Here is a 71747-nt window from a genome sequence, read left to right on the forward strand (position 1 = left end):
GCCATCGCGGGAAAAAAGCAGAGTGTTAATCTCACGTTTTAACTCGACGAGGTATCGACAACGACTGACCGCTTTTGCGGTATCGCGAACACGTTAAATTCTTTTCTGTATCGACCGTTCGAAAGCGCGCTGTCCTTGTCTATCACTACGAACCCGTATTTGCGTTGTCAACAATCGTGGCACAACGCACAAAATTCATCGTACGACTTGTCGGTATTTACGTGATCGTTGTACACGTGTTTCAGATTGGTACCATCCTGTTTGAACAGGATCAGTAGGTTCGCGTTGTCACGTATCAGATGTTTAGGTATTCTCGCGTACGTTTGACAGAGATAGAAGCAGTCGACGCTCGAGTGTCTACCCATTGAGAAGTACTCTCTCACAGCATCCTGCTTATCGCACGCAACGTCATCGAAGACAAAGATTGAGTTTGGACGCGCATCGCTCGGCGGAATGACGTCACTGTTGTTGGAAAACGTAAAGTAGCCAATCTCTTCTATCGACGTTAATACATTCTCCAAGTATCGATATTTCGGTTGCTGCAACGATTTCGAGTACACATATACGTTCTCGAAACGTACACCGTGCGGACTTTCCAGCAAGCTTATCAGAACGTTGGTTTTACCGCAATTCGAAGGGCCGCAAATGATCGCGCGTATAGTAGTCGGTAGCATCGCACCGTGCCTGCGCTTCTCCGCGTTGCTCCCCATCGACCGTAACCTGTCGTCGCAATTCGTCACGCGAATCGTCAACGGTTGTCGCACGAATTTCATTTTTCAAACTGTCGACTGGAGCTTCCGGCCGAACGCCTATTTATAGGTGCGCGGAACCGCGAATCGCTCAGTAGCAAAGATGTTCGTCCTGCTGTCGAGACCTTCCGATATCCGCGATTTGAGTGTTGAACAGCTACAATTTGTGCCGAAACCTGTTTTGCTGCGAATGTGTGGTGATCACGTCCACTACGTGTGGGACAAGCTTCCGGAACATATAAAGACAGATTCAGAGGTTCAGACATATCGTCGCTGTTACGAGCATTACAATCAACCGTGGCAGCGAACGCACATCGACGGTCCCGCGCCATTGATAAAGGATTGCGGCGAATGCCAACGAAAATAGGCAAAGGCTTATTAAATCGCGCGATAAACGCACTTCTATTCGAATTACATATCCCCGGCTATCAGTTTTGTGGTCCGGGCACTCATTTAAAAAAACGATTGGCAAGAGGTGATCAAGGTATTAATCCATTGGACGCAGCGTGTCGCGAACACGACATAGCTTATTCTCGCAGCAACGATCTCACCGAGAGACACGCGGCCGACAAGATACTCGCCGAGAGAGCGCTAGAACGTGCCGTCGCGAAAGACTCGACTCTCTGCGAGAAAGCTGCAGCTACAGCCGTCTGGGCGACGATGAAGGCTAAGCGGAAGCTCGGAATGGGTTTGAAAATGAAGGCGAAGGTGAAGGCAAAGACGAAGATGAAGAAGAGAGCGGATTCGAAAAAACGGATACTTCCAGCGGCGAAACGCGGTGGTATCTTGCCCATTCTACCGTTGTTGGGAGTTCTCGGTTCGTTGGTCGGTGGAGCGGCGGGAGTCGCGAAGGCTGTGAACGATAACAAAGTCGCGCGGCGTCAGCTGGAAGAATTTAAACGTCACAATCGCGCCATGGAAGGTTACGGACTTTATCTCGCTCCATACAAACGCGGGCATGAAGTCTCGAGTAAAAAAAAAAAAAATGTCAAGGAAACGTTAAAAATTCCGAAAGGTGTAACTACCAACGTACAACTGCAACAACTTGCAAAGCGTATGCACATTCCATATTTTAGAGGTATTTTTATGCGTACTACTTTACCGATGGATGGAGTGCGTCGAAACGAGAGTGGCATCGTGAATTTGGATAACGCTGAGGGACCGGGTACTCACTGGGTGGCATACGCGAAGAGGGGTGATCGAGCCATATATTTCGACAGTTATGGTAATCTTCGACCGCCGAGAGAATTGGTGCTGTATCTAAAGAACAACGTGACGCAAATCGAGTACAATCGCACACCTTATCAACGATACGATTAGAGCAGTTGTGGACAACTGTGTCTGCGCTTTCTACAGACGGTTGACGATCAATTAAAAGACTGGCGTTGCATTGTTTGAACTCAGTATTCATTTAAACATGTCACTGACATTTACGCTCACCGGCAAGAGTAGCATCCTCGCGGTAAGCTACTTTCCCACCGTGGATTTGAGCGATGGCGATTACGAGCTCGGTCTGACAGATTTCGAAACCTATTACACGATACCGAACGTAAATTCTTCGAACAATAAATTCTACTTTGACGATAAGGAGATTACCGTTCCCGAAGGATCGTACGAATTGCGTGACATAGACACGTATTTGAAACAATTAATTTTACAATTGGACCAATCCAATAATAATAATAATATTGCGAGAAAGAAACATGTCGGCGAAGATGAAGAATATCCGTTGATCATTCGAGCCAACAACAATACGATGAAGAGTGAGATCAAATGTGCTTATTGGATAAATTTCACCAAACCGAACAACATTGGATCGTTGCTGGGATTTTCAGCGAATCGCGTGCTGGAGCCGCGACAATGGTACGAATCGGACGTGCCGATAAATATCATCAGTGTAAACATCACTTGCATAGAGTGTAACGTGACCGCGGGTGCATACAGCAACGACAAGTATGTGCACACGATACATAAGTTTTCGCCGAATGTGCCACCAGGATATAAAATATCGGAAACGCCGGCGCAGATCATTTACCTTCCGATCATCGTACGGAGCATTACTGATCTAACGATTCGCGTCGTGGATCAGGACGGTCGATTGGTTGATTTTCGCGGAGAAGAGATCACCGTTAGACTGCATGTGCGAAGACGACGACTGTGGTAAACCGTGAGATGCTCGTACTGAACGAAGTGGAGAAGGTGCGACAGACGAGTAACAAAATTAGAGAGACAATCCGATCGCCAAAGAAGAAACTCACTGCGTCGAACGTTGAATTTTTGAAATCATTGGGTTTCGTCGTACGAAATGGCTAATATCTTAAACATTGGAGGTGAACCGATCTTTGACGATAGCGTCGTCAAGATTGAGACTCACACGTACAATCCGTACGCCAATACGACGTTTGGACACAACGATGAGATAAGAATACCCATACAACAGCAAGATTTATACACGTTGCCGTGTGAAAGCTTTCTCTACGTCGAAGGACGATTGGTAATAAAGAGAAGGAATGACGAGGACGAGTCTCAGGCAACGCTTGTAAATAATTGTGCAGCGTTCATGTTCGACGAGATTCGATACGAGCTCAACGGTGTGGAGAGATTGATCGCAACAGAAACGTTGGAATAACAAGTACCATCAAGAACTACGTATCGCTATCGTATAATGATTCTCAACTCATGCGGAATGCCGGATGGGACGTTTCATCGAGCATACCGGAAGGATACTTCAACTTTTGCGTACCGCTCAAGATGTTGCTGGGCTTTTGTGAAGATTACAAACGCGTCGTTGTTAATGCCCGTCACGAATTAATTTTGATACGTGCGCGTAGCGACAACAATTGCATTGTAGGAGATCCGGCGAGGGAGCCGGAAATCGAACTGTTTAAAGTACAGTGGCGAATGCCTCACGTTACGTTAAACGAGGTTAATAAACTATCCTTGTTACGGGCCTTGGGGAGCGGGCGATATCTTAGTGTCAGTTTTCGTTTGTGGGATCTGTACGAGTATCCCCTCTTGCAGAGCACGACCAAGCATTCGTGGGCTGTCAAGACTGCGACTCAGCTAGAGAAGCCGCGATACGTTATTTTTGCGCTGCAGACCGGCCACAAGAATATCATGTCTCAAAATGTTAGCGCATTCGATGACTGTAATTTGACCAATGTCAAGCTTTATCTAAACTCCGAATTTTATCCGTACGATGACTTGAACCTAGATTTTACTAAAAATCGATACGGCCTTCTTTTTGATATGTACGCGCGTTTTCGTAAAACTTATTACGGATACGATTCCAGTACGCTTTGCAGCTTGTATACATTCCTGATGGATGGACCTTTTGTTGTCATCGATTGCTCACGACAAAACGAGTCTGTCAAGAGCGCCACCGTGGATGTGCGAATAGAATTTGACTGTAAAGAAAATGTACCTGCAAATACTACCGCCTATTGTCTCATCTTGCATGATCGCATAATCGAATACTGCCCGCTGTCTAATGTAGTGCGCAAACTCATGTAAATCGCCATGTTGACAAATATTCCGATATAAGAGCGACATATGTAGTGCGATACGGTACAGTACGGATCGTTCCTTCGTTGCATCATGATCGTGCCAACGTTTGTCGATCTGCAAGGATTCATCGTCGGGATGAAATTTGTCGTAAAGGAGGCAGCGGTGCTGAGAAACGGGACCGTTCTGGAGCATTACATCTTTACGTGCCCCATGCCGTGGAGTCTTCTCACAAAATCTGACAAGTCATGTGCTTCCTGGTTGATTGCAAATCACCATGGATTACCATGGGATGAGGAAAAAGTGCCGTACGGTATGGTAAAACGTCTAATTACGTCAGCCGTGCTTGGTACAGAAGAGGATGACGAGATACCGACTCTCGTGTACGTCAAGGGATGCCAGAAACAGGAATGGCTGGTGGATCTACTTGAGAATTATGCGAGAGAAAAGCTGATCATCGAGACTTTGGATGCGGATTACGAAGATGTCAAATCTTTAAATAATCTAGATGTTACTAACACTATGCGATGCGGAAAACATGTTAAGAATTGCGCATTACAAAATGTATTAAAATTATTTAAGTGGTGGTCGCGACGCCAGAAGAATTGGGATCTTTTAAAAAAATAAATTATATATAATTTTACAATGCTTTATTTTCTTTTCCCCATTCCCATTAGTTGTTAGTGGTTTCCCTCTCCTAATTTCCCCCACCACATCATAATTTTGAAGGTAGGGTGTTGTCGCGTATACTTGGTTCATTTTCCACTTCTTAGTCATTTGTATGAATTTTTTTATAACTTCTACGTAAGCAGCGCTGACATTGGTGCTTGAAAATGTTGAAGGAAGGGGAATTATCCCTTCCCTTATAATTTTTCATCTGCGCACGCCGTCCAATATTCTAAAACGTTGCAAACGGAGTTAACGTTTTAACTAGTGTTACGAAGTCAAAATCAATTGAGTCTCATCGTTCGAAGCGACAACTTCAGTGAAAAAGTATACCTCTTACGGAAAAATAAGAACAATGGCTGGTCGCAGTGAAGACGTAAATAATTCTGAGAAGTGGATGTTCACTCGCGATATTCCCGATAAGGGACTTCGTGGCTTCGAGGGAAGCAGCACAAGTATGAATTATTACGTACCGTATCCTCGTGAAAAATCGGAACCTTGTTATACGCCTAAGCCTCGTGAAGTTTCATCGGACGAGCGCAAAACGTAAGTATTACTTTGGATAAATTTTTTCAAATTTATTTTTTCTAATTTTATTAATTTATTTACTTTATTTTTTTTACAGTTTCAATAAATCGGAACCTCGTTATACGCCTCGTATCTTGGGCAGACGATTTGCCCTGACAGTCACGGCTTACAAGTATTTGGATATCGGAATCAATGTGGGATCTACATCCTTTGTGGAATTGATTCTTGGTGACAATCGGGGAAATCAGATCGTGCTTCCTCATGCAACGTGGACAACGATCATCGAAAGACGCATGGATATCGAACAACTCATGCAGTCGACTGTCGGTTCATCGCTGTCTATTCGAGATCTAATTATAGAACTTGTTAAAATGCGTGACGCTAATATTGTAAAACTTACGTTGCGCGATACATGCTTATACATGATACCAGCAACTATATTATTTTTGTTTGAAATCGAACAATGTGTCGAACATGTATATTTCAATTTATGTCAAAATATACAACATGTTAGTAATAAGTATAACCATTTTGTAACAGTCTTGCGACAAAATCGTATCACGGATAAATGTCAAGCGAGAAAAGTACTTAGTGAGGTGTTTGATGGAAGTTCGCTTATAGATTGCGAACTAGTTGCTTTCGCCTTAGATAACATTGTATATGAAGCAAAAATGTAAATAACGAATAAAAATTGAATATTAACATAAATAGTAGCAAAATTATTTTTCAATCTATCTCTTCCGTTTTCATCTAACATTAGCCTCCTCTATGTTTAAATTATATATATGTTGCGATAATGTACTTTTTAATTATATACGATTTATTATAAAAGAATTAATAAAATTATTAAAATATTGATAAAAACTTTTATCTAAAATAGAATAATCGCATCACGACACGTATGAACTTGTCCGTTCCTGTCTTCCACTCTCATTTTCCCACTATGGGACTCTATAGTTTAAGTCACATAAAATGTTTTTTTTTGTTGATTTTTTTTGTTGAACGTAGACCCAGAAAAAAGGTCTTCGACGCCATCTCTTCCTGCGTTCAACTCTATAGTTTTTCATGCAAATTTTTTTAAATTAAATTATTATATTAATTAAATTGTTATAAATAATTATATTAATTAAATTAGGTTATAAAAAATTATATTAATTTATAGGTTATAAATAATTAAATTAATTGAGTTAGGTTATAAAAATTATAACTTAATTTAATTAATTTAATTATTTATAACCTATAAATTAATAAATTTAATTAATGATGCAAACACGCCGTCATCCCCCTCCACGCCAATGACGTCATCCCCTCTCCACGTCGGTGACGTCATCCCCCACCACGCCGGTGACGTCATCCCCCCACCACAAACTGGCCTAGAACTAACATAGTATACCTACTATTATGCAATTCAGACATTAATTGTGTAATTAATAAGCAAAAGAAAGATGAGAATACCAAACTCAGACATTAGATAATTTTACAGGTTTTAAATGAACGCAGTTAGATAACGTAGCATGAAAAATAAACGGAGCGGATTAAATAATACGTTAATTTACAGCAAACGCGCCGACGGCGCCGTTACCAAGCAAAGAAACGATAATAGCAAAGTAAACGCACAAATAATATCGGGTATCGGCAAGAGACATAGCCAAACATGAAATAACCGGAGTAAACGCGAAATAATAGCATCAATAACACGAAGTATCGCGAAAGAGTAGTGGGTCACGCTCGCAGCGCGTGAACGCCACGTCCAAAACCGCACAGGAATTCTGTCGCCAAATTATCTTAATCTAACGCAAGTATTTTAATCTAACGCGAGTATCTTAATCTAACACGAGTAATAATCGTAGCGCAGTCATCGCCCAAGCGCAACACGCTATTACCAGCGATATTTTAACGCGAAGAACGATGGGCAGGGGCCCTTGACACAACGCAAAATACGGTAACTAACGCGAAAATACGAAATTCTCGCGAGTAACAACGCAAGATACTATAACTAACGCGAAGATACAAAATTACCGCGAGCAACAAAGGGACGCAATAATGAACGCGAACGTCATTTTAACGCGAATCGTATCCCAACGCAAACACGGTCTGAACGCAATTATTCGCACGCGAAAATCAGACGGAACGCAATAATAAACGCGAATCACATTCCAACGCAATTATCCTAACGCAAGACGCCGAGCGCCATTACTCTAGTAAGAAACCGTTCAACGCGAGTAACACGCCAAAGTAATTACCGAGTTAACGCGAATAATCATCCTAACGCAATTAAGGCGTCAACTTGTCCGACACGAATAACATCCTAGCGCCAGAAATACCCGAACGCGAATAATAAAGTTAACGCGAATAATCCCGGAACGCACTTATTCTAACGCGAGAAACGACCAAACGCAAGTAATAATTTGACGCGAATCCTATCTCAACGCGAGTACCATCGGAACGCAATTACTCCAACGCGAAAAATTACCGAACGCGAATGATACTCGGACGCGAATATCCTAATGCACGAAATTGCCGAACACGAAATGTTCGAACGCAATTACTGTCGCGCGTGGAATCTAAGTCCCGACCGTACGAATTGCGACGCATAAAGAAAACGCGCGGTCGCGAACGCGAATGTCGCGAGAAGTGGCGAATTCCCGATATCGGAACTCGTCATCGACGCATCGGCCGCGATCTCCAGATGCTCGCAATTTTCGGTCACGATCCCGTGGCCACGAGACCATTCCGGTGCCCCTCGCTGTCGTTCTCGATCGCGAAATCTACGCCTGGTCGGCGAGCAACGTCGACCTTGAATTATTCCCGAGCGAGAGTGCAACCCGGAGGGCGGTATCGTGGCTTTACATGCTGAATATTACCGAGGCAACCTCACCGTTCGTCTGCTCTCCCCCGAAAGCTCCTTGCCGTCGCCCCAAGAGGGTCAGGAGAATCGCCAAGAAAATCGACAGGAATATCGCCAGGAAAATCGCCAAGTACAAATTTAATATCGCGACTGATAGTTTTCGATGGCGTAGGCTGTCGAGGACGATCCAGGAGTGCTCCCGAAATTTCGCTCGATGGCGGAATCGATTGCGCGCCCCACCCCGGGCGTACGCAGCCGCTCGACGCTATAGCGCGGACCAATTAGGGGCGAGCCCGCAAGCTCGCGACGTATCCTTGCGCAGAGCCGACAATTCTGGCTCCCGCAGGGCGCTTAAGGTTTCCCCGTGCGCACGACGATTTCGCCGGGATCCTTTCCGGTGGTGGACGAGACGCTAAGGTCCCCGTGTTTCTCGTCTCGGTCCGGGAATGGTGGCCATCCATCCCGGAGTCCTTGTTGCAGGTGAGGAGGGCAGGCGAAGTTCATTCCGCCCCGGCGTCCCGGGGCCCTGCCCCGGATAGATAGTATCACGCGCCGCGCGCAGGTCCTTCCGCTCGCGTCGATCGATATTTTGGTTCGATTCCTCTCGGTCGATTCCGCATTTCACGATCCGCTGCATCTCCTCAGGAACTCCAGTCTCAGCTCGGTGAGGCGTCACGTATCAATACAAAATAACAAAAAAAAAGGATCAAAATACGGAAACGCAATTATAATTATGCCCCTGGAGATCTCTCGCTCTGACTCTGTGGACCGTCCTCGGGCGCGAAACGAATAGTACCGAAAGCCCGCGCCTTGTGACGGCGGCGGGACGCTCGACTGGTGGGTGCGAATCCGTATCCCCCGAGATTAGGTGAGTATTTTTTTTTTTTGTGCATGCGTGTGTTAAGAAAAATTAATATTTTTTTATGTTGATTTTACAGCCGCAGATGGATTATATAATACCGGGATTTATCAATATAGATCACTGGCGGTGGATGCGATCGGAGAGGCGTGCAATTAGAGAAATGCAGGACGTATTGTGGGAGCGCAATAAGTTCGATATCTTCGGATTACGACGACTCTTCGGGGAGGAGTTTGAGGAGGAGGAAGAAGAGTATTGGTAAAATAATCGTTTTTCCAATAAAAAATATTGAATCCTTATCTTAATCGTGTTATTTGTGTATTTTAGGTGAAGAAAATTTGCCGCAAAATATCTTCAGAAATTTGCATTATAAATGTACTTTATAAGTAATCATGATAGTTGTAACGTCATAATAGTAACGTAGACTTATTATTTGTTACAGCTAATGATCTTGCGTTCAATAAAACTATAATTTTTGCAAGTTTCTTTGATAGTTACTATAATGAAGAAAGACGTACATAAATGTTATAAAATTTTATTTTAGTGCTATTATTGTATGCTTTGATAGGAATACTTTGAAAAATAAATGTATATTAAAATACATATCACTGTATCTAAAATTATATTTCCTTCTGTCTACCGTTCCCTTGTCGGTGACCGTCAGCGGTTTAGAATTACAGAGCGGTAACTCTCGATAAGAATGCGCGTGCCGCACTCGTCGCGCGATCATTAAACGTTTTCTCATTTGTCTCATATAAATTATTAAATATTCTTTCTCTTATTTTCAATAAATAAATCCCTTAATATAAAATAATATAAAAAATGATCTAACTATAATGGGTGGGAGCGAGAAGACGCGCGCGAACGGGGGAGAAATAACGGGTGACGGGAGCGCGAGAGACCGCGCGAACGGGGGAGAGAGAGATAACGCGAACGGGGGGAAAGAGAGATAACGCGAACGGGGGCCGGGAGCGAGAGAGACCGCGCGAACGGGAGAGAGAGAGAACGGGTGACGGGAGCGCGAGAGAACATCAACGAGGGGGAGATAACGCGAGCGGGAGCGCGCCGTGTGACGTCACGCGGACCGACGCGGCCGTTGTACGCTGACCCCTCCCCCGCGGCGCGCCGAAAACGCGAACGCGGTTCCCCTCACCCCGCGGCGCCCGAAAACGCGAACGCGGTACCCCCCTCCCCCTCCCCCGCGGGGCCCGAAAACGCGAACGCGGTTCCCCCCTCACCCTCACCCCGCGGTGCACCGAAAACGCGGTACCCCCCTCCCCCTATCCCGTGGCGCCCGAAAACGCGGTACCCCCCGCTCCCCCTCACCCCGCGGCGCCCGAAAACGCGGTACCACCCCTCCCCCTCACCCCGCGGCGCCCGAAAACGCGGTACCCCCCCTAAGCCCTCTCCCGCGGTACACCCCTCCCCGCGGTACCCCCCGCGGTACCTCCCGCGGTACCCCCCGCGGTACCCCCCCCCCCCCCGCCACTCACCCCCACGGAGCTCCCTAGTTAGAATCCTCATACCTACCCTACTCGTCAAAGTTGGTGGCGACCACGCAAAGAGCGTTATCGCGAATGACTCGTCGACGCGCGGTTTAATTTATAATAAGTCCAGCCTCGCGAAGTTCCTCGATAATCGACAAGATTTCGTTGTCGTGACCGTTGTGACTCGCTAGGCACGAAGCTTCGAGCAATCGGAGACGATCTACAAGCTCGTTGGGATCGTCCCAATGAACATAGTCGGTCTTGTTGTCGTTTAATGTCATGGGGTGCGTTCGGGGAGACGCTATTAGCGCTACCTAGCGCTACTGGCTGTTCGCGGAGCTCTATGATAGCGCTACCAAACGCTGTCGTGACGTCATTACTGGTAGTGTTATACGTCATAACTGCTCGCTACCAACGCTCTTCCTTCCGAGGTAGTGCATTAATAGCGTTAGCGTTTACAGGCTCTATGAACAGTGCAATAGTGAATGGTAGTGAATTGCGGCGTTTGAAGCAAAATAGTTTGGCGGCAGCAAAGTTCGCCGATAATAATTTTCTCTTTCAGCGGCGGCGGACTTGGCGGATGATAATTTACGACGGCGAACGGCGGCGTTAGTACATTTTTTTAAATCCTCCTGATTTAAAATAAAGTTCAATTTTAACTTTTCATAAATAATATGAACAAAAATAGCAAACAATAAATACTCAGCACTTGTTTTCAAAATACGATCACTTTATTAGCATTACTAATATCTTTTCTTTCACAAAAGAAAATAAAATTTATCTTAAAATGTTATTCCTGACCATCATACGTAACAAAAATAAAATGTAATTCACTGTATAACCATCAGATATCAGACATCTTTCTGTCTTACTTATTAAACATTTCTTCACATATTAAGTTGTATAAATAATATGAATAATATAACTTATACTTAATGTAAAACTTATTTTACTGACTTTAAATACATATCTTTTATTAATTTGAAATTATCGTGAATAAATAATATTTTGTTAGATTTTGATGGTTTCAACGAAGAACGTTTTGCTGTGATAAGCAAACCTGCAGAAGAAAACGCGCGTTCAGATGCTGAACTTGTAATCGGTATGGCATAAATGCAGCGTACCAATTTATACAAATTCGGCAGTGACAACTTCATTTTATTCTACCATTGTAGAGGATCTTCGATAATATATTCTGACATATTTAAATACTTTTTAATTTCGACAAGAATAGGATCTTCAGGAGGAATAATGCTTGTATGTTTTGCAGCCAACTCCAATCGTAATTTTTTAACTCCAAGAAGCTCACACGACTTATTAAGATAATCTGCTTCTTTATTAGATGCCTATTATGAAAAAGTAAAACTAAACATGAGAATCTAACTTATATATATCATAAAAATAATAATTTTATATTTGGTGATTAATATAGAAGCTGTTGCAAATATAAACTATGTAAGACTTATATATACTAGGCTTAATTACAATATTAAGCCTAGATTTTGTAAATCTAGATACTGTAAATTACCTAGACTAGGTATTGCTTAGATATATAGTTTATAAAAACTGTAATTAAAGTTATATATAGCTTAATGGACAAAATTCATATACACTAATTTTTTTTATTGTATTAAAAGTATAAATTAATTTTATATAGCATATAATCAAATGGAACCGAATATGGATATATTATTAAAAAATATATTTAATTATATTTCTCATTTTATATAAAAACAATGTCACTCAACTGGACAATAAGTTTTACTAGAATAAAAATATTTATTAAAATATGATCTAATCTAAAACGTCGCTTAATGTTAATAAATAAAATATAAAAATAATCTAACCTGCTCATTTCTAATATTCAGGGGAACCATTTTGTGGATCATATATATTAAAAATTCCTCAGGAGATTGCTGCTTGTCTGCGAGATATTCAGCAACACCTCTAACACTTTGGAAGAGTCGGATCCAGAAGTGCTTTGCAAACATGAGTTTCATAAAATAGTTTCTTTAAGTTGTTTTACTACAAATGAATCGTATTCATTTACACACATACTACTCTCAACTTCTGCCCCGAAAATATTAAAGAAGTAATTGATACAGCAGCATCTATTAACTCAGCTATTCAAATTTGGCGGCGCAGGGGTCTACGAAACGCTACGCTAGTACGCTACTGCTGTTCATGGAGCTCGCATTCGCTAGCGCTATCATGGCTCCATGAACGGAGTTAATAGCGTTAGCGTTGGTAGCGTGGTAGCGAGCTCCCCGAACGCACCCATGGCACGCAGTATACCTTTTCCAGCTTTTTTAACCGAAATCGACGATGCAATTATATGGTCAATCTTGGTGTCGCTTAATGTCACGGCACGCGGTATACCTTTTCCAGCTTTTTTACCCGAAATCAACGGTGCGATTATATGTCTGTACTTGTATTCCCTGTTGCCATTTAATCGAGCGTGCGCATCATGATTGCGTTTATGAGCATTCGTCATCAACAGCATGCTCTTGTATTTTTGCATATCGTCCTCCGTGTAGATCTCGTCATCGGGAATTCCCTTAAAGATCAACTCGTAAAGACCGGGTGTGCCTGCGTATCGTATGCCGTCGATAATTATGTTGTCCGCGTTGTTCGCATCAAAACGTTTATTACCAAGCATCATTCCATCGCTGCTGAAATAAACGCCGTATGGTCGTGGTCAAAAAGTTGTCTTTTTTTATAAGTTTTGGAACGCACTCTGTCATGTGAGAGTTGATGGTCCCTGCTCACGGCCATAACCTAAAGTTTCGCAGTGACACATTATCAGAGCAGACGGAAAATCTATACAAGGTGTCAGAAAAGTTTAGGATACCAGAAAAAGTAAGCACGTGTATTTTGACGTAAGGAACAAAGCCCGTCATAAAGAGGAAAAAGGAGAAGAGAAATATGAGCAGAGAATGGTAAGTAAAATGACCAGTGACCAATATTAGAAAAGAAATGTAAGATATATTAATAATATACCCATAAGAAAGTTTAAATAGGCATTTTAATATACCTGTAAGAAAGAAATTTATTGAAGTATAATTTGTTTAAACTAATAGATAGAATATGATGAAATCACATTAGATTTCATTCAATTTCAATGTAAATTAATAAAAGTCTTGTTAATATTAATTGAATTAAATTGAATGTAATGTAATCCTAGCATATTCTATCTGTTATGTCAAACAGTATATTTTATTACAATTGGAAAAATAATATGCATGAATATTACAGAGGGAACAGTGGCTCGAGACGTGGAAGAAAGCTTTCAGTCAACGATGGACGCAGGTATGATGATAATTAATGTTTAAAACAACATTTTTACACAACACTAATAAAGAATTTGTCAGCACAATTAAGAATTGAGAGATTCTATTAAATTAAAATAACTTCAATTAAATTGTCATATGTCTGGTTGCAGGTAAAAAGGGAGGCAGCGTTGAACAGAGGTGAAAGAAGAATACTTAATGGGATCTGTGAGAAAGTTGGAGCTTGCTGTGGAAAAATGTAAGAATCTTCATAAAACTGAAAATCTGCACTTGGAGATGAGAGAAAAAATAAGGGATTCGAAGAACTTGCCGAAGAAGAAGGAAATACGCAATATTAAACAATTAAGAGGTATGAAAAATCAACAAATTCAACAACAAGGTAAGCTGCTGAACTGATAAAATTTCTCGCACATTGAGAAATTGTAGTGTATTATATTGTAAAATCGTTAATAAACTAAATCGATTCCTGTTTTAAACCTTTAGGAAAATGAAAAAACAGGTGAAGACATCACATAAATACGACAAAATAACAAAACCATCCTGCGTTCACAAATTGCGGAAGGATATATACGATTAAGAGGACGATAAGTATAAGCATATATCCACGCGGTAGAAATTTTTTATATAAAAATATATAAAAACAAAAACATAAATATATATAATTATACATATTTATATATGTTTTTTTTATGTTTTTTATGTTAATTATATATAACAACTGTTACATTTATACATATATGATTATATATGGGCAATTGTTTTCTCATTACCTCAAACTTCACTTATTATAAAAAATGCAATGCGAAAATGATCTTTTTAATTATTTTTAGATTCTTTTTTTTATTCTCTTTTCTGTAATATATATTATAGAAGAGACAAAACATGTATGGACATATTTGATATATTTAATTATATATATTTATATATATATAAATTTTTTTACCGGGCATTAAGAAAAATATGTATACGATTATCCATTGGAATAATGTGCAATAACAGATTTATCCAATATTTTCAGAGTTACTTCTTCTTCTTATGACGCCATCTCCTTTCGAAGGTTGACGATCCAAATGGCCAACATAGTTTTAGATACGGCCATGCGAAAGATGTCCACTGAAGTACAGCCAAACCATCTTCCCATGTCTTTCAGCCAGGAATTTTGGCGCCTGCCGATGGATCTCTTCCCCTGAATCTTGCCTTGGATGATCAGTCGCAGGAGTTCGTATCTTTCTCCTCGCATCAGGTGTCCTATATATCTCGTCTTTCTCTCCCTGATTGCCAACATGAGTTCCTTCTGTTTCTGCATACGGCTGAAGACTTCCTCATTGGTTATTTTATTTACCCATGATATGCGCAACATACGACGGTACAGATACATTTTGAAAGCATCTATTTTCCTTTTCGTATTTGGGTCAAGAGTCCAGCTTTCGCAACCGTATAACAGGGTAGAGAATATGTAGCACCTGATCATACGGACCCTGAGATCCAAACTTAGATCCGATCTCGTGAAGAACGTCTTCATACTCGTAAATGTTCTTCTAGCCTGCTTGATTCTTGATCTGATCTCTTTCTTAGGGTCATATAGACTGGTCATGATGGTTCCAAGATATTTGAAGGACGAGACTTGTTCCACAGTTGCCCCCTTAATAATCAAATGTGTATGCACATGTGTCTTTGAGAAAACCATGGTTTTGGTTTTTGTAGTATTCGTGAAGAGGCCAAAGCTTTCACTGTGTCCAACTATGCGGTCCATCATGTTTTGCAAATCTTGCATGTTCTCTGCTAACACAACGGTATCGTCAGCATATCTGATATTATTAATCGTCCTGCCATTAATCTTAATTCCACCAGTAACTCCCTCTAGAGCTTCCTTGAAAATAGCCTCCGAGTATATATTGAATAGTAGTGGTGATAAGACATCCTTGCCGCACTCCTTTCTTGATGAGAGTTGTTTTCGACGTTGCTGATTCCAGTCTAACTTCTGCGGTTTGTTGCCAGTAGAGGTTTGAGATTAAGCGTATTTCTTCTCTGTCGATCCCAGTCGCTCTGAGGATCTCTATCATCTTATGATGTTTGACGCAGTCGAATGCTTTTCTATAGTCAATGAAGCATGCAAATACATTGATGTTCATGTCCCTGCATCTTTGTGTTAGTACGTTCAAGGAGAACAACGCTTCGCGGATGCCAAGACCATTCCTGAATCCGAATTGGGTTTCATCCAGCTGGTATTCGCATTTCCTGAAGATCCGGGTGTGAATTATTCTAAGGAATATTTTTAGAACATGAAACATGAGACTAATCATGCGATAGTCATCACAGCGTAAGGCCTGAGTCTTTTTTGGCAGAGTAATAAATGTCGATTTCAACCAGTCGGTAGGGATATTACCTGATCTATAAATCGCATTGAAAAGTGCGATCAGTAGATCCAGTCCCTTACCTTCTCGGTCAGCTATCAGTTTGATGACTTCAGCATATACGTTGTCTGGGCCACTGGCTTTTCCGTTCTTCTGAGCTTTTATTGCGTGGACAACCTCGTCCTTGGTAATTTCTGGACCGCTCTCATTTATGTTTTTGTCTACTTGCGGCGGCGTATTTGGTCTATCGTCATCAAAGAGCTCCTCCACGTATCTCTTCCATACTTGCAGTTTTGCTTTCATTCCCGTGATTATTTCGTTGTTAGCATTCCGTAGGGTTAGAACTTGATGCTTTCGGGCACGATTTGTCATTTCCTTTACTTTTTTATGCACATTGAACGCGTCATGTTTTTCTTGAAGTACTTCGATTTCCTTGCACTTCTCAGACATCCACTGTTTCTTTGCCTCTCTGCATTTTCTCCGGATCTTTCTATTGATTTCTTTGTATAGCAGAGGATTTAGCTTTTGTACCCTTCTTTCGGTCATGAGCTCTAAAATTTCCGTGGTCATCCACTCCTTTTTCCTTCCTACCTCGGGGAATCCGATGTCCTGAACCTGTATCTCCGTTATGGTGGTCTTTATCTTATCCCAGGTTCTTTCTATTTCCACTGTGGTTTGTTCCGGTCTCTGAATTTCCTTTAGTTCATCCTCGAGTCTGGAGCTCACGTATGTCCGCATATCTGGTTTCTGCAACTGTCTGATATCTATTTTTTGCGGTGTTCTCGCCTTCCTGACTTTTGTAAGGCGTCGCATCCGGAAGTCCATGACGACTGGGTTATGGTCACTGTTAATAGAGTTACTTGGATAAATTATACTAATAGGTTATGGTGATGCAATATCAACGAAGAATTGAAGATAAAGGCCGGCGATCGCTCAACGTTGGAGAAAGAAAGTGGGATATAATTTCCAATTTCGAATACAGTATGCAATTTAAAGATCGTTTATTATTGAAGAAAACGATAAGTTTAATATTATATATATCTATACTATTATATAAAATTCTTACGGGTGGTGTATGTTTGGCCGTTTTTAACTTAAAAACTATTGGACCGAATTTTTATCAAAAGTATATAAAATAAGGGTAGAATTTTCCGGAAAGTGCTATAGAGTGTATAGTTTTTTGTTACCGATTTTTTTTGGAATCGGTATCCGAAATTTTTCCAATTTTTCGGGAAATAATTGACCGAATCTTAAAGAATTGTATATAAAACAGGGGTAGAATTTCCCGGGGAGTGCCATAAAGTGTGTAATTTTTCGTTACCGATTTTTTTGGAAACCGGTATTAGGAATTTTTCCAATTTTTTGGAAAATAATTGACCGAATCTTAAAGAATTGTATATAAAACAGGGGTAGAATTTCCCGGGAAGTGTAATTTTTCGTTACCGATCTTTTTGGAAACCGGTATCAGAAATTTTTCCAATTTTTCGGGAAATAATTGACTGAATCTTAAAGAATTGTATATGCTGTTACATTAATCTACCGATTTATCGATTTAGTTAAAACCGGTTCAAAAATTTTATTAATTTTTTTGAGGATGGGTTTAATCGCCACGATGTGTATTATTTTTCGATAACAATTTATTTTTCTTAACCGGTTGAAAAATTTAATTAATTTTTCGAGGATGGGTTTAATTGCCACGATGTGTATTATTTTTCGATAACAATTGAAATGAAGTAGCTGGCTTCACATATTATATGTCAACAGTCACTTCAATTCGTGGCTTTCGTGACTGTCGCAAGTGATAGAAAAGTTATTGCAGTTTTCTTGCAATCGAGAGATTGATTGATTGATTTATGATTGATTGATTCATTTATGAATAAGGAAAATAGGAGTGGCCCTAGTACAGATCCCTGCGGGACTCCAGAGGTGATAAATAGCCACTCCGAGAATGCACCTTCCAAATCCACAACCGCTTGAGAGCGACCGGTGAGATACGAGAAGATTAATCTAAGGAGGGGGGGGGGGAGAGAGAGAGAGAGAGAGAGAGAGAGAGAGAGAGAGAGAGAGAGAGAGAGAGAGAGAGAGAGAGAGAGAGAGAGAGAGAGAGAGAGAGAGAGAGAGAGAGAGAGAGAGAGAGAGAGAGAGAGAGAGAGAGAGAGAGAGAGAAGAAAGAAAGAAAGCAGTTTTTGTTAACGCAATGGAAGAATTTAGTTATTGTGAGTTTAAATAAGAATTTATAAAGAGTGACCGCAAGAATCGCCTATTTTTGGTCCCGCGATATTGGAACTGAATTGTGTAACAAATGATACCTTATGACAAGACATCAATCACAAAAAATTTTCAAGTTGAGGTGAGAATTGATTTCAGAGATATGGGAGGTCAAAGTAGTCAAAATTCATTAACTCGTCAGCCTTGATACCAATATTGAATCTGTTTAGGTGAGAATCTAGTATGAATTGGTATCAAGGGTAAGGACAGGCAGAGCTAATACGGTAAAACAGACCATGGTAAGAAAGGATAAAACAGAGTAAAATCAATTATCCAGTGAGTTTTGTTATCGACCTCCCGTAAACGCTCTATCGATCTAACAGCGCTACTGCTACCGTAATCGTTTCTATGCGACGCATGCGCGTGGCGTTGGCGCCCTTTGGTATTACTGTGCGATCAACGACGATCGCATCTTCACTTCCTCGACGAGTGAGCACGCAGACATACAATCTGCTGTCTTGCCAGCCGCTAGCCGCGAGCACGTGAAAATCGTTCTTGGCGGTAAATCAGTTCTTTTGAGAACTACTTCCCGAATCAGGATCTTTTTCAGGATTACTTTTTTAATCAGTTCTTTTCAGAACTACTTTCGCAGTTTTCTTCTGATTTCATCTTGTGACATTTTTAACGCTCTCCATTACATAATGTCTTCAGCTACTTGCTTAGGCTGCGAAGAGCAAAAACGAAAGAAAGGTGAAAAGTTTTACTTTGTTGACAACATTCCAAATCCATTGCTTGTTATTAACAACTTGCGACAAACTTATAACGCGAAAAAACGAAAATTAGTTGAGGTAAGCAATATTCCACCAAAAAGCAAAGTCTGCCAAAAATGTTACAAACTGAGTAAAAAACCATGCTTGTCAATGTCCCACTCTGATCCAAATGTACCTGATTTATCTATTTATCGAAAAGGAAACAACTGTCATCTAGGATGTACATTTGGCTGCAAAGATATTGAAAACTTGATTTCAGTTCCAAACATGATTCGTCATGAGCTACTTATGAATTATAAATTCTTAGCTAAACGCGATGCCCGTATGTATAGTAAGCATGTAGGAATTACTAACTATTGGCCACTTGTCAAGCAAGTCTCACAAGAAGTAAGTACTGAAGAGCAGAAAATGGTCAGTGATCTCATGTATAAATACTATTAACAATTGAAAAATAATGACAAACTTGTATTCAATATTGACAAAATTGATTCTATTGATGATGAGACATTTAAAACATGGTTTTCTTACGATAAAGAAGAATTCCATCAAATCTGTAGTTTCACCAAAACTTGTGAGCCAAAGCATGTTGCTGTTTTCATATGCAAGTTACGTACTGCCCTTTCTAATACCCAACTAGCTGTTTTATTTGGAGTTTGCGAGCAAACGATTGCCAATCACATGAATTTAGCAAGAAAGGATCTTCATAACAATTTAGTTCCGAAATTCATTAATTACAACGATCGCTCAGTATTGATCGCTCATAATACTCCAATGGCAAAAACACTATTTGATATTCCCGATGATAAAGCGTGTAGTATATTTGATGCTACCTACCGTCTTGCACAAAAATCAAAGAATTATGCGGGACAAAAGCAACTGTGGAGTGAGCAGAAAAAAATGCCACTTGTCAAACCTATGGTGGGCTGTTCACCTGACGGTTGGGTACTTTTTGTTCTTAGACCATTTGACGCAACTCACAATGATGCAATTATATTAAAAGATTGTTTCAGCAAATATTCAGATGAAATGACCATCATTCATGAAAACGACATCGTTTTACTCGACAGAGGTTTTCGTGATGTTGTGAATTTCTTAACTACCAATAAGAAATTACATGTTTATTGTCCCGGGCTTGGTCAACTTGATACCATTGAAGCAAATACCTCAAGATTTGTCACCAAATGTCGCTGGGTAATCGAACAAGTTTTTGGTCGACTTAAAAAGAAATTCAAAATCTTTTCTGTGCCAGCTTATAATGCTACTTTGGCGGACGATTATGAATCTCTTCTGATTGCTTTTGCTCTTCTAAACTTGTTCCACAAACCAATTCTAAGTGACAAAAGTCATGAAGACATTGCGCGTATAATGAAATCTCGAGTAAACGTTCCAAATCGTTTGAAAGTCGTTGTTCAGGAATTCAATCTTTCTCAAATCAAATCACCATACCTTGAGCTTGAATATAGAGCAATTGATAATGAGGAAAATAATCGACAACTTCAATTCCCTCAGCTCACAATGGATGATTTATATTACCTCAGCCTCGGTCCATACCAAATAAGAAATGCGATCTCGTATTATGCAGAGCATAAAAAAGAGGGGATTTTTCTAGTGCGAAAGTTTGAACCAAATCCTAGACATCCAACTGCAGCCTTAGTCTATGCAAGGTATGGGATTTTAGTTGAGAACCCCTTGCTAGTCAAGGCATACATGAAATCTCGATACCGTAGTGGAAAACACCATCACATTTTTGTACTCATAGATAAAACTAAAACAGGACGAGATTCAGTTACAGAATATTATTGTACATGTGAAAGTGGTGCTCGAACTGTCGGCTGTTGCAGTCACGTTATGACAATTGTATGGTTCCTTGGATATGGCCAATATCATGGGATACATGTACCTAATCCTGATATATGTAATATATCCATAACCATTTCCAAGGAACAAAATCAAGGAAACTAAATCTTAGTATGCCAATCGCGGCCTCGGACTATGAAACTGACAGTAAACCGAAACCGGAGAAAGCCGACGAGGAGGTGATCGCAGCAGGTATCAGCAGGAAGTCACGGTCGTTCTTTTTGGAACTGGACGCATCTGCAGCGAAAACAGGACGTCCCGTGACGCCAGTCCATCCAAAAACGACAACCGAAACTCCACGACGTGCACGCGACATGGATTCACCGGATCGCGACATTTACCGCGATCCAGACGTGGTCAGAGCCGACGACAGGGTGGACGAGGTGCACACGGACACAGCCAGGAAGATGCTGTCCATCTTTCGGCAGATGGAGGAAAACGCGTCCAAGGAAGAACTGCCGGATGGTCCGAAGCCCTTGAAACGCTTCACACCGCCCCCCGAGGATAAATTCGCCAAAGCGACGGCCTCGGATTCGGAGGAGGGTGAGGACGAAGAGGGTGAGGAGAAATTAATGGCCATATTAAATCGGCCATTATGAATTTTAAAAATCTGACTTCAAATTCATTGTCAGCAGCTAGCAAAACCCCCGGGTACGAAGTTTTAAATTATCGGACTGAAAGAAAAATTCGTGCTTTAAAGCGTACGGGCTGACGAGTTAATGAATTTTGACTACTTTGACCTCCCATATCTCTGGAATCAATTCTCACCTCAACTTAAAAATTTTTTGTGATTGATGTCTTGTCATAAGGTATCATTTGATACACAATTCAGTTCCAATATCGCGGGACCAAAAATAGGCGAAAAAACTACTGATTTTGCGGTCACTTTTTAATAAAGCAAACGAATATTTGTTCTCTTTAATAATCTATATCTATATATATATTTTTTTTAATTGAACGACAATTTTTTGAAAATAATCGAATTTTTTTTAAATTTGAATATTTTTAAAATTTAAATTTACATCGCAATTAATAATTTTAGTACTAGAAGACGGTCAGGACGACCTGCTAATTCAAGCTGCTGAAAATTATGAAAGGGAGCAAGCAGTGACTTTGGAAAATACTCAAGATGATACACAAAAAGCGCATTATTCTGAAAATAAATATATTGAAAAAAATAAAAATGAGAAGAAAAAGTCACAAAAATTTAGAAAGTCCACGAAATAAATTTTGTAAGTATTGAATCTTTTACAAAATTTTTTTTTTCTGACTCTAACTCTGCATTTTCTCAATCTTTTTTTTCGATAATACACTTTTTTTATATGGAACTTTTAATCAACATCTTTTACTTCGTCTTGAGTATTTTCTAACTTCGCTGTTTGCTCCCTTTCAGATTTTACTGCTGCTCAATCAGAAGTTCGTCCTGATTGTCTTCTAGAACTGAAATTATTATTGGGGATGTAAATTAAAAATTTTTGAAGAAATTAATTTATTTTCAAAATTGTCCAATTTACAAAAATATTTATTAACAAAAAAATATATATATAGAAATATGAAAGCCGTTACTATTTTTTCTCACAAATACTAAAGAATATAATAAAATTAGAAATAGATCGATATCTAAAAATTTGCGGAAGTTAGAACAACCATAAACATTTCTACAAAAAGTACAAATTTTCTTTAAAAAGAACCGCTTTAACGAACATCGCCAAATTCAATCCCAACCTCACTTACATGATACTCGAAATAAATAGGTGTGTATGTATGTTTGCTTTTATATTTCGGAAAGTATTGGACCGATTTTGAAAAAACTTATACCAATATGTTCCTTGAAACCTTAAGAGTCTATTTGCGTGTCTTTTTATATATGTCCTCCGGGGCGAAGCCCGGGTAACCAGCTAGTGTATATATAATAATTTAATATTATATAATAATAATAATAAGTATACATATTTATTAAGTAATAGTATCTATGCGATTATCCATTCAAATAATGTGCATTTACATATTTATCCAATACTTCACTTGCAGATAAATAACTTCGACAAAGGATGAATTACGTTGGGACACAGGATGGATTTACATTGGTTTATCACAAAAAATTCTAATATATGTGAGTGTAAGTATCTACTTAATTGTTGCGCCGATTGCACGATGTGTTTCTCTATACGCCGCAAGAGTATAAGTGACTTTCCCCCATAGGAAAAGATTTATAAGATAATATGACGAAATCTGAATGAAATTGGGAATGCTGCAATTATATGTGTTACGTACGGAAATTTTATATTTTCGACGACGCACGTTAGAAGTTTTGAACGCTTAAACGACGCACGCTAGGCTCGAAATTCCGAGCGAACGCTCAGTTTCCTGTAAATGTTTATCTTATCGGACGACCCTTGGAGGGCTGGGGGCCAGATGGGGCCCAAAACTACGCTTCTAGAATGTTCTAGAAGCTTCTAGAAAACCTCCCCCCTTAAGACGCGATGGAAATGGCGGGAATCTCGCGCGGAAGATTCCGGTCTTTTTCGGGTATAAATAGGGCGGAAAAACGCCGCGGAAAGCAGATAGTTCCGAGCTTCGGCTCCTCCCAGATAGTCCTGAACTTCAGCTCCTTACACATATTCCTTCGGTTCTAGCATTCAATTGCTCAGCCATTTCTTCGGCTCTAGCATTCAATTGCTCAGCCATTCCTTCAGCTCTAGCATTCAATTGCTCAGCCACATAGTCTTAGATCTAAATCATTTTCCTAAATCTCACTCAATTCCTTAAACTCAATCTTGGGATTTAGTCCCTGTACTTTTATATTTTAAGACTGCGCCTCACGCATAACTTGTACTAAATTTTAAGAATAAAGGTAAGATAAGTTTGAAGAGGAAAAGCTCGAAATCTGGAATCTCATCTCGTGTTAAAATTCTTAATCGATCACTTCTAAGATTCGACTCGCAGTTGTCGCTGACAAAGTGCGTGGCAATTGGTTCTGAGCGCTGACGAAGAGTGTGGCGAGCAGATACCCTTGCTGCCGAGAGCGTGGCGATTACGGGGTTGATCCTTGGAAATCATAATTAATTCCCGAAAGTGAATTTGGCCTTTACGCTGCCGATCTGAGCGCTGACGAAGAGTGTGGCGAGCAGAGTGTGGCGGATTGGCTTTTGAGCGCTGACGAAGAGTGTGGCGAGCTATAAAATTCATTTTCGAGGATTCGGGTTAGATGACGAAAAAGGGAGGTAGACGAACTCAAATTAAAAGGATTAGGTTCCAGATTAAAAAAGCAGTAATTTCTAATCAAGATCCTCTTCCCCTCCTCCAGCGATTACAACAACTACAAAACGCACCTCCATTTAAACCTATTCCTGTCGACTTCGACATCGATTATCCCCATTATAATCAGATAAATAAAAGTGATCCTCGGTACAAAATTTATAAACTCAGATATCTTTTCGGTCCCGAATAATAACAACAATAATAATAATAGCCTTCACACGACTTGTCCAAATCCCTGGTAAATTGCTTAAATGCATTGACCAAAAAACGGACGAACAACAAACAGAACGTGACATATGTCTCGATATTAATTTGCAACAATACCAGTAGAAATTGAGACCTTTGTGCAAATATTGATAAATATTTGCACAATTTATTTATAAATAGTATTTCAGCAAGACAGCAGCGTTATGAAGAACCATCTTAGCGCAATAATTGTGAAACTCCTTCCAATTGGATGATAATATTTGCGTAATTTTCCTATCGGGGATCCTTCAAAGGAGCAACGGATGGCTTTCGCTTTGTTCACTATGCGCAACATTTATTCAGCTGGCGCGACACCTCCACGTGGCCCTCTCCTGGATTTTCAAGGTCCGAGGGGAAGATCCGGACACCGCCGCAACTGCGGTGCTCTTCGCGTTCCAAACCCTATCTCCCTGCTAGAGGTTTCCAGGGAATTCACTTTCCTTGTTCACACACACACACACACACACACACACACACACACACACACACACACACACACACACACACACACACACACACACACACACACACACACACACACACACACACACACACACACACACACACACACACACACACACACACACACACACACACCACACACACACACACACACACACACACACACACACACCACACACACACACACCCACACCCACACACACCCACACACACACACACACACCCACACCCACACCCACACCCACACCCACCCCACACCCAACCCACACCCCCACACCCACACCCACACCCCACCCACACCCACACCCACACCCACACCCACACCCACACCCACACCCACACCCACACCCACACCCACACCCACACCCACACCCACACCCACACCCACACCCACACCCACACCCACACCCACACCCACACCCCCACCCACACCCACACCCACACCCACACCCACACCCACACCCACACCCAAACCCACACCCACACACCACACCACACCCACACCCACACCCACACCCACACCCACACCACACCCACACCCACACCACACCCACACCACACCCACACCCACACCCACACCCACACCCACACCCACACCCACACCCACACCCACACCCACACCCACACCCACACCCACACCCACACCCACACCCACACCCACACCCACACCCACACCCACCTCCCCCCCACACCTCCCCCCCCCACACACACACACACATACACACACACTTTTAATTATATTGCAATAACAATTATATTTACAAATCATATAACTGTTACTGTAATATTATTAATTCAATCACTCATCGAGAATTGTCCACTTTGCAGTCATGCAACATTCATACATCACCATGCATTCATAGAGAGTAATGGAGGCGTCACTCAATATCGCGTGACGCTTCCATTACTGTCAATTACGCAATTCATTCTTCGGGGCATTGACCGCACTAAATTTTCAAAAAATTGTGGCCTTGCGCGGAGACCCTCCCATTTTTCCACAACATATTGTGCAAGAGCCTCTCGTATTCGTGGAATTCGAGGGTCCCACTCTTGCACCATAATGCCCCAAACATGTTCGATAACATTCAAATCAGGGGATTTGGCTGGCCAGTTCAACGTCCTGGGTTGTTTAGCCAGCCAATCCTGGACAATTCTCGCTCGATGCACTCCTGAATTGTCTTGAACGAAATTCACGTACGGTCTGCCAGGAAATGTCTCCGCGACGTATGGCAACATCACATCAGATAATATGTGGACGTATTCTTTGCCGTTCAGGTGTGGTGTTGTGCGAGCAAGTGGCCCAGGGCCTTGCGAAGTCATATATCCCCAAAAACTTAATGTCATGCGTCCACTTCGTGCACGAAAACGAACATTTTCCTCAGAATATCTCGTTCCTCTCGTTCTCCACAATGTCACTCTACCAGACTTGTCAGTCGAAAATACCTTCTCATCTGAGAAGATGGTATACATCCATTCTTCCTCCCATCCCAAGTGTTCCAACGCGAAAGCCAGCCGTTACTCCTTGTGCAGATGAGACAAAACTACTCTTTGTGCGGGAATCCGGTGATGATAACCGGCATTGTGCAAACGGCGCCGCACAGTACGATCTGCGCACTTTAGATCGACATTTAATCGAATTTGTCGCGACGAATGGAAGCCAGATTTTTGAATAACATTCAATATTTTCTGGTCTTCCTCAGCATTTGTTCCTCTTGGTCGTCCAGGTATCGGGGACGGATTGACATGTCCCAATGTGTCGTATCTTCTCACAATACGATGAACTGAACGTTCCTGTAATAAAAGCGCATGTTTCTGAAGACTATGTATGCATTCAGAACGAACTCTGTATACATTTCTTTTAACTTACATATTTTTTAATTACAAAGAAAGATACGCTCACGCTTGTTTGCAATTTTTGAATCGATGACATTAGGCATGAAAATGTCTAAACAACGTTCTTTCGGTGATTTATTTTTAGCTCGAGCAATACTTACACTTATATTCAAATAGGCTGATATGTCTGCCGGACCCATGCCACTATCCCTCAACGCTATTATCTGTCCTCTCTTAAATTGGCTTATGGGACCAGGCATTTTGTTCTCCAATTAATTTTACTTTTCATTATATATTTTCTTATTATACGATGCGCTTCTCTACGCCGTCACGATCGTTTCAGACGCCACATCAGAAGAAATAAAGGAACATCGATAATTTGTTATTCAATTATTATTCATTTCTTTTAACATCCTCGATTTTCTTTTATTTCTTCTGATGTGGCGTCTGAAAGATCTTTCGGTAAGCCACCGAATCCGGTGGTTTTCGTCAAGCAAATGGACGAAAGGCGATCTAGGGGAAAACCCGATGGCGAGAACAGCATTCACGCGGAAGAAGCTGACTCTACAATGCCGCGAAAATAAAGACTGTGGCGAAGTGTGTTATGCCTGTTGGACGGTGCGCATCACGTATAAGCGTGCGATAAATTATTTTATTTTATTTTGATAATTATTGGCCCGTGTTGATTTTGGTCGTTTCTATAAATTAAATTACGGTAAAACTTCGGATTAAGGGCGACCTCACCGATTTCAATGACCTTGATATATGTTGTCAAGGTCATGACCCTGAGTGACCTTCAGAAGGTTTTAGCCGTCGCTCGTTATTCGTTAAAAAGTTATTAACAAAAAAATAGTTTGAAAAATATAGCAGCTATTTTGAGTATTGGAAGGCATAAATGACTAATATATATGTCAAAATAGTTCACGCATACACTTTCCACGCAAAACGAGGTGCCACATGGGTCTCTCTCGTGGTGGACCGCCTTGGCACGGCGAAGGGGCTCCCCGTTCGGATCCGGCGGGTCATGTCCAGTGGCTTCTGTTGGTAGAGGCTACTGCGGTGACTCGTTGGTGAGGTGCGGGGTCTAAGAGTTCACCCTTCTTGCCGTCGGTCTACAGACCGGAGTGGCGGGAAGAATGGGAGCCCGGCGACTCCCTCAGGGACCGGCCTCCGGGCTGGTCCCAATCGCCGGTAGGGGAAGGCGACCCCGACTTCAAACGCCCGGTCGGCCGGGACCGTTAGGGAGGAGTTTCTACTCCTCCCGCCGGCCTAGGGAAAGGAAAACCCCGTTAAAAAACCACGGGGTAGGGGTTATGGGAGGGGGTCCCCGTTTCCCGAGGTGGGGAGGGATGCCGTCTCACCGAGGAAAAGCGGGAAGGCCCGCTCTTCCTTTTCCATTGCACGCCGGTGCTCCGGCAGGAGGGGAAGAGTGGGCAACCCTCTTCCATTCCGGCCCAAGACGTGGTTTTAGGCTGGGTGGAGGAGTGGCCCACACCCGCGGCTGCACACCGGGGACGTGGTCCCACGGTCCGCGGGGGTGGAGGGTCGCCTGGGTCGCTCGGACACATTCCGAGGTCGGGGCCAGGTGGCCTGGGAGGACAGACTCACCGGGCCGCTCGGACATATTCCGAGGTCGGGGCTGGTTGTGTCTGGCTGCCGGACGTATAGGCCGGCAGCGCGTAGGTAACTCCGGTGGTCGGAGATCGCATCCCTTCCGAACCCGGCCATCGGAGTAGGAGTGTCCGTCGTCGGGGCAGAGTTTACTCGCCCGGCGGCGGACGTGCTGGTCGCCACGGCGGGCAAGGCGATGGAGGGGGATGCGACCTCCTTCGCCCCAACCGTCCGTGGGGCCCCCGCGTGGCGGCGCCCGCTACGGTGCCCCGGGGGTCGGAGCCCGGGGACCTCCAAAAGACCGTGAGAGGGAGCTTGCTCTGTCAACGGGTGAGTAAGGGGCAGGAACCCAGTGCTCCCGGTTGTTACATTCCGGGGACCCGAGATATAGGCCATCCCCTCGGGGGAACTCGAGGCCCGGCCGGCCAGGAGTCCTGGTCGGTCGGTGAGGGCACGCCCTGGATGGCACAGCGGTAGCGGGTTGTGGGTTACAAACAGAATAATAACGGACTCAAACTCAAACTATAACCATAACAAAGAGGGGGATGGCTTCGCGTGCAGGAGCCAAGAGGAGGTCGGTGCGCAAGGACGCAGCAACTTACCTGCCCCCAAGTGCATTAAGGAGAGAAGAAACAGGGCGGGGAGCGCCGCGCCGGTTCCCTCTCTCAAAGGAACAAAGACGCACCTACGTCAAGGGACAGGTCAGGATCGACCAGTCGGAGCAGATCAAGGTCGACTCGAGGGAAGGAGTCGCGGTCCTCGTGCGTGGACCAAATGGCTCCTATCTCTCGAAATAGATCGAGATCGATACATCGGAAGGCCAAAAAACTATCCGGGCATGACAGCGTGGACTCGGAAGTTGAAGTGCGCGATGACGTAATCGACGTAGATGCGCGGGACGACGCAATGGACACCGAAGCACGTGCACAGGGCGAATACGGCAACAAGGAAGATGACGTTGCCTACGTCGACGCCAGAAACGACGACGGAAACGATGCTGACGGTGCAGAAAACGCCGAGGATTCCGGCGCGGACGACGTTCTCCTCAATAAGAGAGGACGTCCTCCTGAATCTCCCGCTTTATCTTCTCGAGCTCCCTTTTGGCATCCCTTATCTGTCTGTGGACAGAGTCATTCTGTCCACAGACAGATAAGGGATGCCAAAAGGGAGCTCGAGAAGATAAAGCGGGAGATCAGGGAGGCAAAGAATCCAGTAATTCCCCCGAACTTATCGATAAATCGAAGGAGGATGGAGGCCAAAGAGGCCGAAAGATTAAAACAGGCCCCAACCGAAGAAATGCCGGGCCTGATCATCGAAGGGATTCGGTGTATTGATAAGGTCGCCGAAAAATCAAAGAATATCAACGGAAGGCTAAGGGGCGAACTGAACAACGCCCTGGCTATGATTTCCGCTGCCACTGGACAGTTAATCCTGCGCATCATAGATCCGCTGTCTAGCCCAGGCAGGGACGCGGAGGTCAAAGAGTTGAGACGCAGGGTCTTCGCCCAGGAGGCGATGATTACTAGCCTGAGGTCACTACGAGACCTGAACGCTCGGCTGCAGCAGCAGTTGCAGGAGCAGCAAACGCAGATGCTGCAAATGCAACAACAGCTGCAACAATTACAGTCCCAGAAAACTGCCCTACCCCCTAAGGAAGGGGGGCCGAGCAGCAGGGCGAAAAGGAAAAGATACGTCGTAGAGAGCTCCAGCTCGGACGCAGAAGCAGATGCGGAAGCGGTGGAGGAAAGCACTTACAACGTTGTTATGGAGAAAGTCCGAAGGGAGGGAATGCCTCCGGTAATTAGGCCCCTTCTACAAGGTGTGGCTAAGATCATCGAGGATGCTGTTGCCCCAGCGGGCGCAGCGGTCTCGAGCGGCACGGCCGGTCCCACGAACGAAAGCACAGAGGGAATAGAGGATAGACTCTTCCAGGCCCTCTCGCAGAGGCTTGAGAGGTGGTTCGAGGGGTTGGCAGAAAAGACTGCCCCTCCAAGCAATACCCCGGCAAAGAAACAGGGAAAGGACAAGGCAATCTCGATGCTTGTTATTTCCGCCCCCGGGAGGTCCGTCACAAAGACAAATAATAACGCTGGCAAGAAGAGCACAGCCAAAACACCCGCGGCCAAAACATCCGCGGCCAATATTAAGGATAGTGCGTCTTCTAACACAAAGAGGGAGACGAGTACGGGTAAGAAGGCGCAACCCGCCCTTCCCCCGGTAACGCCGACTACCAACGCGAATACTGCGAAAGCCCAAACATGGGCGACCGTAGTCAAAAAGGGGAAAAAAGTTAACACGAACAAGTCAGTGCCCAAGCCCAAGGCTCCGGCATCTAACAACACGCCGTCCAAGGGCAAGGCGGGAGGCTCAACTGCCACCGCGTCACAGCCCAAAAAGGGCACAAAGAGGAGGGTTCCGCGTACAGCCGCTATTACGCTTACATGTCCAGAAGGCGAATACGTCGAGCACATGAGTTTCGTGAGGCGGGTCATCAAACTTTCAGATTTGGGGATCGAGAAGTCCCCAAATATAAGAAAGACGGCCACAGGGGCTCTGAGCCTGGACCTGTCGGGGCAGGACAGTGCCGCTAAGGCGGATGCCCTAGCGAACAAAATGGCTGAGGTGCTCGCAGGGAAAGAGGGTGTCAGGGTCGGACGCCCGATCATGTCCGCCGAACTCCGGATTAGCGGGTTCGAGGATTCTGTGACGGAGGAGGAAATCCGGGACACCCTGGCTGTCAAGGGAGGAACGTATCCCTCCAGCATAACGGTGTGGCCGGTACGACGGGCATCAAACGGTCTCTGCACCGTGTTTGTGAAATGCCCACTTGTAACGGCGAATGCGCTCACGAAAGAGAGTCGCATAACGATCGGCTGGGCGGGCGCTAAAATCGAGCTACTCGAAAAGCGCCCGTTGCAGTGTTACAGGTGCCTTGAAACAGGACACACAAGGGCCACCTATAAGAGCGAGGTAGACCGCACCGGTAGCTGCTACCGGTGCGGGGAAATAGGCCACCAGGCGCGAACCTGCGAAGCACCTTTTAAATGCGCCGTCTGCGCTAGTAAGGGGCTGCCGAGCAACCACCGGGTGGGCAGTAAACCGTGCCCCGGTGGAAAGAAAGGCAAGGGAGGAGCGACCCCTCCAAAAAGCGGAGGGAAGACAATCTAGGCAGCGACAACCGGCACGAAGAACGGTGCTGCTAAAGACGGAACGACGAAGTCGGCTCCGGGTAAGAAGTCTAAGGCGTCGGTGTCGACCCCGGGCACAAAACCCAAGCCCAAGGTTGTCAAGACGGAAAAGGTCGCTGGCTACAAAGTCGATGGCGACAAGATCACGCGCAATAAGGCCGCGATACCCATAACTGAAGCTATGGAGATAGACAAGGCCAGGGAGGAGTCAGAGGGACGGGTGGACTTCTCGACAGAGATCCAGAGGCTAGACGAGCCGATGGAGGTGGAGGCTCCGACAGCAGAACCGGCGAGGACTAGGGTGGAGGACCCTGTTGGGACGGAGTAAAATGTCCCTACGGGTCCTGCAGGCAAACTTAGGTTTGTTCGCGTCGCATGCTCCAATGTACACCAGAGAGCACTTGGATCACAGATAAGATGGCGGTTGGGTCAGATGGGTTTATGTGCACCAACGCTCAGTGACACGAACGGACTTGAGCACTCCCTTCCCTTCTTCCAATCGCACATCATTGACTGGTTATTCCAAATTGGTAAATAATGGATCGTCTAGATTTTTTTGGCGGTTTTCGTATGATAATAATAAATAATATTAATGATGACTTTTTGGCTGAAAATCTTGTACCTTTGGCAGGAATTGGTGATTTGTTAAAAGACAATGGGAACGACGATGAAATAGAAAGTGAGTATTGATGATAAAGATGTGGCGTTTCTAACTTTGACGTAATCTGTAAAGATCTTGTAATTTTAAATTCATCTTTTTTTAAGTAGTTTGTGCACTTTTATTGGATTTTATGATTGATATTTGCAGATATTGCCATTAACGCAATTGTTGAAATTGCAGAAGGTTTCGTCCAAAGAATACATAGAACATGCATAACTAATTACATTGAAAATATAGTGCCTATGTATACGGATAGAGAGTTTGTTATACATTTTCGTTTGAAGAAAACGCTTTTTATAAGTATGGTAGAGAAATTTAGCCATTAGCCATATTTTAGAAATTTAGGAGATAAGTATTGATTTTTTCAAATTAGATATGTGTATACTAAAAAATTTTAACTTTATTTTGAATAAAGTTTGATCAATATTTTATAGGACATGGAGGATTCAAAGTAGTTTCGGCTGAGAAACATATTCTCACTTTTTTGTGGTTTGCTGGCCATCAAAGTGCTAGTTTCAGAGATGTTGCTGACAGATTCGATCTCTCTCTTAGTACCCTTGAATCTGTGTTACGTAGGGTCACACAATTTTTGTATGATATGAGGAATGAAGTTATTCGGTATCCTACTGAAGTAGAGAAGCAAAGAACGCAAAGATACTATCTCGAAAGTAAAGGTTTTCCTGGAGTAATTGGTAATAATGTGATTCTCTTCGATGATATTATATTTAATTTAAGCTCACAGTTTTGTAATTCAGTATGTGTAATCCAATTACATTAATTCATTTAGTGTATTTCTTTTCTGTTGTAGGATGTATTGACGGCTCACATATCCGTGTTGACAAACCTTCTGAAGACTCAGTGGCTTACATCAATAGAAAGCATTATTTTTCCGTACACATGCAAGGGACCGTTAATGAACAGAAGAAGTTCTTAGATGTATTCATTGGCTACCCTGGTTCAGTGCACGATGCAAGAGTATTTGCAAATTCCAGTTTGGCTGAAGATTTGTCAATATTTTATGAAAGTATAAACTTATCACATTCATAATTTACTGTATTTTTGTATATAAACCAACTATCTTTGTATTTCTTATTCAATTCAGTTAAAATCGTAGATATCTTGTAGATATGGATTGGTAATTATCTATAATTTTTGTATTTGAAAGTGTCCGGAGAAGATATTCACTGCCAGTATTATAAATTTGTAGTACATGTTGTTAGAAATATATAATTTCAATAGGTTGTGTATATGCGAAACTGTACACTAAAGCGGCACGCGACCGATGCGTATTCGCATGATGATCGAAGGATTCCGCGATCGTGAGGAGACAAAGCGCGGAGCTCACTCACGTCGCGGACTCCGGAGCGCAAACATAAAGTACGGAATAGTCGTTGTGAGTCGAGATCGCTCGTGACTGCGGTCACACGTTGTAATTCGGGAACACACACATGTACCGTTGATTATAATAAACTGTTCGTTATCTTGACCACGTGTAAGAACTCACTCAGTCCAACAGGTTATGGGCCCAGGATAGTGGTTCAAGGTGCAACAGTAAGTGAAACGTGTGTGCGAGTCTCGTGAATCTAAAAACTAAAAACTGAAAAACGTAAAATCCAAAAATGGCAAAGACTTTGACGGATGAAATAAACCAAATTGAAAAACTAAACGGTGTGGAGAATTTCCAACTGTGGAAATTCGGAGTAACAATCCTACTTAAAGCGAGTGATTCCTACAGCACGGTCGCTCGAGCTCCTCCGGCGACTGAAGATGATGCCTGGAAGAAAAAGGATGCGAACGCGCAGAAAGTAATAGCGATGTCTCTCGGTAAGAAGCCTTTGATGCACGTGCTAAACTGTAAAACCGCATATGAGATGTGGAACAAATTGTGCTCGATTTACGAACGCGACTGTGAACATCAAAGATATGGACTCATGCAGGAATTCTTCAGCTGTACTATGGACAAAAGTTCAGATGTGGCTTCGTATGTGAGCAAGATAGAAAATATCGCGTGCAGGCTGAAAGCGTTAGGCGCAGAAGTAACGGAACCCATGCTGGTGTCTAAAATACTTGTCACCTTGCCGGATACGTACAGGTCGTTCGCTACCGCGTGGGAATCAACACCGCGATCTGAGCAGACAATGAAAAACTTAACGGCGAGGTTGCTTTCGGAAGAAGCGAAGAATGTGGAAAAGCAGGAGAGTGAAAATGCCGTAGCATTTAAGACTTCCGAACGAAAATGCTTCAAGTGCGGCGCGACGGGTCACCTGGCGAGATTCTGCAAAAGATCGGTCAAAGAAAGTAACAATAGCGATAGACGTTGCTTTAAATGTAATAAAACGGGTCATTTCGCGAGAGCGTGTCCGAAAAATGATGACTCAAAGGAGCGAGTGCAGTGCAAAATCTGCAAGAAGAATAACCATCAAGAAAAGGACTGTTATTTTCGCGAAAAGGAAAAAAGGAAAACGGACGCTGAAGCTAAAAAAGTGTCGTTTTTGGCGCACAACCGGTGCGACGTGAGGTGGATTATGGACTCGGGTACGACGTCCCATATGGTGAACGACAAGAAATTCATAACAGACCTTCAGAAAGTAAAATCAACGATTGGAGTAGCCAAGGCGAACGAGACGATGACGTCGGAATGAATCGGTACAGTGGACCTGGAGATCTTTACTTTGAAGGACGTGATGTACATTCTCGATTTGAGTACAAATTTACTTTCGGTAAGCGCAATCACCAAAAATGGAGGAAAAGTAATTTTTACCGAAGATAAAGTTGTCGTGGAGAAGGACAAAGTAAATATCCTGCGAGGCGAAAAAAAGGAAAACGGACTTTATGAAGTAAAACTTTCGAGTGTGAAGGAAGAAACGCATGTTGCTCGCGAAATTAATATAACGGAAAAATGGCATCGCAAACTTGGTCATCTCAGTGTTGATGGAATGAAAAGCCTCGTGAACATTTCGGAAGGCATGAATCTTTCCATAAAGGAACTGAAAAACATTGAAAAGCTGTGTGGAACGTGTCTAAAAGCAAAACAGACCAGACTGCCGTTTGAAGGACACAGAACAAGAGCCAAACGACCGTTGAAACTGATACATACAGACTTGTGCGGTCCCGTGGAAACGCCTACGTGGGACAATAAGAAATACATACTGACATTGCTGGATGACTATACACACTTCAGGATGATCTATCTGCTGAAAAATAAACACGAAGTTCCGAAGATAATAAAAGAGTACGCGGAGCAGGTTGAAAACAAGTGGAATTTGAAGATAGCAAGATTGAGATGTGATAACGGGCGCGAATATGTGAACGAAAACTTACAAGGATGGTGCAAAAGGAAGGGAATAGACATGGATCGTACTGTTCCGTATACGCCTCAGCTGAACGGGAAGGCTGAACGACTGAATCGTACATTGCTGGAGAAAATCAGAGCTTTGTTAGGAGAATCCACATTGAAGAAAGAAATGTGGGGCGAAGCAGCTTACACAGCCACGTACCTGTTAAACAGGAGCCCGACGAAAACGCTGGCGGTGACGCCGTATGAAGAGTGGAACGGGAAAAGACCTGATCTTAACAACTTGAAACTGTTTGGATGCGTAGCGTATTCCAAAGTACTAGGTCCTCTTAAAAAGTTAGAAGATCGAAGCAAAAAATTCGTTTTTGTCGGCTATGCTCCGAATGGCTATAGACTGTGGGACGCCGAAAGAAGAAAAATAATAATCTCAAGAGATGTAAGATTTGAAGATACAACAAAAAAAGATGAAAAAGGAAAAAAGGACTTAGCCAATCTAAAATTGGAACAAACAGAAGAAGACGTAAACAGCGATAGCACCGAAGAAATGGAGATTAAAGAAGATGAAGATGAAGTCTGTGTTGTGGACTCGAGTACAGAAGAAGAAAGGGAGGAGGAAAACGAAGAGGAACGATTACGCAGATCAGCCAGAAAGAAGAAGAAACCGGAAAGATATGGTGAGTGCGTATACCTGACGTACCAGGAAGCAGTTACAGGACCCGACAAAGAAGAATGGAAAAAGGCTATTTAAGAGGAAAAAGAATCACTGAAGAAAAATAAGGTCTGGTCGATAGATCGGAAGCAGATGGAGCAAAATTGCTGAGTAGCCGATGGATTTTTAAAATAAAAGACAACGGAAAAAGCAAAGCAAGATTAGTTGTAAAAGGGTGTGAGCAGAGGAGTGGTATTGATTACTCAGAAACGTTTAGCCCTGTGGTAAACAGTAGCTCTCTGAGAGTTCTATTTGCATTGGCAGTGAACAAAGAATATCACATGTTTACATTTGACGTGAAGACGGCATTCCTGTACGGAGAACTGGATGAAAACATATTCATGCTTCCTCCGGAAGGATTCAACTGTGGAGACAGAATATGTAAACTGCTGAAATCACTGTATGGATTGAAACAAGCTCCTCGGGAGTGGAACCGAAGACTCTCTGAGTTCCTTAAGAATAAGAAGCTTGAACCGTTGGTGACAGAACAATGCATATACGTAACGCTAGACAGAACGCTGATCTTGAGCTTCTATGTGGACGACGGAATATTGCTTGGGAAGAATCTTCAAAAGATAAATCAGCTGATCGAAGAATTGAGAGCGGAGTTCGAGATGACGGTGGACAGGAATCCGAAGTCGTTCTTAGGGATGGAGATCAGACACTCATCAGGAAAATTGAAGCTGACGCAAGAAAACTACTCCACGAAGGTCCTGAAGAAATACAAAATGGACAAATCGAAGTCAGTAAGCACGCCGCTGGCCAAAGGGGAAGAATCAGTTCGAGAACCGGCAAAAATCAACTATCCGTATAGAGAGGCGATAGGCAGCTTGCTGTACCTGTCGAGTAAAACGCGTCCAGACTTGGCACAGGCAGTGGGATTCGGGAGCAGGTACGTTAGCAATCCCAGAAATCAAAACTTAATAGATTTAAAACGTATGTTTAGGTATCTGAACGGCACACGAAATCATGGTATAAGTTTTACTTGCGAGACCAATGGGAATGAAATAATTGCATACTGCGACTCGGACTATGCTGGGGATCCGGATACACGAAAAAGTACGACGGGATACATTATATTTTATTGCGGAGGTCCTGTCAGCTGGTGCTCTAGAAAGCAGTCTATAGTGGCGACGTCCAGTACGGAGGCAGAATACATTGCGGCTGCCGAATGCTGCAAGGAAGTATTATATCTAAAAATCTTGATCGAAGAATTGTTAAAAAAAAACAGTAAAAGCGAATTTAAAAATAGATAATCAAAGCGCGATAAAACTCGTAAAAAACGGAGTAATAAATAGAAGGTCGAAACACATAGATGTGAGATATCACTTTATACATGAAAAAGTAAAAGAGAAAATAATCAGTGTAGAATATTGTCAGAGCAATAAACAAATAGCAGACATGCTTACTAAACCATTAGGGAAAAATAAATTTGTTAGTTTTAAGAAAGCCTTAGTTGATTAGATAATAATAAGATAAAACTAAACGACAGATAACGTTGAAATTAGAGCTAGGATAGACATCGAAACTTAAGTAACTAAATGATAATAGGATAGAACTAAAAGATAAATAACGTTAGAATTATAGTTAGATGGTGTTAAACTTGAATGAATTAAACATGAAGTTAAAATGCGATTAAAGGATGATTAACGTAATACTTTGCTGCGCGATATAATGTATTGAAATAATTATGAAATGTACTCGCGCGTAACTTTGCTACATATGTTCACACAACTTGTTGAAATTAAGGGAAGGTGTTAGAAATATATAATTTCAGTAGGTTGTGTATATGCGAAACTGTACACTGAAGCGGCACGCGACCGATGCGTGTTCGCATGATGATCGAAGGATTCCGCGATCGTGAGGAGACAAAGCGCGGAGCTCACTCACGTCGCGGACTCCGGAGCGCAAACATAAAGTACGGAATAGTCGTTGTGAGTCGAGATCGCTCGTGACTGCGGTCACACGTTGTAATTCGGGAACACACACATGTACCGTTGATTATAATAAACTGTTCGTTATCTTGACCACGTGTAATAACTCACTCAGTCCAACATGTAACTATGTAAACTATACATTTTCAACGCTGGCAGAGTGAATATCAAAACGCAGCCCTAGCATTAGCTGTTAATCTTAAATATACGTGCTTTTATTTCAGATGGAAGCATACTTCTTGGAGATGCTGCATACCCATGCCTTCTCCAATTAATTACTCCATATCGGGATAATGGACATTTGACGCAGGCCCAAAGAAATTTTAATCGTATACATAGTCAGTGCAGAATTTCAGTTGAGCATGGATTTGGAATACTGAAACAACGTTTCAGACAGTTATATTTTCTCAAGCTGAGGAATATGCAATTCATCGTCAAATTCATCTTCGCTTGCTGCGTTCTTCACAATTTGGCTGACTTGGATGATCTGCAACACATGGAAGAACCTGAAGTCGACAATCATGCTGATATAAATGCGCAAGTATTGTTACATAATGTCCCAGCAGCAGATAGAGATGAAGATCCAGGTGATGATCGACATGGTCGCGATCTCAGAGACGAATTATGTAGACAATTGTTTCAACGACGATTTGAATAAGAGTATCCAAATAAATTTGTTTAAATATTTTGTTCTAATATTAATATTTAAATATTATGTTTATTATTTTTTTAAAATATCGATATCGTTTCTAATTTTTCTAATTTTTCGGGAAATAATTGACCGAATCTCAAAGAATTACATATGAAACAGGGGTAGAATTTTCCGGGGAGTGCTATAAAGTATATAATTTTTCGTTACCGATTTTTTTGTTACCGATCTTTTTGGAAGCCGGTATAAGAAATTTTTCCAATTTTTCGGGAATTAATTGACCGTATCTCAAAGAATTGTACATGAAGTAGGGGTAGAATTTCCTGGGGATTGCCATAAAGTGTATAATTTTTCGTTACCAATTTTTTTGTTACCGATCTTTTTGGAAACCGGTGCCGAAATTTTTCCAATTTTTCCGGAAATAATTGACCGAATCTCAAAGAATTGTATATGAAGTAGGGGTAAAATTTCCCGGGGAGTGCTATAAAGTATATAATTTTTTGTTACCGATCTTTTTATATTTTTCCGGGAATAATTGACCGAATCTCAAAGAATTGTATATGAAGTAGGGGTAGATTTTTTCGGAGAGTGCGGGGTGAGGGAAAAAGAAGAAGCAAATACTTTTCGTCGCCGCGAATAAAAGCGTCCACCCGTTGAGTGATTCGGGGATGGTGTAATTTAATCTAGCGTGGAATATTCAGAACCATTTTTTGTTACCGATTTTTTGGAAGCCGGTTACGAAATTTTTCCAATTTTTCAGGAAATAATTGACCGAATCTCAAAGAATTGTATATGAAGTAGGGGTAGAATGTCCCGGGGATTGTTTATAATTTCCCGGGTAAAGTTTATAATTTTTCGTTACCGATCTTTTTGGAAACCGGTTACGAAATTTTTCCAATTTCTCGGGAAATAACAAGTAGTTCGCGGTCGGACAGACAGACATAGACGTCAGATACTTATATATATAGATAGGGGTATAAAGAACTAAAGAATGTAATAGAATTAGAAAAATTGCTAATAGTAAAGAGGTTTCCGATTTCTGTTTAAAAAAAAATGTACGTGATTGCTCCAATTTCAGCAAACTTTGAGATATCAAGCTGAATTTTTTTATGGATAATTTTTTTTATGGATAATTTTTTATTACCGATTTTTTGGAAAGCGGTTTGGAAATTATTCAAATTTCGAGAAATAATGAGTATTAATTCACCGATTTTCTAGAAACCAGTGCCAAATTTTTTTTAATTTTTGGAGGATAAGTTTAATTTTTTATTAATGGATCGATTTTCTTGAAACCGGTATCAAAATTTTTCTAATTTTTTGTTGATGATTTTGATGAAACTGGTACCAAAAGATTACTAATTTTTATGGGGATGGTTACTATGGGGTTAAATATTGGGGGTTTCATGGGGTTCTATTGGTGCTCTTAATTAATGAGTGAGTTTGGGGAGAGGGGAATAGATTTTGATCCCGCGCAAAGCGCGGGCTCAAAATCTAGTAACTACATATATGTGAAGCGTTCATAAAGTTTGTAACTTTGCTTATAAAGAAAAGAATGAAGTCGATTGAAAGTGTGCACATTTATTAGCCTTTATTTACCTATGAATCCTGTAAAGTTACACATTTTTCCCAGTGATGCAAGATCTGTCAGATATAATTATTGTAAAAACCAACACATTTGTCTTTCAACAAAATTAAAATTAAACTTAATAAACTGTTTATAAATTTTATAAATCTTTAATAATATTTTATTAACATTTTTTTAAAAGGCAATGTGTCTATTTTTACAACTATTATACCCTTACAGATCTTGTCAGGAAAAATGTGTAACTTCGCAGAATTCATATGAAAAGGTTAATAAATGTGCACAGTTTCACTACTTTTTCACCTTTAAGTAGGCAAAGAAATGAACTTTATGAATGTCCCATGTATATAATTTGATGAACCTTCAGTCTTATTATATCTTATTAATCTTCTTCGTCTGATAATTCTTGTGTTGAGTATTTTTTACTTTCTATTCTCTCTAGTATCTTAAGTTGCCTTTGTAAGATGCTATTTCGCTCTTTTTGCAATTGTAATTGTTCTATTTGTAATTCATTACATTTTTTTAGCTCCGTCAGGTATTTTGTACGTATTTCTTGTTTGGCATCACTTTCTCTTTGTAGCACAGCACAGATGGATTCCTTAACTGATTGTAGAGTAAGCGCCAATTTGCCATCTCGTACTTTTGCTTTTGTATTTATTAAAGATGAGCAACTGCTATCCGTTATGGACGATCTGCTGCTACCTGCTACTGATAGAGATTCACTGTTAACTGCAGATAGTGTCGAAGGTGGTGAGTTTAGTGCGATAGAAGATTGTTCTTCATTTTCATTCCTGTAATATAGGCCAGTCATATTAGACATCGAATCGTCCAATTAATCTTCCCAGGTTGCAACCACCATGAATCGCTTTGATTTGAGGTGCTATAAGTGGGATTTATTTTGCTTCGCAAAATTAACGCGGAATAAAAAGTTATTAACAATATTATGAACAAAAAACACGATTTTTTTCATTTTTTCTCAAATATCTCGAAAACTAAGCAAGATAGGGTAACTAACTATACGTACTTTTTTGTAGAGCGTAAAATTATCTACAATAATGATATGAACAACATTTATCGTTAAGTCAGTCGTTTAGCTTGCACGCGCCGTCAAAGTCCGAGACTCGGATCCCGAAAATCCTCGATTTCATCGTTTTTTTATGTTGCGCCGGTGATTTTTTTTCGTCATTTAAAATGGAATTAAAAATCCCCCAAAAATCACACATCATCTGAGAACTACAAAGAATACTTTTCATGATGCAACCGATTTTTTAGACCCTTTTTCTTTAGTTTGTAGCTGTGTAAGCAAAAAATTTTGATTTTTTGGAATAGTCTTAGTTTTTCGCTGTTTTCAGGCCTTAGAATTTATTTGAGACGAATTTTATCGTATGCATTTTGTTGTGGACAAAATTTGCAACAAAAAAGGACCCTTGTATTTTTTCGTACGACGAACGCTGATTTTTTTATTGACGCGCGAAGTTATCCAATATTGCGCTCAGGTCTGATAACGCATAACTTTGCGCGTCAATAAAAAAATCAACGTTCGTCGTACGAAAAAAATACAAGGATCCTTTTTTGTTGCAAATTTTGTCCATAACAAGATGCATATGATAAAATTCGTCTAAAATGAATTCTAAGGCCTGAAAACAGCGAAAAACTAAGACTAATCCAAAAAATCAAAATTTTTTGCTTACATAGCTACAAACTAAAGAAAAAGGGTCTAAAAAATCGGTTGCATCATGAAAAGTATTCTTTATAGTTCTCAAATGATGCGTGATTTTTTGGGGATTTTTAATTCCATTTTAAATGACGGAAAAAAATCACCGGCGCAACATAAAAAAAACGATGAAATCGAGGGTTTTTGGGATCCGAGTCTCGGAGTTTGACGGCGCGTGCAAGCTAAACGACTGACTTGACGATCAATGTTGTTCAGATCATTATTGTAGATAATTTTACGCTCTACAAAAAGGTACGTATAGTTAGTTACCCTATCTTGCTTAGTTTTCGAGATATTTGAGAAAAAATAAAAAAAATCGTGTTTTTTGTTCATAATATTGTTAATAACTTTTTATTCCGCGTTAATTTTGCGAAGCAAAATAAATCCCACTTATAGCACCTCAAATCAAAGCGATTTATAGTGGTTGCAACCTGGGAAGATTAATTGGATGATTCGATGTCTAATATAACTGGCCTAATAGAAAACATTTTAAATTATATATTTAGAAATGAATTAAAAAACATCTTAAGGAGATGATTACTCACTGACAATTGTGAGACAAATGTTGACTGACCACCCTTTGCAAAATGTCTTCTTGAGAAACCATTTCATTGCGGCCAGCTACAAAAGGTGGCACTCCACTGTGACTTTTTCCAAATAATTTTATTATTTCACTGCAAAGATACATATGTATTCTATTACTTACTCATTAACTACTAAATATAATACTAAATACTTAATAAAAACAGAATATTGTGAGAATAACAAAATAAAAATATAAAACAAACTGACTGAACTGTTAATTATAAATGTTTAATTCAAAAATATTACATTTATAGTTATATACAGAAAACACAAGATAGAACTTACTCTTCATATGGAAGAGGTTTAGTGCCTTTCCCAGAACTGTTTTTTCCCATAGTCCGTTTAATATGTTTATCCCATTTCTTCTTCAACAATTTAAATTTATTTTTCATGTGATTTTTAGTAGCATTCACATAACCTCTTTCCTGGAAAGATTCTGCTATCGCTTGAAACATGGCCTCTTTACTTTGATATTTTCTTTTCTGGAATTTTTTTTCATACTGTTCATACTCTGTGAAAAACAACATTATGGTTCTATGGTCCCAAATAAAATAGCCATCATTATTGACACCAGAAGTATTCTCCTTTTCATTATCTGAGTCTATAATTAAAGAGTCCAATGAAGACACAATTGTAGGCGTGTGCTGCATAGAGTTTGTTGCAGGAACCGTAACAGAAGGACTCTCATGAATTTTAATCTGAGGTTGAATTCTAGAAGAACCTGCTTTATTTGGTAAAGCATCCAAAAGTAAAGAGTCCAGTGAAGACACAATTGTAGGTGTGTACTGCATAGAGCTTGTTACAGGAACCGTAACAGAAGGACTCTCATGGATTATAGTTTGAGGCTGAATTGTAGAAGAATTTGTTTTATTCAGTACAGAATCCAGAGGCGCAGTTGTGGTTAGGAACTGTGTCGAGTCTGTTGTAGCAGTTACAACAGAAGTCTGGGGAGGCTTGATTAACTTTATTGACACCAGTTTAGGTTTCACAGCTAAAAAATAAAACAATATTAATGTAGTACAATATTCATGCAATTTAAATTACCTTAGAATAAAATCATTTAATCTATCTTTTAGAATTTATTTCATTAGTCAATTAAGTAAAAATATAACTAAAGTATTGTATTTAAGTAATCAGCATCATATAAAATTCTTACCTGAGTATTTAAAAGAAGTCTCCATGATTGTTAATTTGAAATATTCTGGACTCTAGACCCGACTGACTTGAGCAATGGCTACTGTTTACACATTTCACACGCATGCGCGCATAACATTGCCCAATTGCACCACCTTCGAAGGTAAGGCAAATAGAGTGTGCTCCTAATTGCTCCTTGGAGTATGCTCTAACGTGACGCGAACATCTAGTCGCCATCTTGGTTCAGGTGACGCGAACGTATTGGAGCGCATTGGAGTGAGAAAGTGCATATTGGGGCATGCGACGCGAACAAACCTCTTGAACCACGCCCGCGCCGCTCAGGATCTGTTTGTCCACACCCTGGCGGAGCGCGGGTGTGGTTTAGGAATAGCGGCGGAGTCCTACAGGGTCCAAGCAGGCCACCCCTGCTGGGCCGTGGATCGTAGCGGCTCCGCCGCTCTTACGTGGAGGACGCTGCCACACTCACTCTGATGGGCGATGTTAATAAAAATGATTGATTATGAAATAATCGAAGTTTTAAATAATCGATCATACGTAATCGATTATCCCGCAAGCGAATTAAATAACAATCGATTAATTTGCAAAAGCATTGGGGAAAAATCGATGATTAGCTAATAGATTATTATTTAATAAAAAAAAATTTTAAGCTTAAATTGAGATCTAACAGTGATTGTCGTAATGCTAGTTTTAGTCTAGTTGCCAGCTAAACGCCAGTATTGCCAGTAAACGGCTCTCATGAACTCTATTCTACAATTCTAGATTCTACAATACAATTCACTTGGCTTTTTATATAATAGCTAATTTGCCGCATTCTCTGGCTCTGGACTTTCTGACTGTAGTATATCTTTGCCTTGGGTGTGCGTTATTGCTACGTCTCCGGAATAAGTCTGGAAAAAATGTAAAAAATGTAAAAAAAATATATAAAAAACAATTTAAATTCCGTATATATTAGGAAACCAACATAATAAGTAAATAAATACGTAATTTATAATATTAGAAATACGTGAATAAGGAAAACAGCCACACTAGATACTGGATACATTCGGCGAGCACATCGCCCGCATTGCCCCAAAGGCAAGGATGGCGGCTAACAGTTTGGCCAGACTGTTGCCAAACATAGTAGGGGCAGGCGGGCATGTGCGCCGCCTATACGTGCAGACGGTCCATTCCGTTATGTTATACGGAGCTCCGGTGTGGGCGGACGAGGTGGCCAGGGACGGCCACCGTCTCAGAAGTCAGTTGACGGCTGTACAGCGCCTTATGGCGGGTAGAGCCGCCCGCACCTACCAGACCGTCTCGCACACGGCAGCAACGGTCTTCGCTGGGATCCCCCCGAATCATCTGATCGCCTTGACACACGCCGAAACGTACCGGCGTATCAGGCAGATCTAAGAGGAGGGAGCCGCGGAGATCATACCGCGGCAGAGGACCGCGCTGAGGCTGCAGGCCAAAGAGACCCTTCTCGCCGGCTGGGACGTCTATCTAGACGATCCCCAGCTGCGGTACGGAGAGAGGCTCCGAGAGGCCATACAGTCCTCAGAGAATGGACAATCAAAATTTGCTTATAGGAGCTATATTATCTTAGCCAATCAGAGGACTGCACTATGGGACGTTTCGCCTATTTTCTGGCCAAAAATGGCAAAAATCAAAGTCGAAGTTCGTAATGTTTAACGATTGGAAAAGTTTCTATAAACATTAGTGAGACACGGGGAAAAATTTAAGATCATTTGTTCCACGCAAAGTATTTCTTCTGTCGCATTTTGTGTTCGAAAGTGTGTAAAAATGTACCTTGAAATCACGAAAGATTATTGTTACTTTGATCTTTTTTTTCTCCTACAATGTTGAAGACGTACAAAACACTGCTTGAAATACTTTTTTAGCATAAGTTAATGCTTAAAAATAATAAGAATAAATTAAGCTTTGGCCATTCTGGAGGAGAAAACTTTAAACTTGAATTAGAAAAAAGTAATGATTTGATCAGTTTCTGATGTTTAAAAGACTAGAACTTCCGAATAACAAACAATAACAAGGCGATCTTTGGCTTGAATATTAGGTGGGACTCTACTCTTCCTAAAACCGTTTCGTAAATCACCGCCTAGAACCGCTTCCGGGAGATATAATTTTTTAAAGTAAAGACAATCGACTATTTTTTTCTAAACAATTTCGTGATTATGCTAAGCGATATCACAGAGGGACGTTAAATAAGGGTTTTTGAGGTTGCTGATTTTGAATATGACATTAAAAATTAGAAATACAAAATGGCGGATTTAATATGGCGCCCAAAAATATGAAAAACTGCTTCTTTGCATAAAAATGAAACCTAGAAGGTTTCTAAGGGGTTTTCAAGGTCGCTGATTTTGAATATGACTTTAAAAATTATAAATACAAAATGGCGGATCCAATATGGCGCCCAACAAAATTATAAAATTGTCGATCAAAACTTGAAATTGAAAATGACTGTTAAAACTTATTAATTAATAACGACTTATTCAATATTTTTGTCTTCCATTTCTATATCAAGATCGTCTAAATGAAATACTATATTTTCAAGCTCGAAGTTGCACTCGTCTTCGTCTTCAGTTTCGCTAGTAACATCTAAAATATCATCATCTTTTAAATTAATGTCAATGTCTGTATCATTAATAACTAATAAATCTATAACCTCTGGTGGAAAATGTTTACGCTTTCTTGTATTAATTCTTTTTTGTAAGTTAATACTTGAAATTACAATATTGGAACTTGCTAAGGCACGTTTAAACATATCTGTCAAATTATCAACTCTACTTGTTTTTCATCTATCTATCTATCTATGAAACGTAAGCGGTGTCCGAGGGGTTTTTGAGTTCGCTAAATTCTAATTTGAAATCAAAATAAATGTATATAGAAAGTATATAGAAGAAATGCAAAGTATATAGAAGAAATGCAATCGTTATGATGTAAATATGTGTATTTCGTGCCATGTGGGTATGTCATCCATTCTTAATCTTTAAGATCTCCGGTAAAGGGCTACAGCCTACTCGTGATGATTCCTAAATGGAGGGTAAGGAAGAGCCCCGGTGCTGTAAATAAACCCTTACCCGATGAAATTTAGGATGAACGAGCAGCACTGAGGAGAATGGATGAATATACACACAAAAAACAAGTAGAGTTGATAATTTGACAGATATGTTTAAACGTGCCTTAGCAAGTTCCGATATTGTAATTTCAAGTATTAGCTTACAAAAAAGAATTAATACAAGAAAGCGTAAACATTTTCCACCAAAGGTTATAGATTTATTAGTTATTAATGATACAGACATTGACATTAATTTAAAAGATGATGATATTTTAGATGTTACTAGCGAAACTGAAGACGAAGACGAGTGCAACTTCGAGCTTGAAAATATAGTATTTCATTTAGACGATCTTGATATAGAAATGGGAGACAAAAATATTGAATAAGTCGTTATTAATAAATAAGTTTAACAGTCATTTTCAATTTCAAGTTTTGACCGACAATTTTATAATTTTGTCGGGCGCCATATTGGATCCGCCATTTTGTATTTATAATTTTTACAGTCATATTCAAAATCAGCGACCTCGAAAACTCCTTAGAAACCCCCTAGGTTTCATTTTTATGCAAAACAAGCAATTTTTTATATTTTCCGGCGCCATATTGGATCCGCCATTTTATATTTAAAATTTTTAAAGTTATATTCAAAATCAGCGACCTCGAAAACCCCTTAGAAACCCCCTAGGTTTCATTTTTATGCAAAGAAGCAGTTTTTCATATTTTTGGGCGCCATATTAGATCCGCCATTTTGTATTTATAATTTTTAAAGTCATATTCAAAATCAGCGACCTCGAAAACCCCTTAGAAAGCCCCTAGGTTTTATTCTTATGCAAAACAAGCAATTTTTTATATTTTCCGGCGCCATATTAGATCCGCCATTTTATATTTATAATTTTTAAAGTTATATTCAAAATCAGCGACCTCGAAAACCCCTTAGAAACCCCCCAGGTTTCATTTTTATGCAAAACAAGCAATTTTTAATATTTTTGGCGCCATATTGGATCCGCCATTTTGTATTTCTAATTTTTAATGTCATATTTGAAATCAGCGACCCCAAAAACCCCAATATACAGACGTTCATCTCATAAAAACGAATCTTTGATATTTTGGCCAAAAAATAGGCGAAACGTCCCATAATGCGTTGTCACGTGACTTGTTGGCGGCGTTAACGCCTCTCTCTTTCTCTCTCTCTCGTAGTTCTAGTGTATTGATAATATACCGGCTACCGGTCATAGTTCGATGTCAAGAATCGATTATGTGAATCTTAACATCGAACAATCAATTAATCTAACCTGAACACATCGAATAATCAATCAATCGAAATAAAAGACATCGACCAAAAAATCGATTAATTGTATAAAAAACCATCGTACACCGATTAATCGTGGCAACATCGCCCATCTCTACTCTCCCCCCTTCAATTTCGGCTTCCGTGCGGGAGAGGACGCGTTTGATCGCGTCGATCGTGGATCTCCCGGCACGGAAGCCGAATTAATCGTCCGATAGACCTTTGTCCTCCCTCCGGGACAGGTGCTGGACGAGGCGTTTGGCAATTATTCTCTCGAATATTTTGCCCACCTCGTCCAGCAGGCACACAGGCCGGTAGACGGGGAATCCGCAGGCTTTCCCGCCTTCGGCAGAAGCACTAAGCTGGCTTCCTTCCATTTCCCGGGGAACCGGCCAGCGCAGGCATGCGGTAAATAGCTTGCGCATCCTGCCGGCCAGTCCCCCCGCGGCCAAGGTCCAGGCTCTACCCGAAATTCCGTCAGGGCCAGGAGCTTTTCCCCTCCTGACCCTGCGGAGAGCCCTCGCGAGTTCGTCCTCACTGACCCCCATTTCGTCGTCCCACTCCCAAGGCATTGTCTCCGGGAATGGGACTTCGCCTCCTCTGTCCTCCTCTGGCAGGGAAAAGTACCTGGCAGTGTATCAACTACCCTCCGTCGTCTTCCCCCTCGGCGCGTCGCCTATTGGTAAACAGAAGAGATAGCCGGGCTCCGGCGCTCTTCCGTCCACGCAAAGAGGGTATGGCAGAGGGCCCGCGCAGGAAGGCGCGGTGCCCTCAACGAGGAGGAGGCGGGGGACACCTGGCGTGCCGCCCGCCAGGACCTCTCCCGCGCCATATTCGCGGCCAAGGAAAAAGCTTGGAAAGAGCTGCTCACGAGTGTGGAGGAGGATCCGTGAGGGCGCTCCTATAAATTGGTCCAAGACAAATTAAGACCTTGGGCGCCTCCCCTTACGGAGACACTCGACCCCCAATTCGTCGGCAGGGTAGTTGATACACTGCCAGGTACTTTTCCCTGCCAGAGGAGGACAGAGGAGGCGAAGTCCCATTCCCGGAGACAATGCCTTGGAGTGGGACGACGAAATGGGGGTCAGTAAGGAGGAACTCGCGAGGGCTCTCCGCAGGGTCAGGAGGGGAAAAGCTCCTGGCCCTGACGGAATTTCGGGTAGAGCCTGGACCTTGGCCGCGGGGGGACTGGCCGGCAGGATGCGCAAGCTATTTACCGCATGCCTGCGCGCTGGCCGGTTTCCCGGGAAATGGAAGGAAGCCAGCTTAGTGCTCCTGCCGAAGGCGGGAAAGCCTGCGGATTCCCCGTCCGCCTACCGGCCTGTGTGCCTGCTGGACGAGGTGGGCAAAATATTCGAGAGAATAATTGCCAAACGCCTCGTCCAGCACCTGTCCCGGAGGGAGGACAAAGGTCTATCGGACGACCAATTCGGCTTCCGTGCCGGGAGATCCACGATCGACGCGATCAAACGCGTCCTCTCCCGCACGGAAGCCGAAATTGAAGGGGAGAGAGTAGAGATGGGCGATGTTGCCACGATTAATCGGTGTATGATGGTTTTTTATACAATTAATCGATTTTTTGGTCGATGTCTTTTATTTCGATTGATTGATTATTCGATGTGTTCAGGTTAGATTAATTGATTGTTCGATGTTAAAATTCACATAATCGATTCTTGACATCGAACTATGACCGGTAGCCGGTATATTATCAATACACTAGAACTACGAGAGAGAGAGGCGTTAACGCCGCCAACAAGTCACGTGACAACGTCCTCTCAGTCCTCTGATTGGCTAAGATAATATAGCTCCTATAAGCAAATTTTGATTGACTGGCGTAAATCTGAGTCGCATTCACGTGACCTAACCTGTTGACGCTTCTTTTTCTTAGAGGCTCTTTACAGTCTACGTCTCTACCTGCAAATATTGATATAGCTGTAAGCTGTAAGTACTGATATAGAGAAAGTAAAATATAACAAGTTTTGCAAAATTATAATTACGATATCTTTTTAATTCGATTGTGTATTTGTTCACGAGACCTCGATCGTCTCGCGAACGTGAGTGTATTGCTGGATCGAAGTGGGTTAGGCAAAAGAAACTTAAATTTCGGCTATGTCTTTTATTATCGTTGTCGACTATCGCTCAACTCAGACTGTCTCGACACTGTCCGCGAGTTCGTCGGTCGGGTCGGAAGGAGTCGAGAAAGGGAGAGTGCGAAGTGTTTATGTCGAACGTCCGCAGAGCGTCTTAAAGCCAAACAACCTTTCAACCAATAACTAATGTGAATCAGCTAAATGCTCATGTATGGGCAAAGTCAAGTAACAAAGGAGGACGTTCGAGAATGCTCTGCGGCGTTCAAAACCAGCGACGATCTCCCTGCCTCGCGCTATCAAGAATCGTGAACATTCCGCCCGTCTCGCGTCCCTTCAGGCGCGATTGAACGCTTCAGTCCTTACGTCGTACAATAATAACTTTTCACGTATCACATACTTGGACGTCGCACACGGTCGCAACCGGGGGAACGATTTTCTTGGTACGGCGCGAAACAGCTCGCTATATGGAAAGGTTTTTTTTTTATGCAACGTTACATTGTTTACAGATACGATATTTACATTAGCTATATATACATTTATTTACATGCTTCGGAGGGCTCGTCGAGCGGCTCAGCCGCGGCCGTCGGATTGTCGCGGGAATTCGGAGAGATAGATAGGCGGCAGATTTGAGAGATCGGTCGTTTTAAAGTCGTTTTCGCTGTGCGCACCGTAACGACTCGCACCTACCCGTCCGCGCCGGGATGTACTGCCTCGATTCACGCTAAGTCCCACTTCGACGGTGGAAGGCAGTTGTTGCGAACGAGAACGAGTTCGTTTACTTTAAACGGCGCTGTAGCTCTTTGCCATTTGTGTCGCTGCTGCAACGCGTGCAGGTAATCGGACGACCAGGACTTCCACATTTGCTCGTGCAGCTTTTGGACGAGCTGCCAGCGAGAAAGTCGGTTTTCTCTAATCTCGAGACAGGAAGTCTCGGGCACGGAACGGAGAGGGCGGCCGATTAAGAAATGTCCCGGAGTGAGCGCTGCGAAGTCCTGTGGGTCGTCCGATAGCGCAGCGATCGGTCGCGAATTGAGACATGCCTCTATTTGGCATATCAACGTACTGAGCTCTGCTTGTGAGAGCGTATGATTCTTCGCTACTCGACGAAAGTGATGCTTGAAGGCTTTTACGGCCGCCTCCCACAATCCTCCAAAGTGAGGGGCAGCCGGCGGATTAAAATGCCATTGTATGTTATCGTTCGCGAAATAGTCGTGAAGTTCGGCATCCCGCAATAAGGATCGTACGGCGTGACTCAGTTCGCGGTCGGCGCCGAGAAAATTCGTCCCGTTGTTACTATACATGTGAGAAGGGAGCCCCCGGCGACTTACAAAGCGTTTAAAGGCCGCGAGGAAGCCGGCGGTGGAGTAATCGTCAGCGTACTCCAAATGAACGGCTTTCGTGGCCATGCATACGAACACGGCAATATAATATTTTCGTACCCGTTGTCCGCGACCTGCGATGGGGGTGATCGAGATCGGGCCCGCGTAATCGACACCTGTGTGTGAAAACGGCGCGGATACGGTGACGCGTGCTTCCGGCAAGTTCCCCATCACCTGGGAAGGAGTAGTGGCTCGCTCACGAATACACGTCACGCAGCTTCGAATGTGAGCTTTGACGGCGGCTCTCGCGGAGACGAGCCAATATTGTTGGCGTAACGTACGCAGGGTTAATTGAGTGCAGCCGTGCAGCGTGCTTTTGTGGGAGCGATCGACGAAAAGAGCGCTGACGCGATGTCGAGGCAGAATTATGGGATGTCTTTCGTCGTAAGGCAAAGCGGAATTCGCGAGCCGCCCGCCAACACGAATTAGTGCGTGTTCGTCCAGAAACGGATTGAGAGCTCTCAGCGGACTCGATCGTTTAATCGGAGAGCCCGCGGATAGATTCCTGATCTTGTCCGGATAATGGATCAATTGTACGGTTCTCAGCCAATACCGCCGCGCCTCGCGTAGCTCGTCGGCGCTCAAAGACGATAAACTGATCGGTTCCCGGGCAAGACGCCGTTTTAAGTTCGCGCCGAAGCGACGAAGATACGCGGTGACGCGAATTAGCCGGGTCCAGCTTGAGTATCGAGACGGGAGAACCCATTCGTCTTCCGTGAAAGCGTGGCAAGCAGCGCTGGATTTTGATTCGATGGAAATCTCTTTTTCGTCTCCGCCGAGGTGCTCTCGGTAGGATCGTTCGGCCACGCGGTCGAAGGAAGTAGGAGCCAGGGTGGTCCGGACCACCATAATGAATGTTCTAATAGATCGTGAGCGGTCAGACCTCGCGACGCGCAATCCGCGGGATTGTGTTAAGACGGCACGTGGTTCCATCGAACGGAGGGCACGCGAGTCTGTATGTCCGCGACTCGATTCGCGACGTACGGGGTACACTGGGACGGATGCTCCCGGAGCCACGCGAGGACTACGGTAGCGTCCGTCCACCCGAAGGTCGGGACGCCCGGCAAGGTGAGTGTTTGTAGCGCCCATTCGAACAACCGAGCTAACAACACGACCGCATTCATCTCTAGGCGCGGTATACTGACCGTTTTCACCGGCGCGACCTTTGATTTCGCCGCGAGTAAAGTGATTTGAATTTCGCCGGTCGGTCGGATAACTCGCAGATATATCACCGCGGCGTACGCTCGACTCGACGCGTCGGCAAAACCGTGGAGTTCAGCGTCAACTCCTTCGGACATGGCGAGCCATCGGGGAACGCGTACTTGCTCCAGCCGCGTGAGACCGTCGCGATACGCGCTTCACCGCTGCAGCAAGTCGTCGGGGAGTTCCGCGTCCCATTCGAATCTTTTAATCCATAATTCCTGCATAAAGATCTTTGCGACTATAATTACCGGAGTCACCAAACCGAGCGGGTCGTACAGTCTCGCGATATGGGACAGAACGACTCGTTTCGTTCGCGCGGATGAGCCCGTCGCCGTGACCTTGTAGCGGAAGGTATCGCTGTGAGGCTGCCACGTAATTCCGAGGACCTTCAATTCATCACCCTCGTCGAACGGACGATCAAGCGCTTTCTCGTTCGCATCGGAAGAAATGTCGGAGAGTAGCTCCGCAGAATTGGCGGCCCACTTACGCAAGTAGAAACCGCCGCGCGCCATAAGACCGTTGAGTTGATCACGCATCGCACGCAAACGGCTCATACGATCCGCTCCGAAAAACGTTTCGTCGACATAACGTGACTCCTCTAGGATCGCTACCGCCTCCGGGAAGGAGATTCCTTCGTCCTCGCACAATTGATCGAGACAACGCATCGCCAGAAAGGGTGCACACGCGCCGCCGTACGTAACCGTAAGCAGTCGGTAGGATTGAATGGGAGCATGCTCGTGCGGTCTCTAGAGAATGAATTGGTAGTTGCAGTCCGACCGCTTCACCCGAATTTGCCGAAACATTTTCTCGACGTCCGCGCAATAAACGAACCAAAAACGGCGCCAGCGGGTTAAAACGTCCCGAAGTTTCCGCTGGAGTTTGGGACCGACGAATAAGTGGTCATTTAGTGTAGTTCCGTTGGAAGGTTTATGCGAGGCGTTAAAGACGACACGTATTTTCGTGGTGGAGCTGGACTCCCGCACAACCGGGTGATGCGGCAAATATACGCGCTGACTGGGCGCCTGTGACGCGTCGCGCACGAGCTCCATATGTCCGAGAGCCTCGTATTCTCGTAAGAATGCATGGTATTCTTTGGCGAGATCCGGTTTAGTGCGAAGTCGATTTTCGAGCTTCCGGTATAAGAGAGACGCGCTTTTGAAAGAATCGCCGATATCAATCGGGGGTCCGTCCTTGAACGGAAGCCAAACGACGTACCGACCTTCGGAGTCGCGCGAATGAGTCTCGCGAAAGTGACTCTCGTACCTTTCGTCTGCTTCCGAGAGAGAAGGGCGCGCACGAATTTCCTCGATTTCCCAGAATCGCTCAAGTAATCGGTTGGTATCGTCGGTCGCGATGCAGTTCAAGACAGGCACGGACTCATATGCACTCCGCGCGCCCGTCGGACCGGAGACGATCCAGCCGAAAATTGTACGTTGCGCGGTCGGAGTTCCGAGCGGTCCCTGTCGGAGATCGTTCCGGAGAATCGAGCCATAGAGATCCGCGCCGATTAACAGGTGGATCGGGGAAGGGTCGGACGGGTCCGGATCGGCTAAATCTAACTCTCGCAAAAGTGACCACGAGTCCAACGGACGCGTACGCGATCCGGTATATGACGTTAATTTATCGAATACGTAACCGGTCAGCGGAAGCCTTGGCCCTTGTCCGTGGCACGGCTCGAGAGTCAGAGACACGTACGATTTCGCGTATCCGCTGCACTTATCGCCAAAACCATTAATTTTTATGTTCGCTCGGTGACGCTTTGTACGAAGGATTTGACACAGTGATTCGGAGAGAAAGCTATAATTGGAGCCTTGATCCAACAGCGCGCGCAAATGAGTAACGCGATTTTCCGCGGTGCGGACGCACACTCGTGCCGTCGCGAGTAGCACCGTCGGGGAACCGCTGAGGCTCGGCATCGTGTTCAGGACCGAGGCGGAGCCCGTCCACGGAAAACCCAATTTGCAATGAAAGATGATGCATAGATTACTGGGTAAATGTTAATGGTTATGCACCGTAAGATAGCGTGGTGATCACTGTCGTCTTTTATGCGCATGCATTATACTTTTCGATACCTCAAGCGCATCTTCATTTCTTAAATGTGCACCACTTTTTCTGGTGCAAGCTCACTAGCGTAGTAGCGTTGTAGGTTATGTTGTAGGTTATGGTATCGAGAACTCTAGCACTGTGCACCACAAAATCTGGTGCAGACGTAACAAAAACCTATTCGTGTGTTCCGAAATAACGCAACCCAGTAAGCACTATACAGTTGAACGCATATGTATACAAATAAATAGTGCTGATCGACATATACATTGTGCTCGAATGATATATTACAGCTACCTCAATTTCTAGCATCAAGTTTGATAGTGAGTTCGGTTTTCCGTGTCGAGACGCTCGACGGCGCGGCGGGACAGCGGATTTCGCGGAATCGGCCGGGGCCGGCGCCCGGTGAAGCAGCGTGCTATGCGATCGCTGACATTTCTCGCAACGAGATTGGCTTTTACAGCGCGGCGTTACATGACCGGGCCGCAAACAAAGGAAACAGAATCGGTTACGTTTGACGAATTAAGCTCTTTGATCGATCGAAAGCCTTTCAAATAATTCGCACTTTGAGAGTGAGTGATCCCCAGCGCAGTGAGGGCATTGACTTTCCGACGGATTCGAAGCACTCGCGTTGTGTACGGATGCGCGGGCCTTTCCAGACCGATTTCCGGAGCCCTTTCCCGTGTTTGAGGCGCTCGAGCCTGTAGTCTCGGCGTTTCCCGATACCTCGGTTAAGCCTCGAATCCGTTGGGTCATAAACTCGTAGAGTTCTCGAAAGGAGGGACACTCCGAGTCCGCGCCTAATTTCAAGTTCCACTCGCGACGCGTTAGCTTGCTAAACTTTCGCACAATCGTGTATATAAGTAAATCTTCCGTCGCGTGGATCGGTCTTTTCAACGCCTCCAGAGTAGCGATGGAGGAGGACACGACATCGCGCAGGCGTTTAAGTTCTGTCGCCGTTTCGCTTTTCATCACCGGGAATTCGGCAAACGCGGCGATATGCGCTTCCACAAGATTTCGCGGACTGTCAAACTCGTTCGTGAGCAGTCCCCACGCCGCCTCGAAATTCGCACCGGACAGAGAAACGCGGTTCAATATCAACGCCGCATCGCCCGTGACGCTCGACTTTAAATAATACAGCTTCTGTGCGTCGGAGAGTGACGCTTTCGTGCCAACTAAAGATTCGAATAAATTGCGAAATTTCTCCCACTCGACTAACTCGCCGGAGAAGGTCGGCAGATTTATACGCACGAGCGGTAAGTCCGGATCGGTTCTATTAAAATCGTTATCGTTATCGACATTAATTAGAGCGCGTTTACCGGTTGCCTGAAGGGATTCCAAGGCCGCATCGAGATGATCGGAGACGTCCTCGTACACTTCTTGGGCCTCACCGTAGTAGTCCTCTTGAAAGTAGGGAAGTTTTAGTCGGTCGGCCTCAGGGGTGAGGCGGGACAGCTGGTGGTGGCCTTCTCGAAGTTGCTTCCACAGCGCTTGTAAGTCGTTGCGTCGACTGCTGATCATCGTTGGATTGATTCTCGCCTTGCCGGCCTTCTTGAAGTTCGTCAGAATGCGTTTCATGTCGTCGATAAGCAAGTCCTGAGTGGCGACGAGCTCATCCACGTTTGACGGCATGGTGCTTGAGTCGCCTTCTTAACTCGCAGGACCGTTGGAGAATTTCTCGCAAATCGCTTGGCCGAGTATTGTGCGCGTGTGGCACTGCGCCTGTTGGGCGAAGTATTATCGAGGCGCCCTGACGGGGCGAAACTTGTGAAGGCCCTGACGGGGCGAAACTTGTGAAGGCTCTGACGAGGCGAAAGTTCCAGAGCTGCCCTGACGGGGATAGAGAACCTGGTGACGCCCTGACGAGGCGAGAGGTTGTGACCGGACGGCACAAGGTAAGCCCGATCCACGCGGTTATTTTCCTATCTAACGGTCGCCACTCGGTTTGACCTCTGACTACCGAGAAGGTAAATTCGCACCAACGCCCTGTTTCTCGCCAAACGCTAATGTCGCTCCTTAGTTTCAGATTGATGTTCTCGCTGGATCACCGTTGCTGTATCCCGTCTCCAGATCCTCGCCTATTCGCATACTGGATAAAGGTACGTCTCGATAACTTATATTAATTATGTGCTAATATTCTTCTTCTGTTGCAGGCCCTGCCCAGGATGGATCGTCGTTGCTGCTGATCGTCTCCGGATCCTCGCTTTACATCGCATACCGGATCGCCGCTGGACAACGAGGGATCATCGCCAAGGAACAAGGTAAGTAGAAGGTAAGTGTCACTAATTATATAATTAATCTTGAGACTTTGTTTAAGAATTCACTATTCTTTAATTTCAGATTGTTATCTCAGCTTTACAGATCGTTTCACAATTAATAAAGGTGCTTCACAATGGAGTCGCCACACTTCGGTGTGAGTCGCGCTTTATTTGCAATAATTTACCGCAAACGCCGATTTTATTGATCCCAGTGGATTAAATATCACTAATGACGATGTTCGTGCAATATCTCGTAGTCGCGAGACCCAATGTCCACGATGGTAGTATACTCGATACGCACTAAGTCGTCACCGTTCTATTTCACTATCACGGATTGTTATTTCGCTAATAAATTATCTCTCACTATTGTCGAGTGAGTGTTTAACGCGCGATCACGCGGGAGTTCCCGATTGTAATGTATCACTGATGACTGTCGTCGTGTTATACTTTAGCGATATCCGCTGCTACGCGAGACACGTCCATACGCTACCGCGATACTCGAGAGACTGCCACGAGTCCCCTATCTCGCGCTGGCTTCCCACCATGCCGAACGGGCTCCCTACCATGCCGGGCTATCCCTACTCCCGGGTTGTTTTCGTCGTTCGACTTTCTCTTTTCGTTTTTGCGTGTTTTCGACCGCGCTCCCACAACGCCGCGCGTGATTATCACGTCTGTCCCCCGTGCCCCCCTTTCGGACGCTCCCGGGTGGAAATTTCCACGCGCAGTACCATGTAGAGGTGCCCCTCCCTCGGTACCACTGCACCAGGTTTTCACCTTTTTTGTTTACACGGCGCCGTTGACGCCGACCCGTGCGCACCGCCTCGGAGACGTCCCCGATGATGATTCCGGGTCGATTCCCCGTAGAGGATGTCCAGGTCAACTTTTGGGTGTCGGCCGTTGCCGCCGACCTGTGCGCACCACTTTTGAGGTGGCTCTGATGAAGGTTCCGGGTTGATTCCCCGTAGAGGAAATCCAGGTCAACTTTTGGGTGTCGGCCGTTGACGCCGACCTGTGCGCACCTCCTCGAAGATGCTCCCGAACAGATTTCCGGGTCGACTTCCTGGAGAAGTCGCCCGGGTGCGTTTTTGGGCGTCGGCCGTTGACGCCGACCTACGCGCACCTCTTCTGAGATGCCCCGGAACAGGTTTCCGGCCCGACTTCCTAGAGAAATCGTCCGGGCGTCCTTTTGGTGGTCGGGTGTTGACGCCGACCCTATAGGCGGGTGTCCCAGGTCCTCGAGAGACCATCCCGAGACTCCGTTCCTGGGGAAGAAGTCCCCTTTTAGAGCCGATGCTCCGCCGACGACGCCGACCCTGTAGGCGCGTGTCCTAGGTCCGGCTGATACTCCTCCGAACCTCTTTTCCTGGAGATTGTCGTGGTCCACCCATTCGTTGCGCGATTTGTCGCGCTGACCATCGCGCGTTGCAACAAAGTGTTCTATCTTAATGGACCGGTAAACGAAACGAAAATAACTCAAACGGTCAGCGACTGATAACTTCTAACCTATTTGTCTTAAGCCATTTCGGCTAACCGCGCTCGGTAAACTTATTGCCATATGGGCACGCAGGACTTAAATGCTATCTTATCCTAGTCTCGGATTCTTATTGGCGAGAATGTCAAATAATAGGGTTAAATCAAAAAATAATCCGGAGAGAACAAAATGAAACTAAAATTAGGGAATCCTCTCCAAGGTGACTCGTCCACTCCGCCGTGGCTCGTGGTTCGCCATGCACCTCCTCGCCTTACTCTGTCTCCTCGTCACCGCTCGACGGACTTAGAAAGTCGTCGGATGGTTGGTTGACCTCCCCCACAGGCGTCGGTACCCATACTATGGGCGGTTGTATGGGGATTTCAAGACTCCCGGTGGGCAATTCGTCCTCGTCGGTCGCGGCCGAGCCGGATGACGATATCGCAGGCACGTCCCGCGGTCGCTTATCTCCGCGCCGCGGAGGCGCGTCCGCGTCGCTCGCGGTGCTTGGTGGCTCTACCATGCGCTCGATTACCACGCGCGGTGACCCTTGCTGGCGTACGATCGCCCTCGGGGAGAGCGGTCGCAAGGTTTGGTTTGGAGTTTTTGCGGTCCGAGAGCAGTCGTCTTGCGCAGCCGGGTGCACTGGTGAGGATGCCGCTCCTGGTGGTGCGTCAGCCGGCGGGATTCGTTTTCAATCCGCCGCGGTCGAAACGTGCGATCGCAGCCGTTAGCGACTGATCGACTTCTCGAGTGACTCGCGCACCTTTCGAGCGGACTATCATCAGCAATCTCACAGATCTTGCCCGCACTCGCGATCCGGCTCGAAGGACCATTAATGTTCACGAGACCTCGATCGTCTCGCGAACGTGAGTGTATTGCTGGATCGGAGTGGGTTAGGCAAAAGAAACTTAAATTTCGGCTATGTCTTTTATTATCGTTGTCGACTATCGCTCAACTCAGACTGTCTCGACACTGTCCGCGAGTTCGTCGGTCGGGTCGGAAGGAGTCGAGAAAGGGAGAGTGCGAAGTGTTTATGTCGAACGTCCGCAGAGCGTCTTAAAGCCAAACAACCTTTCAGCCAATAACTAATGTGAATCAGCTAAATGCTCATGTATGGGCAAAGTCAAGTAACAAAGGAGGACGTTCGAGAATGCTCTGCGGCGTTCGAAACCAGCGACGATCTCCCTGCCTCGCGCTACCAAGAATCGTGAACAGTATTAGTGTTATAAATCATGAATACAAAGAAAGCTAGAGCAAAGAGCGATGTGTGGAACTATTTTATAAAAGTGAACTCAACCTCTGCTCGATGTATTATTTGTACGAAAGTATTACAACATAAAGGTAATACAACAAATATGCACAACCACTACAACAATGTACACAAAATGCACGCAGAATCAAATGCGTCAATGAGGCCAACGCTGCCTAAACGATCGAACATTTCAACGGAAAATTCTGAGAGTGAGAATACTGAGAACACAATGAAGGAGGATGAATTGAATAAAGAAACACCTGCTAATATCTCTTACCTTACATTGAAAATGCCAGGACGGCGCACGCCATTGATGGATAATTCACCAGACAGCAATATTGATGATCCAATAATATGTGAAACAGATACTGACATGGAGTGTCAAAGTAAACTTTCTTCGACTTTACAGTCTTCACACTCACGCTGGGGTTCAAAATTTAAAGATAGGCGCCAGGTAAAAAAAATTACTAAATACTAACATAGATCACATGGCTTTATCTTTGGAATTTTATTACAAAGCGATTGAAAAAATCTAATTTGAAGCAATTACTTACAATTAGAGAACTTCGGAACAATATTGAAGAGGCACTTTTTCTTTCCATAGCATTACTGTGATTTAGAACAATACTATAATTTCTTTTCACTTCTATGATACTATTGTAGCTTTTGTGCCTTCCTTATAATACTATTTTCTTACGGTAACTTTTTTAATGCTAGTATAAAAAAATGTTCAAACTAAAATAAATGTAAAATCAATGTTATTATTTATGATTTGATTTGATATCTGTGTTTTTGCAGGTTAAACGGAGAGAAACTCAAAGTAAGATCACAGAATCATTTTCACGAATTAATTCCTTCAAGGGTCAGTAAGATATTATTAGATTTTAAGTCTAATCAAGTAAAATTCAAGTCGCGCTACGTGATATTTTCTTTTTTCCCTGTTTATAGATGGAGGTTTTTTAGCAAATAAACTCACGAATGATATTCTGTTTATGATTACATCAGAAAATCTACCGCTATCCATCGTGGACAGTAAGGGCTTTAAACGGCTCATGAATAGAGCAGCCCCGCTATATACCGTTCCTAGCAGAAGAACCATAACTCGCCTGATTGATGCTAAGTATGACTTTTTGAAAGACAGTTTTAAAGAAGATCTAAAGCTTAGCTCTACGTTTACATTAACGTGTGATATTTGGACGGATGTGAGCAATCAAAGCTACCTTGGCGTTACAATTCATTATCTACGACACGAGCTAGTTTCGTCAAACGTAACGATAGGTCTTTTTCCACTGATGCAGAGTCATACTGCCAACTATGTCAGAGAGACATTAATATCTGTAATAGAGTCATTTGGTATAGATATAGGGAGTATCACAGCCGTCGTCACTGATAGCGCTGCCAATATGAAGAAAGCAATCACAGACGGATTTGGTCCTGCAAAGCACCTGCCTTGTATTGCGCATATTGTGTCCCACTTAGTTCCAGACGCTATGAAACTGAGCCCTCGTATCGGTGAAATTATTGCCAAAGTAAAGTCTATCGTGTCTGTGACAAAACGGAGCGTTGCGGCATCTGACGAACTAAAACGATTGCAAATACGTGATGGAAAAACTGACAGTACGGCATTGAAATTGAAGCAGGATGTGCCAACGCGGTGGAATTCAACTTATTATATTACCTATAGAACGTTTTCTAGAACTAAAAGATTACATCTATCCTGTGCTCTTAACGTGCCCAACGGCCCCCAGAGCACTTTCTCGCGAGAAAATCAATATTTTAGAAGACACTGTACGACTTTTAGGTCCAATTGAATTTGTTACTACCGAGATAAGTGGTGACTCGTATCCAACTAGTAGTATGGTGATTCCTTTAATTCACTGCATGGAAGCCACCATAAAAAACTGCATTCCTATCACTGTTAAAGGCAAGGCATTCAAAGACAGCATCTTGTCTGAAGTCCAACGACGTTTTGAAGAAATTGAATCATATCAGATACTTGCAGTATCAACTATTCTGGACCCGCGATATAAACGCATGCATTTCCAGTCACCAGAAGATGTTGCCGATGCCGTATTATACATTAACCGTCAAGTAAAGACTGTCGCTGTTAATAATGACGTGGAATCAAATACAGTAGACCATCTAAAATCGCAAACCGAAAGCAAAACTAATGAGTACAACGTGTGGGCTTTTCATGACAGTTTAGTCGACTCATGCACACCATTTACACCATCTGTCGATGAGCCTGGTGGTATGAATCTTGAGTTACAGCAATATTTAAACCAGCCACCCATTCCGCAAAATCAAGATCCATTTAAGCATTGGCAAACGCTTAAACCCGCCTATCCGACACTTTTTACAGTGGCAATGCGTTATTTATCTATAGTTGCGACCTCGGTACCTTCAGAGCGCATGTTCTCAAAAGCTAGAATTGTTAAATCAGACTTACGAAGCAGACTTAGTGGAAAGCGACTAAATAGTCTACTCTTCTTGGATTCACTTACAATTAGTGAAGAGAGTTGGGGACTAGACTAAAAAAAAACATCATTATCTACTATTTTATTTTACTGTTATAATTTTGTGCAATAACGTTACTAACGTTAGGTTTTATATTTATATGTGATGGATATATCGATTGTGAAAAAACGTTCCATTTAGTTTAGCACAGTTTAAAAAAAGTATCTTTTAGTTGCTAGTAGTTTTTGAAAAAAGTTTCTTTTAGTTCCTTGTCGTAAATATTTCAGGGAATTATACAATATACATATATGTTACATATTAATAATAGTTAATAATAGTAATAACAGTCGATAATTAGTATGCATGAACTCTCCTGTTGTGAGCGCACAACGTATTCACGATAAAGTATGGCACCTGGCAACACCGAGGGCCGGATTACTGGGTAATCCGACCCTAGCGACGAGGACCGATGACGCGAAAGCCAGCACGCGTCGCGGTAATGACCATATATGGTCATTCGGGATATCACCAGCCCGCTAGGACGTTGATCGCGAAGTCAAAATCGCTGACTGCTAAGTCAGCAATGCCGAGGCGATAAAAAGCCCGCCCTTCCAAGGAACGGCGGGCAGTCTAAGAACCAAGCGCGTACCGCGAGACAACGAAACGTGAAGTGTAACCCGCAAGTCAGGGTAGTGTAAATACACAATTATATCAATAAAACTATCTTTTATTTAACGCGACTGCAAACTCAATATCGCCAGTGTCCTCTCTCCCTAATCGGCGGATCCAAAGAACTCGGTGCCGGCCCTGATCTCCAATTCAAGGCGGCGGCACAACAATTGGTGGCAGCGGTGGGATCTGCTAACCGGACGAGAGGACATCCTGCCAGACTTACGCCTGCAAAAAGGAGCGGATCATTAAAAGGCGGTAAAACATCCCGGAGAGGAACAGCCGACCAGATCCAGAGCGAGAAAAGCCACGGTAGTAGCCCCCGCGTGTTATCAGCGACACCGGAGAAGGCCCCGACCTACCGCACGGACTCGCCAGCCCGACGCAGCGGAGCAGCGAAGCAGGGAAGCAGCGAAACAGCGACGCGGAGACGCAGCGAAGCAGAGGCGCAGCGAAGCAGCGACGACGAAGCAGCGAAGCGGCCCTGCAGGACAACGACTCAGCGGAAAACGGACGCGATGCACTACACGGCGTTACTGTAAGTCCGTTACAATTTATCATTGCGAACGCCAAATGTAAAACTTTGCGAGCGACGCGAGACGGTCCGCGAACGCCGATAACAAAAATAGTGAGAGCCGATAGATGTCAGACGGCGAAATCACCCCATTCCGCCCCGTCCGAAACGCATCGTTCCTGCACAGTGAACCAGCACTGCGCGCGATAGAATATAGCTCGCGAAGTCCCGTGCGCGTCAATAGAAATACCGATAGCGAAACATTAGACCGCGTGCGACGGAATTTAGACTCACAATTTTCGGACGATAGCACACCGGTGCTAGAACTGCACCCGAACGTCATTATAGAGCGGGAATTTCCGTTCGACGAAATAGACGCAAGTTCAGCGCGTGAAAATAACAATAATAATTGCGGTAACAGCGACGATAGACTGACCCCGACACACGCAGACGCACACAGATTGCCCCCGACCGACGGTGACGCACGATTGGACACCTCGGCCGACACACAAAGCGAGAACTCCGGAAGAGGAGAATTCTCCCTGACTTCATACGACAGCGATATATTTGACCCCGCGGAAGAGGATTATACCCCCCGGGCCAACACGATGAGCCAGCCACGAGCTGCCGCGACCATCGCACCGCGTGAGGACATAGCACCCGCGCAGATTAACGCAGAAATAGAGCGGCTCAGACCCGCCACAAACGGGCGACCGTCCGAGATTGATCAAAGTCGAGCCCCCGAGCCGACGCGAGCAAGCCCAGGAGCAATAGACTCCGTGCTCAGCGACATCCAGCGCATGATGCGCGACATGCATGATCGCATAAACCGTGCAGAGGCCGCGGAATTTGAGCGCTTTGTCGAACTCCTTCGCGCAGTGCGCGATGTATAGGACCGCGTAAGCAGGCTAGAAGCTGTAAACTATGAGCGCCCCGACGAAATAGGTCGCCGCGGACGCAGCCAAGGTCCTCTGGACATTACCTACGGGCGCACGCAGACCGACGTCCGGAACCAACCGGGACATCACCTCGGGTGCCTTAGCCTAAAGGACGCCCGAAACATGATACCCGAGATAGACGGAGAATCCCGGGAACGCATCCGCGAATTTCTGAACGCCAGTAATTACGCAATGAAAAACATACACCCCGCGGATGAACCGACACTTCTGGAGGCAATGTTATGCACCAAATTTAAAGGCAAAGCCATGATAGATTTTGACACGCGCGATATTCATGATTTTGCGCAGTTAAAACGCGAACTAGAAACAGAATATCTAGGCAAGCGCAGTATGACCCACCTGCAACTAGAGTTTAACTCCCTAAAGCAAAAATCGGGGAAAAGCGCACAGGAATTCGGGCGACGCGTAGAAAAACTAGCGCGAGAACTATATGAAGCCATGGAGGAAGGCCAAGGGCACTCACAAGAGCAGCAGAAGGCCATTCTCGACAGTATAAAGGTGCAGGCCCTCCACAATTACCAGATCGGGCTGCACGAGGACATTAAAATGGTAGTCAGGGCGCAGCGATACCAAACTTTGCAGGAAGCAATAACCGGCGCCACGTCAGAGGAGAAATAGAAGGAACCTCCTCAGCGCTCGACATATAATACCGACCGAAACAAAAACGGTCAGGAGCAAACCCGACAAGCCCGAAGCGTTGGAATTGAATGCGATAAATGCGGAAAGCTAGGCCATAGCGGACAAGAATGCCGCACTAGCCGATACGCCAATAGATATTCTCTCCCGAGGGCAGAAAAACCCCGCGGAATAAATACTGTTGAGAAATATTGCTTCCACTGCAAGAAAGAGGGGCACAATCGGGATGATTGTTGGCAGCTAAACGGCCGACCCGAAAGGAAACGGATTCGCCAATCTAATTATAATACACGTGAAAGGAAACCGATAAATTCGACAGAAAAGAGTCGAGGAAATAAGACACCGGAGCCGGACGATGAAACGTCAATTAGCGACAGCAGCAGTAGCAGCAGCAGCGGCAGCGACAAAGAAGAAAAACAGAGAAAACATAAGACGCGCCACGCGCGCGAGTATAAGGTTACTCAAGTGACTCCTAATCCTAATTCTTCCTCCTTACTATTGTCCTGATTAATCTGTATGCAATAGTTATGTATCCAGTATTTTTTTTTTTAGGTGGAAAATCTACTACTGGGATTCCAGGCCTAGGCCCGGTTTACCCAGTAGCCCCTCCAAGAAGGGGAAGACCCCCCCGCTTTCCGGACTAACGGGGGGAGTGCCGGATTCCATCGCAAGGATGGCACATGCATGGCCCACCGGCTAAAAACCACACGGGTGTCCCTCTCGGCACTCTGAAGAGGGAACCTCGGGAAACGCCATGATACCTTCCGGGGCCCCCTCGTGCCAGGCTCGTGTCAACAAGCAAGTGTCCTCGAGGGGAGGAAGCTGTTCCCTCCCCTCAGGTCCTGTTGGACCGTCTCTTGTATATGGCAAGTTGGGGGACACCCTCCAACTCGCCTTCCCTCTCGCTGGGAGGGATATGTGTGGACGCGTGGTTCCGGACCCAACGCGCCCACTCCCCCACCTGCCTATGTCTCCCGCTCGAAGCTTCGAGCGGGAGGTGGCACTCCTGGTTTTGGCCGTAAGAATGGGCCAGCGAGCGGCGGCGAGGCCAGACCAGGTCCCGCCACCCGCGAAAGGACAGGGCTTAGGAGTTAATCTCCTCTCGCGGGCCAAGGGACCAGGCCATGTAACTCCCCGCCGCCGTCCGCTCTCTCCTTTACGCAGGTCTTTTACGACCTGTGCCTCCTTTGCTTTCCCACTCGGGGAGGACCCCCGGGCACGTCGGCACCCGGGGAGCACCCCGGAGCGTGGGTCAGCGATTCGCACTCTGGATAAAGTCGTCGCAGGTCACCCGTCTGCCCGTCCGCCGTAAGTTGTATCGGCGTTGGGCGACCGCGGAGTACTTGGCCGCATCGGCGGCGCGTCTCCATCACTCGTGTCCTCCTCTTCGCTTGATTCCTCGGGAGAAGGAGGGGCAACCTCACTCCTCCTAATCCGCTCGTCCGCCTCCTTCCGCGATATAACATAGCCACAAAAAGAGACGAACGAGCTCCACTTTTCCTCTCCCCCGGGCTCGAACGACGCGTCGATTATCGACCAAATGGGACACGATCAGGAAGCGTCGCGGCAACCAGTCACGGCCGAAGCCGATCGGGGAGCGCCGCGACAACCAGTCACGCACCCAGTGGCCCCCCTAGTCGGAAGGAAGACCCCCCGCCCCCTGGAAAGGGCGAGGGAGTGCCGGATTCTATGCATGTACATTGTAGTAGATACTACATGCATAGCCTACCGGCTAAAACCACCACAGCGGTTTACGAGGAGGCCCCGGGAATCGCGTAAGCATGTCGTCCATGAACCCCCTCCCGCAAACATCCTCCCGGAAAAGGGGGACGGGATCGGGGAGCGCCGAAGCAACCAGTCACCCGCCCCCCGCCCTTGTGGGCAGAAGCTAACTTGTGGCGGATTGGGGGGGATTAGCCCCAATCCGCCACCCCTCCTATCTGGGGTTGCTGACCCCCCTTTCAGGGGGCCAGCAGCGGACACGTGGTTTCCAGCCCACGCACCCGCCGCCCAGGCGAGTGAGGGGAGGAGTGGCCATCACCAGAAGATGATGGGATCGTCCCCTTTCCGCGCCCTCGTGTAAAGGGCAGGTGGGGTCAGGACCCCGGGGATGTTGCCATCCCCGGGGAACCCGCTACCCACCCATCGCGGACCGGGAGGAGCGCCCGTGGTGTAGACCCCGTAGGGAGTCCACCCGAGGCCCCCCCGATCCGCTTCCTCTGCCGACCCGCTTGGCCAAAAAAAAGAGATTCAGCGGCAGGGGAGCGAGTCCTGAGGGATCTCCCCCGTGCCGCCGCCCCTTTTCCCCACTGGATGACGCATCCTTACCCCCACAAGGAGGAGGAGCCGGCGCAGGGATAGGGAAAAAACGACGCCCCCGTCGGAGGACAACGCCCCCGCCCCCGCGCCGTCGTCTCATCGCACTCTACGTGGGGCCGTATCCGTGGCACCGGTGCGAGGCCGCAATCGTCGCCGCCACTCTTCTGGTGGCGGCGAAATTCTTAGCGGTGCCCGTTCCTCCTCCTCCCCCTCGTCAATGGGAGGGAGGCGGCGTGCCTCCATTTCCCTGACTCTTTCGTCCGCCTCCTTCTGCGACATGACGCTGCCGCAGAAGGAGACGAACGCCCTCCATTTTTCCTCTCCTCCTGGTCCGACCGCCGACTCGACGATCGCCCGAAGGGAGAGGTCCTGCCCCAGTTTTGTCCGGAGGACACGGCGCAGCTCCTCCCATGCGGGGCAGAACTTCAACGTATGCTGCGCCGTGTCCGCCTCCTCCGGGCAGTGATGGCACTCTGTGGTGCGTTCCTTTCCGATGCGGCACAGGTACTCACCAAAGCAACCATGCCCGGTGAGCACCTGCGACGCGTGGAATGTGGTTCCGCGTCCCTTCCGGCCCGCCCACTCTCTTAGGACGGGCCGGATGGCCTCTCGGACCCTCTCCCCTGACTGCAGCCGGGGGTCGTCTAAGTACGCCTCCCAGCTGCGGAAGAGGGTCTCCTTGGCCTGCAGCCTCAGCGCGGCCCTCTGACGTAGAATTAGCTCCACGGTCACCCCGCCCTGATCTCGCTGACCCGCCGATACGTGTCGGTCTGGAACAGGGCAACCAGGTGGATGGGGAGGGATCCCGGCGAGGGCCGTTGCCGCCACGTGGGAGACGGTCCTATAGGTGCGGGCGGCTCTCCCAGCAATCCTCCGCTGGGCCGCGACGAGCAATCGCCTGAGGCGCCCGTCGCGTGCCACTTCCTCCGCCCACACCGGTGCTCCATAGAGCATTACCGAATGAACCGTCGCCACGTATAGGCGGCGCACATGCCCCCCCGCACCCCCAATATTTGGCAAAAGTCTGGCCTGGTTATTCGCCATGGCCATGGCCCTGGGGGCAATGCGGGCAATGTGCTCGCCGAGGCTGCCATCCTCCCTGAGCCACAGCCCCAAGTATTTGAGGCTGGGCTTAATCGGGACGCGGATTCCCTCCACCAACAGGCCGAGTTCTTGAGGAAGTAGACCCCGCAGCGACTTGTCGAAAAACCAAATCGCTTGAGTTTTCTGCGGGGACACCCTGAGACTCAGCCCCCTTAGGGAACGCACCACGCTGGCTGACGCAACGTTGGCCAACCCTAGTGCTTCCAGCCAGCCCTCCCCGCCAACCACGAGGTACAAGTCGTCTGCGTACCCCATGAGATAGTAGTTAGCGAGAAGGGCGATTCTCAGGATCATGTCATAGGCGATGATCCACAGGAGGGACCCCAACACGGACCCCTGTGGAACACCGCACTCGATGAGTTTGACCCTGAGGACCCCGTCCTTGTCCACGTACGTGAGATCCCGGAAGTAGTCCTCCACGACCCGTATTAAGTGAAGAGGGACATCTATCAGTTCAAGGGCCCTCCCTATCACGGACCATGGGGGGAGTTGAAGGCGTTCCGGACGTCGAATAAGACGCCCAGAACCGCCCAACCCTCCTCCGTCATGGCTCTCGTGCGGGACAAGACGCTTAGCACCGCGTCGATTGTCGACCTTCCCGCACGGAAGTCATATTGGTCGTCGCTCAAGCCGCGACGACCATCCCTCCGGGATAGGTGCCGGACGAGGCGGTCGGCGATGATCCTCTCGAGGATTTTACCCGCCTCGTCCAGTAAGTATATCGGCCTGTACGCGGACGGATCATCCGGTGGCTTACCCGCTTTCGGTAGAAGCACTAGGTTGGCCTCTTTCCATAACTTGGGGAACCAGCCGGCCTTGAGGCACGCGGTAAATATCCGCCGCATGCAACCGGCCAGTCCCCCGGCGGCCAAGGTCCAGGCTCTCCCTGGAATTCCGTCAGGGCCAGGGGCTTTACCTCGCCTGACCCTGCGGAGAGCCCTCACCAGCTCGTCCTCCGTGACCCCCAGCTCGTCGGTCCACTCCGGAGCGGGCTGCTCCGGAAAGCCCGTGTCCCCGCCTCTATCCGCGGGGAACAGAGCGTCCACCACTTTGCCGACGAACTGGGGGTCTAGAGTTTCCGTCATAGGGGGCGCCCATGGCCTGAGTTTGTTCAGGACCATTTTGTAGGGGCGCCCCCACGGATCTTCATCCAGCATGGCGAGGAGCTTCTTCCATGAGGCCTCCTTGGCCGCCCTAATTGCCCGGGAGAGGTCCTGGCGGGCGGCACGCCAGGCCTCCCCCGCTTCTTGCATCTCGAGGGGTCCACGCCTTCCCGTGCGGACCCTTCTCCACCTCCTCTTGGTCCGGACGGAGGCCCGCCTTAACTCGGCTATGGCTTCCGTCCACCAATACGCCGCGCGCCGTGGGGGATTTCGTCGGAGGCGGGGCATCGCGATGTCGCACGCCCGCGACATCAACTCCCTCAGCCCCTCTGCCTCCTCATCTACGTTCTGATCCCCCACTGGTTCGCACGGCGTCCCCTCCTTTCCATCCTCCCAAGTGAGGATTAGGACCGCCGCACGTAGGCGGTCCGGGTCCATCTTCTTGAGGGCCCATCTCCTTCTTGAGTCTTCAATGACTCGGCGGCGGGCCAGCACCGCAGGGGAGGTGACTTGGACCACCATGTATATATACTGGTGGTCGGACAGCGTTTCGCTGTCTACAGCCACCTCCCACCCGCGTACGCGTCGCGCGGCAGGGGGGGTCGCCCACGTGAGATCAACCACGGAGCCCCCCGCCGCGGCGCCGACGCACGAATGTGTTTTCGCGGCCCGCGTTTATCAAACATAGGCCGAGGCCCGCCGCCCATCCCTCCAGAGTATCGCCCTTCCGGTCCGTGCGCGGGGATCCCCGCAGCGTGAATTTCGCGTTGAAATCCCCGGCGACGATGACCCGGACAGGGAGGTGCCTTCGGACGCACGCGTCCAGTTCCTCTAGCACCCCCTCAAATTTGACCAGGTCCAAACGCGGAGGGGCGTACACACTAATTATGGAGATGGGCCCCCACTTCACCGCCACGAAGCCCACACCAGCCTCGCTGCGAGAGCATGGCGGGGATCGCGGCAGTGGCTTCCAATATATGGCGGCAGAGCCGTCCCGGTCCGCAAACCAGTGAGGGTAGTTGGCTGGGACCGAGTACGGCTCCGCCACAATCCCTAAACCACACCCGCGCTCGGCCATGTTCTGTATGAACAAGTCTTGTGCAGCGCGGGCATGGTTCAGATTGGTCTGGAGAACCCTATGAGATATAGTTTAATTGTCCCCCGAGTCCCCCAGCTCCATGGGCTCCTCAGCGGGGGAGCCAGATGTGTTTGGCTCTTCCGCGATTGGTGAGCTGGCTTTTTGGGACTCCGTCCACCCCACGGATCCCGGGCCAGTCGCCCACTCCTTTGTCTCAGCCACGGCGTAGCTCACGCTCGCGGCCAGGTGAGGGAGAGGTCCTGCCCAACACTGCCGCGGAGGACACGGCGCTGCTCGTCCCACGCGGGACAAAACTCGAATGTGTGTTGCGCCGTGTCCGCCTCCTCCGGGCAGTGATGGCACCTCGTGGTGCGCTCCTTTCCTATGCGGCACAGATACTCACCGAAACAGCCATGATCGGTGAGTACCTGCGCTACGTGGAATGTAATCCTGCGTCCCTTACGGCCCGTCCATTCTCTGAGGATCCCCCCGAATCATCTGATCGCCTTGACACACGCCGAAACGTACCGGCGTATCAGGCAGATCTAAGAGGGGGGAGCCGCGGAGATCATACCGCGGCAGAGGACCGCGCTGAGGCTGCAGGCCAAAGAGACCCTTCTCGCCGGCTGGGACGTCTATCTAGACGATCCCCAGCTGCGGTACGGAGAGAGGCTCCGAGAGGCCTTACGGCCCGTCCATTCTCTGAGGACGGGCCGTATGGCCTCTCGGAGCCTCTCTCCGTACCGCAGCTGGGGATCGTCTAGATAGACGTCCCAGCCGGCGAGAAGGGTCTCTTTGGCCTGCAGCCTCAGCGCGGTCCTCTGCCGCGGTATGATCTCCGCGGCTCCCCCCTCTTAGATCTGCCTG

General features: G+C 45.3%; 7 protein-coding genes and 2 pseudogenes across 7 annotated transcripts; 3 read left to right on the top strand and 6 right to left on the bottom strand.

Annotated features, from left to right (window-relative positions):
- The first annotated feature begins 5274 nt into the window (after positions 1 to 5274).
- On the top strand, positions 5275 to 6142 carry LOC139782266 (uncharacterized; annotated as a pseudogene).
- Positions 6143 to 14964: 8822 nt separating this feature from the next.
- On the bottom strand, positions 14965 to 15705 carry LOC139782267 (uncharacterized). Its single transcript, XM_071721235.1, has one exon. The coding sequence runs from the start codon at positions 15703 to 15705 to the stop codon at positions 14965 to 14967; it is 741 nt and encodes a 246-aa protein (XP_071577336.1).
- A 16553-nt stretch (positions 15706 to 32258) lies between these two features.
- On the top strand, positions 32259 to 38978 carry LOC139782268 (putative nuclease HARBI1; annotated as a pseudogene).
- Positions 38979 to 40933: 1955 nt separating this feature from the next.
- On the bottom strand, positions 40934 to 44031 carry LOC139782269 (uncharacterized). Its single transcript, XM_071721237.1, has 5 exons — positions 44007 to 44031; positions 43731 to 43841; positions 43136 to 43589; positions 42811 to 42939; positions 40934 to 41342 (listed from the first exon to the last, which is right to left on the bottom strand). Exons 1-5 carry the CDS (start codon positions 44029 to 44031, stop codon positions 40934 to 40936), a joined length of 1128 nt encoding a protein of 375 aa, XP_071577338.1.
- A 1054-nt stretch (positions 44032 to 45085) lies between these two features.
- On the top strand, positions 45086 to 45397 carry LOC139782270 (uncharacterized). The gene has a single exon (XM_071721238.1). The coding sequence runs from the start codon at positions 45086 to 45088 to the stop codon at positions 45395 to 45397; it is 312 nt and encodes a 103-aa protein (XP_071577339.1).
- A 5754-nt stretch (positions 45398 to 51151) lies between these two features.
- Positions 51152 to 51985, bottom strand: LOC139782271 (uncharacterized). The gene has a single exon (XM_071721240.1). It carries the CDS (start codon positions 51983 to 51985, stop codon positions 51152 to 51154), a length of 834 nt encoding a protein of 277 aa, XP_071577341.1.
- A 740-nt stretch (positions 51986 to 52725) lies between these two features.
- Positions 52726 to 53112, bottom strand: LOC139782272 (uncharacterized). Its single transcript, XM_071721241.1, has one exon. The coding sequence runs from the start codon at positions 53110 to 53112 to the stop codon at positions 52726 to 52728; it is 387 nt and encodes a 128-aa protein (XP_071577342.1).
- Positions 53113 to 53172: 60 nt separating this feature from the next.
- On the bottom strand, positions 53173 to 53682 carry LOC139782274 (uncharacterized). Its single transcript, XM_071721242.1, has one exon. It carries the CDS (start codon positions 53680 to 53682, stop codon positions 53173 to 53175), a length of 510 nt encoding a protein of 169 aa, XP_071577343.1.
- An 81-nt stretch (positions 53683 to 53763) lies between these two features.
- On the bottom strand, positions 53764 to 54933 carry LOC139782275 (uncharacterized). Its single transcript, XM_071721243.1, has one exon. It carries the CDS (start codon positions 54931 to 54933, stop codon positions 53764 to 53766), a length of 1170 nt encoding a protein of 389 aa, XP_071577344.1.
- Positions 54934 to 71747: the final 16814 nt, after the last annotated feature.

The sequence above is a fragment of the Temnothorax nylanderi genome, unplaced genomic scaffold (assembly GCF_030848795.1).
Source record: "Temnothorax nylanderi isolate EJ_2023f unplaced genomic scaffold, tnyl_v1.0 TNYL_tig0400_pilon, whole genome shotgun sequence".
NCBI classification, from domain to species: domain Eukaryota; kingdom Metazoa; phylum Arthropoda; class Insecta; order Hymenoptera; family Formicidae; genus Temnothorax; species Temnothorax nylanderi.

What these genes read in the sequence shown, in the direction of transcription:
- LOC139782267 (XM_071721235.1), bottom strand. Translation starts at nt 15,705, where the DNA reads ATGCAAGATTTGCAAAACATGATGGACCGCATAGTTGGACACAGTGAA.
- LOC139782269 (XM_071721237.1), bottom strand. Translation starts at nt 44,031, where the DNA reads ATGGAGACTTCTTTTAAATACTCAG. An exon ending in GACTTCTTTTAAATACTCAG is followed by an intron (nt 43,842 to 44,006) that starts GTAAGAATTTTA and finishes TTTATTTTTTAG; the next exon opens with CTGTGAAACCTAAACTGGTG. An exon ending in CATTTGTCTCACAATTGTCA is followed by an intron (nt 41,343 to 42,810) that starts GTGAGTAATCAT and finishes CCTATATTACAG; the next exon opens with GAATGAAAATGAAGAACAAT.
- LOC139782270 (XM_071721238.1), top strand. Translation starts at nt 45,086, where the DNA reads ATGGCGGCTAACAGTTTGGCCAGACTGTTGCCAAACATAGTAGGGGCA.
- LOC139782271 (XM_071721240.1), bottom strand. Translation starts at nt 51,985, where the DNA reads ATGGGGAACTTGCCGGAAGCACGCGTCACCGTATCCGCGCCGTTTTCA.
- LOC139782272 (XM_071721241.1), bottom strand. Translation starts at nt 53,112, where the DNA reads ATGTCCGAAGGAGTTGACGCTGAACTCCACGGTTTTGCCGACGCGTCG.
- LOC139782274 (XM_071721242.1), bottom strand. Translation starts at nt 53,682, where the DNA reads ATGCGTTGTCTCGATCAATTGTGCGAGGACGAAGGAATCTCCTTCCCG.
- LOC139782275 (XM_071721243.1), bottom strand. Translation starts at nt 54,933, where the DNA reads ATGCCGAGCCTCAGCGGTTCCCCGACGGTGCTACTCGCGACGGCACGA.